This window comes from Ochlerotatus camptorhynchus, unplaced genomic scaffold, assembly GCF_037179485.1.
Source record: "Ochlerotatus camptorhynchus isolate MF236.1 unplaced genomic scaffold, CSIRO-AGI_Acam_v1.1 ptg000257l, whole genome shotgun sequence".
NCBI classification, from domain to species: Eukaryota; Metazoa; Arthropoda; class Insecta; order Diptera; family Culicidae; genus Ochlerotatus; species Ochlerotatus camptorhynchus.
Window position 1 is genome coordinate 861,687 of NW_027040747.1, and position 72,089 is coordinate 933,775.

At 39.5% G+C, this 72,089-nt stretch overlaps 2 protein-coding genes across 2 annotated transcripts; one reads left to right on the plus strand and one right to left on the minus strand.

Moving 5' to 3' along the window:
• Positions 1-26,170: 26,170 nt before the first annotated feature.
• On the plus strand, positions 26,171-32,856 carry LOC135705026 (endocuticle structural glycoprotein SgAbd-5-like). Its single transcript, XM_065226577.1, has 3 exons — positions 26,171-26,197; positions 32,419-32,528; positions 32,591-32,856. Exons 1-3 carry the CDS (start codon positions 26,186-26,188, stop codon positions 32,772-32,774), a joined length of 306 nt encoding a protein of 101 aa, XP_065082649.1. The 5' UTR covers positions 26,171-26,185; the 3' UTR covers positions 32,775-32,856.
• A 7,384-nt stretch (positions 32,857-40,240) lies between these two features.
• On the minus strand, positions 40,241-40,772 carry LOC135705027 (uncharacterized). The gene is made up of 2 exons (XM_065226578.1): positions 40,588-40,772; positions 40,241-40,502 (listed from the first exon to the last, which is right to left on the minus strand). The coding sequence occupies exons 1-2, from the start codon at positions 40,758-40,760 to the stop codon at positions 40,271-40,273; spliced, it is 405 nt and encodes a 134-aa protein (XP_065082650.1). The 5' UTR covers positions 40,761-40,772; the 3' UTR covers positions 40,241-40,270.
• Positions 40,773-72,089: the final 31,317 nt, after the last annotated feature.

Consider the following 72,089-nt stretch of genomic DNA (forward strand, 5'->3'; position numbering starts at 1 on the left):
AACAGCAGAGGAATTTGTACCTGGTCGGGAATGTGGATCTTTTCCTACCTGTCGCTCAGAACGAGATTGTAGGATCGCTAAGCGAGGCTTACATTCTATAAAATTGGATTTGGGATTTTCACTACAATTTAATTTCTTATGATCTTCCTTCAAAAGACAGTCGTCCTTTGCGTGTCCCACAAGTCATGCATTTAGCTGGCATGTAGCAACTTTTTGTTACGTGCCCCCATCCCTAGCACTAACGGTACTGGGTGAGGTTTTGGAAATTTCCTCCAGTCTTCTTGAAGTGTTCCCACTTCACTCGGACATGTAGTATAAGGCTAACTTTTTCTAAGGCCTTAAGGTTGTTTAGTTCACTAGACTTGAAGTGAACTAAATAAAATTCATTGGAAATCCCGTTGCGCGAATCGCCAGGACGGGATTTCATTTTCATTTTGATTATTTCGAGTGGCACAACTCCAACTAATTTTGTTAGGCATCTTTGATTTGTTCCAGGGATGTACCACTGGGCAGACCTTTCAAGACAACCTGGAACACACGTACAGTGTTGGTGTTGTAAGTAAAACATTGTGCTGCTTCTTAGGAAGATACTTGAGAAGACGTTTGAATCCGTCCAAGGTTTCAGCCAATGCACGGCATTCAACCCGGCGGCTAATTTGAAGTGAGAACTTGAATTTAACGAAGTTCAAAAGTTCCGTGCGAAGAGCATGGAAATCGAAAGTGGTTATCACAATAGAGGGGACCTTTTCCTTTTTGGTATTAAGCCGGGAAAGTTTGCTGGAATTTCGCCGGTATAATGGATCATTCTCATAATCCGTGAGCATATCATTGCTCATATAAATTTCATCAGAGAGTGCCATTTTATTTTGCGCTTAGGCTCCATGATGGCAGTAAAACGTTTCCCCAAATCGACTTCCAAGCAGATTACTATAAGAATCTGTAGGGTCGAAGAGGAATTTTCCAAATCGATAACCAAGCAGAACTACCAAACAAGGATCGAATAGGAATATGAGTCGAAAAAGGTAGAAAATTTTCAGCACTGAAAAAAGCTGTTTAAATTTGTTGTAGTTTTAGGTAGCAGTAACACTTCCTTCAGCAAAAAGCAAATAAATCCACCCGATGTTTAATGCATTTTTAAGTAATTTGACGTCAACATTTCTCATCGAAAACTGGAGTTTCATGTGAATATTTTTTGGTGATTTTTCGGTTTAAAAAAATCTGAAACTTCGACGATTTTGCACCCGAATGTTGCACATGATCTTTTTCAAAGTTAATAAACATTTTGAATATGGTCGGTTTTGAAAATTCGAGAGTCACTTTTTCCCATACATTCATTGGCACCCTAATCTATATGTATGAACCGGTTCTGAGTCATTGCCCTTAGTGATCCGTTTTGCTCATCTCCACTCGTCACCGAAACAAAAACATAGTTGATCCCCATGACCATATAAACAACATTAATTTATCGAGCCTTCGGACAGGATATTAGAAGCAGGTGCTACAAGTTATTAGTGGTGCAGAAAGTATTAACATATCGTTATGTGCAAGTTTGTGCACGTGTTGTGTTGTGTTGTGATTCATGTTTGAGGGGCTTTCCGAGTAAGGACTTGCGGTATACCATTATTATTATTATTATTTAACTTTATTAGGGAGGCTTTCAGCCTTGGGCTGGTTCGCCTCCACGCGGTATACCATGCCGGACACGGTGGGTTCCGGGATCGGTCATCGAAATAGCTTAGAATGAATAATAGCTATGGATATGCTCAAAGAACACCAAGTTTACGACAGGATCTTTGCTTCAGTTGGGATGTAATGGCATTGAAGATGAAGATCCATTCACAGAATCGTATTAGGGGAAAGTGGGGCAGTTTGGCCACCATAATAAAATCATCACTAATGATACCAAATTCAGTCAAATAATCTAATGATTTTTAACCAAATGCATAGTTTCAAGTCCTATTTACATCATGAATACAAGTTGAATATTAAAAGTAAACTTTTGAAAAAAAAAATCCTCGTTTTGTAACCGAAATAAATCCACTGGGGGTGAAAGGCGCACCCTATCGGGGTGGTCTGAGCACCCTATCTTATCTAATTTAATCTAATCTAATCTAACACCAACACATCCAGTTCTTAAAAGCATCCTGGAAAGTGATATGTATACCTACCGCATTTAAATTGTCTATTTGATATATGTTTCAGATCGATGATGCGCCACACATATCAGAAAACATCGGGCCTGTTTAAATAGAAGATTTACGATGCTTCAGAATCCAATAAATGGATGAAACGTGGACATCTCGTACGGTACGTTCCGATTTTGGAAATTATATGATTGGTTGGTCGTTGGAAGCATCACAGCTAGAAAGGTTAAGTGATGCACAATTTCCTTCTGACGGTTGGGGCATGAGCACTAACTCTTGTCCTTTTATGACTTATGGCTATAGCGCCATTACTCGCCATTACGCGATACAGACAAGCGCGGAACAGACAAAACTCGGTTTTCCGAAGGAAGAAGCGTCAGCAGGAAGACCGAGATCGCGAGGCGATGGACAATCTGTACCGCGTAAACGACACACGTAAGTTCTACGAGAAGCTAAATAGTTCGCGCAAAGGCTACGTGCCGCAAGCCGATATGTGCAAGAACTTGGACGGTAACCTTCTCACGAACGAGTGTGAGGTGATTGAGAGGTGGAAGCAGTACTATGACGAGCACCTCAACGGTGATGCAGCAGAAAACGAAGGTGGCACGGCAACAGACCTTGGAGCACGCGCAGCAGACGGCAGGCTACCGGCCCTGATCTTCAAGAAGTTGAGGAGGAGATCGGTCGGTTGAAGAATAACAAAGCAACTGGTGTAGATCAACTACCAAGTGAGCTATTAAAATACGGTGGTGAAGCACTGGCTAGAGCGCTGCACTGGGTAATTGAGAAGATTTGGGAGGAGGAGATATTACCGGAGGAGTGGATGGAAGGTGTCGTATGCCCAATATACAAAAAGGGCGACAAGTTGGATTGCTGCAAACTACCGCGCGATCACACTGCTGAGCGCCGCCTACAAGGTACTCTCCCAAATTCTATGCCGCCGCTTGTCACCATTTGCAAGAGAGTTCGTGGGGCAATACCAGGCGGGATTCATGGGTGCCCGCGCTACCACGGACCAAATTTTCACGATTCGGCAGGTTCTGCAAAAAATGCCGATAGTACAACGTGCCCACACATCATTTGTTCATCGATTTCAAATCCGCATACGACACAATCGATCGAGATCAGCTATGGCAGATTATGCACGAGTACGGATTTCCGGATAAACTGACGCGATTGGTCAAGGCGACGATGGATCGAGTGATGGGCGTTGTTTGAGTATCGGGGACACTCTCGAGTCCCTTTGCATCTCGAAGGGGGTTACGGCAAGGCGATGGACTTTCGTGTCTGCTGTTCAACATCGCGTTAGAAGGTGTGATCAGAAGAATTGGGATAGACACGAGTGGCACGATCTTCAGGAAGTCCATCCAGCTTCTTGGCTTCGCCGATGACATTGACATTATGGCACGGAACTTTGAGACGATGGCGGAAACGTACATCAGATTGAAGGCTGAAACTAGGCGGATTCGACTTGCCATTAACGCATCAAAGACAAAATACATGAAAGGAAGAGGTTCTAGGGAAGACAATGTTAGCCTCCCATCCCGAGTTCAGATTGACGGTGACGAAATCGAGGTGGTCGATGAGTTCGTGTATTTGGGCTCACTGGTGACCGCCGAAAATGATACCAGCAGAGGAATTCAAAGACGCATTATGGCAGGGAATCGTGCCTACTTTGGACTCCGGAGGACGCTCCGGTCGAATAAAATTCACCGCCGCACGAAGTTGACTGTCTACAAGACGCTGATTAGACCGGTGGTCCTCTACGGCCACGAGACCTGGACTATGCTCGTGGAGGACCAACGCGCCCTTGGTGTTTTCGAACGGAAGGTGTTGCGTACCATCTACGGTGGAGTGCAGATGGATGACGGAACGTGGAGGAGGCGAATGAACCACGAATTGCACCAGCTGCTGGGAGAACCATCCATCGTCCACATTGCAAAAATTGGGCGACTTCGGTGGGCTGGGCACGTCGTAAGAATGCCGCACGACGACCCAGTGAAAATGGTTCTAGAAAGTGACCCAACAGGAACAAGAAGAAGAGGCGCGCAGCGGGCAAGGTGGATCGACCAAGTAGAAGGTGACCTGCGGACCTTTCGCAGACTACGAGGCTGGCGAACTGTGGCCATGGATCGAGTAGAGGGGAGACGACTTCTTCGGACAACAGAGGACAACAAGGCCTTAGCTTGATTGGTAAGGTAAAGTAAGCCATTACTCGCTTTCTGAAGAGAGAAGAAGGAAACGAAAAGGGGAAGGACAAAGGGAAAAGGATTATGTGAAATCTATGAACATAAACAATATTTTTGATTTGAAATATACAATATAGAAATGCATAACGGCGCGGTGGTCACTACCCGAGTCTTGTCACTATTATCAAGTCATAAAAAGTAGCAAAGACTAAAATGTGATCCTTTGATTACTGGAAAATCTTGATTCCCTTGTTTGAAGTTGTTACGACTAGGGTTCGGTGGTAGATCTTATACCTGTAACGCACCAAGTTTAGCCAATTGAACCTGAAGGCTGTATGACATGTGTTGATGTAGAAGTCCAAATTGTAGACGAAGCTTGACGAAGATCAACATGAACTAGTCCGGTTTATGGTAGTTGCGCGGAATGTCTTCCTTCGATTTGAGATAATGAAATGTTCGGATGTATGTAGTCGATTTTTGATGTGCATTGGCAAGCCTTTTCGTGGCCATTCAATAGGTTCAACGCTGCGACTCAACGAATGATGGAACTAATGATGGAACTCTACTTGGCTTCGTAACAGCTTCTCAGCGGCAAATAATAAGGACCTAGAACGAGGTACTAGAAATTGTCTCCTGGTCCCTAGGGGAAGGGCAGCTCCAAGTATCAGCATCAATACCGATGGTGGAAATATTAAATATTTTAATAAGTATGACATTTGCTAATCTTATACTTAGCCTGAAAGTTGTTTTGTTGTTGTTGTTGACTATTTTTAGTTTTAAGTCTACATTTGACATAATTTTTATCAAAAATTGAGAAAAGTCATTTCTTGATGATCTTGCTGGCCACCACCACTAAATCCGCTCCTTGTTTCCATAAATTCGGTGTTCTTTAATAGCTGATCTCAGTGCACATAATCGGCTGCACTTCCGTTCCCAGGAAATAGTAATTAATTTCTATGAATTCTTCATCGTCTGCGATCCAATTTGCTGTCCTTCGATGGAACGGGAATCGACTGACTTCGCCGCCCCTGTAAACGGAGTCTCAGAGTGATGGTTCCGTGGTTGTATTACGCTCGATTCGCCATGAGCAACTTGGAGAGATTTGCTGCTGGGGGATCGTCCAGTGCCGTTTTTATCATCAAAAGCCGAAGACGAAAACGAAAATCTAGACAAAAATTATGACAAACAGAATGCTGCAGTAAACATAAACAACAACGATGAAACGTCATTGAGTGTATGCGTTAATGTTACACAGTTAATTTTTTTTAGCTGTCCACTTGACAGTTAATACCATTAATATTTATATTAAAAACTATAATAACTACCAAATGAGCAATTTATATACCAAATATTACTCCAGATCAAGTTGTACTTCCCCTAGCCTGGGCCTGGTTATGGCCAGATCAGCAACCGATTAAAGATAAAAAGTAGAAGGTTCTGTGCCTAGGGGCACGAACGGAAGCTTGACGTAGGACCGCTAGTGGACGGAATAAATTTGAAGAGCACTTAGTTCTTTTAATTGATCAATTATCTATTATCTCAACTCTTTCCGTTTTTAAATTGTAGGTGTACCAAATTTGTAATATTTTTTTCAAAGAGAAAGTTAATTAAGAGAATCAATCAGAATCACTTGCACCCCTGCTTCCAAGTTTGGTTACAAGTTTACAACTCTGGAGAGAATTTTGTGTGGTCGTTGGGGGCTTGTGGTTCTGAATATGGACAAACAAGCACAGATAATTCTCTTTACTGATGTAAGCTTGATGGCCCTGAAAAGGGCCGTTTTATTGAAGAGGACATCCATGGCCACTTACGCTTGGCGTGTTTAGTGTAGGTGACAGCATCACGGACCTCATTTTCCAGCAACACCTTCAGCACACCTCGTAGATCAGACCGGAGATACGTTTGACACCACCACGGCGAGCCAGATGACCGATGGTGGTTATCTCGAAGAACTTTGCGATGACGCTTGGCGCCTCCTTTACCAGACCTTTTCCTCCTTTGCCACGACCAGTCAATTGTTGCTTGTTAGGTGTGAAGGAGTGGAATAGCCACCACCTTCCTACTGCGGCTATTGCTGTTCACCACGCCTTCCGAAGCGAAAATGAGCTAATGCCATACAGCAGGGCTCTTTTATATCTTTTCGGGTTAAAGCAGAATGATGTGCAACCAAGTGGTATAAAAGCTACAAAGACTCCTCCCATTATGAGTAGTTTGCTATCAAGAAGTGACACTGGCTCCATAGAGGTAACTCTAAGACCACTGGGTCCCGAAGAAAATCATTATTATTTTTGGCTCACTCAGTACCAGAACAACGGTCCCAAGCAGTCCCAAGCTATTTCACTCACCCCTGCATGTTCTGCATGAATCCACACACCCCTGATGTTATCTGTCAAACTTTCATAGTGAATCAAAACAAACATAGTGTAGTAATAGAATTTCAACTAGAATAGGGTACGTTAATCGTTTGCTTGGGACCAATAGGCTACTAAAGTGGTGAGCCAATTTAAAATCGTTAGTTTCGTATTGATTGTTGCTGGCTCTTTTCCTTTTGCGTACACGACGAATGAGAACGACCCAAATTTGAGTTTAGTTCACTCATAATCACCAAAAGTGCAGGAACTCAGCGATGAGTAAATTTGTCTCATGGTTTCCTGTGGAAAACCTAAAAAAATCCGCCAGAAAATGAGGAAATTGACGAAAATTTTATTCAGTCTCGAAGTAGTACCAATAGACTGAGTGAATCCAATCTCAAATTCTGGAATTTTTCCCTGGAAAATCCTGGAAAAACCTTGGAATACATGAGGCAAATTTACTCATCGCTGAGTTCCTGCACTTTATTTCTTATTTCTGAGATAACTAAACTCAAATTTGGGTCGATCTCATTCTCCGTGATATCACCTTGAAAGATATCGGCGCCGGTGGTTAGTCACCCCAGCAGGCCTGGATCCAATTTCAGTTGGCGCCACCGGCATGTTCTAAGGCATAACATCTCTGATCACGCCTTCCTTCGGGAAGTAAAGCCGTTGGTCGCCGGTTGAGTTGATGGGTCGATTGGTAGGGTCTAGGTGTAGGAGCTGCCTCCCTGGCGTCGGTAGCATTAATTGGAGCTCAGTACGGAAAACAAATCTCGCGTCACTTTTCAATAGGTCCTATCTACATTGATCGATTCTCTTCATACACACTCTCTTTCGTAAATAACTCGGCTTCACAAATGTTTCCTGCCATCTTCGTCGAATCAGATGCTAGATTGTTGCTTCTTCCATCGAAAATATCCAACCGTGGCGATTCAAAGTTGATCAAGGTTGATCAAAATAATTAGTAACTGCTTCCAGTTTGATTACATGAGCATTTTGTGTGATCGTTGGTTCTGAATATGGACAAACACATCTCGTAAATCAGACCGGAGATACGTCAGACACTGTCACGGCGAGCCAGACGACGGATGGTAGTTATCTCGAAGAATTTGCGTTTGGTTCTGAATATGGCGATGAGTGTGCAAATATTACGCAATTCCATCCTCCCTATTCGCACGCGCCCGAGGATCGGACGCAAATGCCACTTCGACTTGTTTCGTCTACTTACTACTCTCTGACGACTGTGCTGGGGAAGCAGCATATGCATGTAGGTAATTGGTGGATTTGTTAGTTAATTCGACGCTTTTGGACAATTCTGGACAATTACCAGTTTTTCAATAGTTTCTTGTTGAAAATCAACATTCGGAAGCATTGTTATCGTTGCGTAGTCATATTTCTGATCGATTGGTGATAAAACTATTGAAATTGGACCAGGGGCAGCTGAGTTATTAACGTTCAAAATCTTTCTTAATTTGTTACATGTTCCATTTTCGGTTTTCACAAAGTGTACCCCCATGTAGAAATCAAAGACGTCAAAAAAAAAAACTTCACGGAAAAAACAAACGTCAGGTTCGAACACACGCACAGCCTACTCTCCTATCGGGGTGGTCTGAGCACCCTAGTAAACAAACGATAAGAATACATTCGTTTGACAGCAGGCAACATCACGGACCTTATTTATATACGGCCCGCCTGACGTATACATGGTGGAAAGGGACGGAAAATCGTGTTATAAGCAGAAAGACAAGGGCAGATGATAGCATCAAAAAATGGCCGCCAGCCAGGCCCCGGGAATATTCTATTTTAAGGTCTTAAGAAGGGTCAACATTTAACAGTTTTAACATTTTTTTCTGTAGAATTAATTAAATTTTAGGCGATATATTTTCAGTCTCGTAAATAACAGATTTGTCGTACTGAAGCTGCGTTGAATCATGATTTCATATTGTTGTTTATTAATTTATTTGATAAGGCTCAAACGAATTAACTTTACAGAGCCGAGGATTCTTTGTCACTTTACAATACATCTTAAGACTATAGTCAAAAGGTACAACACAATAAACACTTTATCTTCCGCTATCCAAAAAGCCTCCTCCATCAGAACTGGAGCCGCCTCCAGTGGTTTCATTGAATGGCAGTTACGCCAACGCGCTTCCATTGCAGCAATGGACGCAAAACGTGGTCAGCACTCACACACTCATCACTAAACGGTTGCTTTCCAAAGTCGACGACGCATCGACCGAAAGAACTGCTGATGAAAAACAATGAGGAGGACCACACAATGGTTGCTGCCGAGAAAACAGACGATCGCGTGGCACACATCGGGAGTGGCCTATTTTTGTCGACAGTCGAGTGAACACTGATGATTTCATATTTATAAAAGGAATAAGGCAATGTTGAAGAATTTAAGTAGACAATGTTTGAAATATCAGTGGAGCTCGTATTACCCCGAATGGACTTAAGTAATATTTGGTTAAGTATCAATTTAATGTGTATTGAAAATTAGAAAAACATCATATCATATCAGAAACCAATGACCATTTATAAAGCTGTTGAAGGAATATTAACGATAATTTATAAGAAACTACTGATAGCTCTTCTTTTATGATTCGGAAATCTTATATCATTTCGGACATTTTGAGCAAGCCTAACATGTTTTTGAATTTTCGCACTAGAGAAAAGTAAAATTTGAGACTAAAATGAAATGGATAGTTCAAGTAGACTTCACGCATTTAGCGTGCAACAGATTTGCTTTAAAATATGTTCAATTAGCCTATTTTTAAACAGGTGGTGAAATTGCCCCACTTTCCCCTACTTGTACTCTGTCCTGGCAGTTTGACAATATTTGCACGTCCAAGAAAGTAGCTCTGCCTAGTATTGTCCCGGTGTTGCAACCGCAGCTGATTTACGACCTTAGGATCGTGTCACACACTTAACTTTCTCATTCAATTACTGAAACCAAAACAACACCAACTACCTACTTACCATCACAGTAATTCATTCGCATGTGACTTATTTGCGCACCACCGATTGAATAAATTCATTGCATCATTCGGCGTTGAAGATGTCGTCGCCAATATTTCTGTGAATATGATTCATTAACACCGCCATTTCCAGCAAGAATTGCGAGATTAACTTTTTTGTCTTTTTCTTAGAGCGAAATTCAAATGCTTGTTAGCATCTTGTTTTTCAGAAGATATGCTGTAGGATGCATCGCCGACCGTGGGGCTAATAAAGATGCAAATTATGTGCAATACGCATGTCGGTGATCCATCAGTGCTGAGCAGTGCTGCCAGACGATGGGGAGTTAATCGCATTCGCAATCGCACTGAATCATGAACGGCAAGCTTATCGCGCTTCGATCTAATCGCACAACCCACAATGTCTTAGAAACAGCCATGAATGGGAAAGAACGACGACAAGGAGTCACATACGATGTTATTTAGCGGAGAGAGGAAAATGTCAAAAGTCAACTGATGGAACCTACTTTCTGTGTATCGATACCGCGAGAAGATGCGCGTAAAGCACCCCAGGAAAGCAAGGCGCGTTTGGGGCCATAAAGTGCGATCTATGAGCTGAGCGTTAAGAAGTGTTAAACCTGTTTGGCGAGAAATACGAATGATATTTTCTGCCGGGCTGGTGCTTCTGCGGGATGATAATTAGCTATGGTCAGATTTCTTTTAGCATTCACCGAAATTTAGCACATTCAAAGCTTGGTTCGGATTCTTGTCTCATTTAGAACTAAACATGCTTAAAATGAGTTTTTTTTTTCATTTGAAAAAGTGCAGCTGCTAATTCTGTTAATCGTCCTAAGAAGTGAATGCTATTTGCTACGTAAATGTACAATTCTAGTGTGCTTTCTTCAACAGAATGTTATAGAATGTGATTCTTAAGCTTAGTGGAATAGGAACTCTATGAGAGTAAGAGATGAGTGAGAATTCCCACACTGATGAAATCAAAAATTGGTAGACAAATTGGGAGAACGCACTGAATCTTGAATCGTCAAATTAATTAATTAAGAAGCATTTAATTACAAAACATACAGAACTACAAATGTTGATGTTTCGAAGACAAAGTTTGTTTGTATTTCGATCATATTGATGAAATGCATTAAGGTCAAATGGAATGAATGACTAAAAGATATCACTAAGTATTTGGTAAGAATAGTTCGCACCTCGCAAGTAGTTTACTTATCCTATACCTGCTAGGTGAAAACCAAATGTATACAGCAAATACCGATGATAAATGCATACTTCATTGTACCCAATTCGAGCTATCACTGGCTGCATGGATTCAGTGTTGAGTGTTAGATTAGTTGCGAAAATCATACTGACCATTTGTTTGCAATCCACCAGCATAAAAAGCAAGCGAAGCACTGAAGATGGCACCTTTCAAATGGCGCAATGAGCATCGTCCGGTTCGCGGGTAACACTCAGCAAAAGCACTAAGTATTTACCCACCCAGGGTTGAGCATCTTGTATACAAGATCACCCGGTGCGTGGTTGTTGACAAAAATGGTCATTCCGATGGGCAATTATAAACGAATTAAGAAGGAAATCTTCACAGAAGCTCGTTCGACCTCGACGATGGATTTACGAGGATATCCCATGATGATTTGTAGGTACTTTACCAGCAAGAAACTGCTGCCCCTTGCCCTCCACCCCTCTCTTGGACGATGATCCGATCGTCGAGATCATCAAACTAGGAAGATGCGATGAAGCCGGCTGGCAAGGTCACTTGTCAAAATGTTGTTAAATTGGTAGTTTTCAACAGTTTGATTCGACGATTGTCGTAAAAGCAGAGGCCAGTCTGAAGAAACGGTGACAACAGAGCTCGCCGTTGGTTTGCGGAAGCTACCGTGCCTGCTTGCTGTTTATTGCATTTTTATGAAGTAACATCTCCAGCGCGGGGTATGACCGATTCTGTATGAGGCTGCGTCATTTGAATAATATTGTTTCGGAACTGGAAATTCTGCGCAGTACAAGTGATTGCAGCTAATATGTACAATGTTTCTTATGAGGGGAAATTAATTAGTCGAATCAATCATACGCCAGATGACAAATGGTTCGTGAGTTTTGCAAATGAAGCAAGAATGCAAATTGATTGAAATGGAAATGCAGTTTGTTTTATCAGGTTCATAGAGTCATTGGAAACTTTCCGATATTAACCTTTGAAAATGTCCAGAGATGGTTAAAAGTATTCAAATGACAAAATTTAAATTACATGGGTATCGATTGGGGATATTTATAAATGAACTCTAAAGAGCATTCCTATGATTTTTAAGAGAATAACAAGGGAATTTTCAGCCAGATTTAATTGGATTTCAAAAGATATTTCAAATAGCATTCTGAAGACAACGAAAGTTCTAGAAGAATTCCAACACAGGAAATGATGTAAACATTCATGTCTGTCAAATTGTATGTATTTTCACGAAAACTAGTCACTTGAAAGCAGTATTGCTTACAACGACTGATAGTAGCTTACTTTATTTGAAATATATTATGATATGCCTCATAAGTTTACACGATCTTTAATGTAAACTTGTATGCTATATGCGCTCTCTTTATGTGCAATCTATGATAAAAAGTCGAAAGACAAAGGGTATAAAGGACAAAAGGTTGAATGATAAAATGTCTAAAGGACATAATGTCGAAAGACAGATGGTTGAAAGGGACAAAAGATCTGAAGGACAATAGTTTGAAATTCAAAAACTTTTTTTTCAGGAATGAATTTAATTAAAGAAGAATAAATTGTATTGATAATGTATACATTTAAGCATTCCTCGCGTACAAAAAAAAAGAAAAACCTCTGGAAAACATGATCTAATACATCTAATAAAAACATCAGATTTTGATTGCTCATCCATTTTTCAAATCCTGAAATTGAAAAGTTTTCCAAAGTTCTAAGTGTACATTTTTAAAACTCAAAGTCTCAAATGTAAATCTCAATCACAGTATCTCATATAATTCTCATTATTAAAATTGTAGCGCGCAAAATGCGGCTATCGGTTTTCCGTCTCCTGAAACGTTCCTTGGCTCGATTAACGGACGGCTTAAGGTCTGAGGTCAAGCTTTCAACGGTTTAAAAATGCCACGTTTAACCTTAACCGTAACTCTCTCAGAGAGTCACAAAAGTTGTTGCGAGAGAGTGCTGGCAGTGTTTCCAATATAAAGGGTGATACGGTCAAAATTTGGTCAAGGAAAAACGCGTGTAAATCGGTGAAATCGTTTATTTAAAAAATCAAATTAAATTTCTTTTTCAAGTTCAATTAGTATAAAATTCAGGAAAAATATTCAGTTAGGCTTCCGCTTTTCCAAATCCGACTTGCCGGGCCTTACGCTTGACCCCTGCTATCAGATTTTGTACAGCCACCTTGTCCACCTTCTTCGCCGCAGAAAGCCAGTTTGCCTTGAACTGCTGCTCGCCCTTAGCAGTTTTTTTGGTCTTCTTTAGGTTCCGCTTGACAATAGCCCAGTATTTCTCAATTGGGCGGAGCTCTGGCGTGTTGGGAGGGTTCTTGTCCTTGGGAACCACCTGCACGTTGTTGGCGGCGTACCACTCCATGGCCTTTTTACCGTAATGGCAAGATGCCAAATCCGGCCAAAACAGTACGGAACAACCGTGTTTCTTCAGGAAAGGCAGCAGACGTTTATTCAAACACTCTTTCACGTAAATTTCTTGGTTGACAGTCCCGGAAGCTATGAAAATGCTGCTTTTCAAGCCACAGGTACAGATGGCTTGCCAAACCAGATATTTCTTTGCGAACTTTGACAGTTTCATGTGCTTGAAAACATCTGCTACCTTTCCCCTTCCTTTTGCCGTATAAAACTCCTGTCCCGGAAGCTGCTTGTAGTCGGCTTTGACGTAGGTTTCGTCGTCCATTACCACGCAGTCAAACTTCGTCAGCATCGTCGTGTACAGCCTCCGGGATCGCGCTTTGGCCGTCGTATTTTGTTTATCATCGCGATTTGGAGTCACTACCTTCTTGTAAGTCGATAGTCCGGCTCGTTTTTTGGCTCGATGCACGGTTGTAGACGATACACCCAGCTTATTTGCGGCATCTCGGAGAGAGAGGTTAGGGTTTCGCTTGAAACTACCGGCAACTCTCTTTGTCGTCTCAGCGGCTTCCGGTTTTCGATTTCCCCCCGATCCAGACTTCCTGGCTGTCGACAAACGTTCCCCAAACACTTTAATTACATTTGTAACGGTTGATTTGGCAACTTTTAGCGATTTTGCCAACTTTGCGTGCGAGTAGCTCGGATTTTCGCGATGCGCGAGCAAAATTTTGATACGCTGCTCTTCTTGCTTGGACGGCATTTTGACAACTGAAGAGTGAATTCCAAAATCAAAATAGGAGCAACATTCTACACACACACACCTTCAAAATGAGGGGTGTTCAGGTTTTTTAAATGCAAAATTGAAAGAAATACGTCAAGTTGATATTGACCAAATTTTGACCGTATCACCCTTTAATGGTGAAAAAGCTAACCATTATAATAATTCCATTTAAAGAGACATTGGGAAAGCCAAGATCCCAGTGACTACATCAGGCATGTTTCGAGTGCCTTCGAGGACATGGTCTGAATCTTATTTAAGTCAAAACTAATCATACGAACTATAAAACCATATGAGACATAAAAACTATCGCTTTAAATGCATGTTGATCAGGGGTTGAAACTGTTGACGTTTTTTTTACTACACTTGCTTCGTTGTCGTGCGTGACAGTCTTTTTGTTTTCGTACTCTCATGTTCTACCGTCGTCTCTTATACACAACACAAACGGTAGAACAACATTCGAAAAATAAGAAAATTATCAAATAACTATCATATGACATGTGTGATTTCGTTCCAATTCCTCAATTTGGTGTAAATTAGACCATTTCTGATCGAAAATGTTATTACTAGGACATCGTTGCTTGCTATTTTCAGAATTCACACAAGCATAACATCAGCAGCTCTTTTTATGAGAAAAATAAAAATACATACACTCGTGACGGTCTTCGGCGACAGTGTGGTATGACAGAGCCTGTCATAAGACATTTTAGATTGGCACTGTAATTTGATAGCTTGTTTTGCAAGTGGCGGAAGCAAAGGCAGTCGAATATCACCGAAAATGTGTCGAGTACGGTGACCGCTTACAAGATTGATGTCGATGCTCCGAATATGCTGAATTTCGTACAGCATAATCTCAAATACTTTTGAATCAACTCATTAGAATTAAGGTTCAATTTGGCTTATAAATATTTCAATCTGAAACATCAAATCTGGCTGATTTTTAAAATAAATTTAATTAGCCTAATTAATTTCAGAAATACCCTCAAACGTCCCTACAGTATATTCTCTTTTTAAACAACTCATGATAATTGAGTTGCTTAATTTGATTTATACATATTTCACTCTGAAATGGCAAAGCTGGGTTTATTAAAATAGATTAAATAAGCATAAATATGTTCAAAAATGATGTGGCATATGAATCATATTTCAGTTAATTAGCGAAACATTGCACCACTTCCTACAATATTCGTTTCGAGTGTACATTATGTTCACAGCTATCGACCGTCGTTGGGGTAGTCCTCAGAACTGGCCAAGTGCCCCTCAAAGTGCATATTCTTTTAAATGTTTTTATCACACATAGCTTGGATCATTCGGGTACATTTGATTTTAAACGGGATTGGAATTAACAATAAGGCTGGGCTAGTTAGGCAGTGCCGCTTTTTCCTACACGCTAACTTGAAAGTACTCATTAATGAGTAAAAAAAAGACCCAAGTGGCTTAACTCATTAATGATTAAACAATTTTACCCATTAATGAGTATCTGTTACCCATTAATGATTAACAATTACTCATTAATGGGTAACAGATACTCATTAATGGGTAACAGATACTCATTAATGGGTAAAATATTTACTCATTTAATGAGTTAAGCCACTTTTCTTCAAAATGGGTCTTTTTCAACCATTAATGGGTACTTTCAAGTTAGCGTGTACGGAGTAGAAGATCGTGGGTTTATTCTCAAGCTCCTCCTAAACAGAACAATTACTATGGTCGCATCGCCTGCTTAAGCGAATCCTGACCCATCTTCTACCCAACTATCCAACTCCGTAGCATCTATGGGGGCGTCGGTGAGTCGCTGGCCTTTCGTTAAGTAGATGTTACATCAACAATATATACAAACGCAATGCAACGCAACGCAAAACATTGCATCACTTCCTACAGTGCATTTTAGCAATTCTTAGTGAGCTTGTAGCAAGTATCAAAATTTCAATCAATTCAGGAACCAGTGCCAGCTCCGGACGGATTTGATTTGAAGATTTGATCAACTGCATGCATGCTGCACAGTTGTAAACTCCAACTGCGCATTTGTTAAAAACTTTTCACTCAGTTGTTGAATTTTAGAGTAGGCAAATCTTAACATTTGAATCAACACCAATGAATTTTTACTCTTAAAGTCCGTGATGTGCAGCGAGCATTTCTCACTTCATTTTTATAACGCAAAAACCAATACAGTTTATTATTAGAATTAAAATCTATTTTTTACCGTCTCTATAACAAGCTTAAACTCTATTATATCTACTGATTAAAAAAGAGCTATGTTTCGACAACAGTGTGCAAAGTAATTAAAAAATGAGCAGTTTGTGACCAAAACTGTGTTATTGACCCTTTTAGAAAACTAGTTCGCTTACGGACATGGAATTTTCACGCAAGGATTGACAATTGGCTATGGGATTTTTCGGTAGAGCGGCCGAATGAGAAAAAAAGTCGCCATGTTTCACGCATCCAGTAATGTTTGCTTATCGGATTTCTCCCATAGGAGTAAAGAGTTACAAAAGCTTTGTAGTCGCGAATTGACGTACCGTTTCGACCCGTTTTGCCTTCGGGTCTTTTCAGTGGAGTGAAAAGGTAAAGAAACCATCTGCTATGTATCTTGAAACTGACATTTGATTGTGGGATTTTCCTACAGGAGTAAAAAATTGCAGAATCATCGTCTACGCAAATGGTTTCACCAATACCAGTAGAAATTCATCATATAAATTCCGTAGGCCATAATTAAAAACAAGTCCCTAAAGTTCGGCCCATAGTTTTAAAGTGCAAATTGCGTTGAATCTTATGAATTAACATCACAAGTGAAAACTGTGATATTGATTTATTATAGGGTAAGTCCTTTCAATTCATGAAATTATCAGGTTTTTTGATGACCACGGCAATGTAGATTTTCGTTAGTGCAATAATATGGCAAGATCATGGCGCCTAAAAATCGAAAAATATGAAAATTTCAATGGAGAAATAATAGTCCTTCACTCTTTCGTGCATAGAACTGGTTCAGCAAACTCTATTTAGCTCAGATTTGCAGCACGCGTAGCTTAAACTATATGAAACAACTTTGCTCATGACAGCATTATCCAGATATTAATTAATTATGTGTATTTTGCTCGTATAAATACAAGCAGATTATGCAGCGTATCAACTAGATTAACACTAAAAATAAAAGTTCATATTTTCATCCACGCTTGTGTATTTTAGTGCAATAACCACTCTCTGAATAAAACAGCAAAAAAAGGTTATCTTCCATTTAATTCCACTTAATTTTGGTATCCATGACAGATACGTATTTCGACTACAATGTGCAGTCTTCATCAGTGTCATTCCCACTAAAGAACTTATCAAAATCTAACCCCCTTAAGTACTCATCTCCTAGGTAAAAAAAAGTCAAGATCACAGGTTTAAAAATGAAACTACAATGTGTTGAATCGGAACGTACTTAACTAATAAAAAATAATAATAAAGATTTGGTTGAAATTTTCACATACAAAATGCCCAAATACATTCAAAAGCGAATATCGCAATAAAACTAACTGGATTCTTGATGCAATGTTTGGCAAAGTTGTTACTTATTGATTGAACTACAAGTTTTGAAAATCTGAAACAAATCGATAGTAAGGAAACTTTTTTATGATCGATAGAGTGTAGGGGTATCATTTTTCTAGTATTTTATCCAAGCTCGCCATACAAAATTCAAACTAAAAGCGCCAGCTCATCTTAGAACCTGATACTAGATGAGACTCATCCTATTGGCTCAACCTAGACTCCCGGAAAACTAGCTCAATAGCATGAGACCCCTGAACTGTGTCACAGTGCCGGCATGCTACTGGGTAATTCGGAGGGACTACGCGGAACAAATTGTGCAGAAACAGTGGGATTTCTCTAGTGATGGTGAAAATAATTGAATGCTAAAGTGTGGGTGGAAAAAGTCTAGAAATTTATTAAAATGGTTTTATGGTGTGGATGGTTTTATTGGGCTATTGTGGGGTGTGTTATATGGGTTTCTGCTTCTTTGGTACGTACCAGTGGTGTTCGCTGGACGATGGCGAGCGCTCGCGGGTGGTGGTTGTGTTGAGGCCGATGTTGTTTGACCGCGATGGCGGTCCGTGGCTTGATCACTCCGTCGACAATGGCGGATCAGTGGCTTCAACTGGGCTGGAAGATGGCGCCTTCCGAGTCCGAGGATGCTCTCCTTTCTGGCAATTACAAGCCGGAGAGTGGAAGGTCCTTGAGTTTTAGACCAAGACAGTCGAGACTGACTTGGTAGAAACGTGCCGATCGTGAGGATATTCATGGAACAAATAAAAAGGTCCTGAACGGAACAGAAGGAGGTTGTTCACTGAACTTTGAGGCACTTTTTTCGGTCCACTCACGTCTTGTACGCACGAACGCCGGTATACTTCTCGGCAATTGTTGACCATCCTAGCTATCAAAAGCCCTCCTTTTCCCATCCAGTTTTCAATTCGTTCCTTATTTCTTCCATTTTACTTCGTTGTAGCTCATCCATATCATCTCCTTCGCTTATTCAGTTTTTCTACCACAGTTGATCACAACACCCTTTCGATCCTGTCTCGCCCATATCAGTTTATAAAAATATCAATTTCAATCTTATCCTACTAACACAAATTTATACATTTTTCAATTTACAGCAATTTTACGAACAATCCTATTAATCCTACTAACCCAACACTGACACTAAAAAAACACTACAGTTTCCTAAAACATCATTCACAAATAAACCTAGGACATTGTATATAAACGTTTACAAACCAAATGAGCTCAGTGCTTGTGGTTGTGGGTAGTCGCGGGTAGTCAATGACTACTTAGCTCAAAACCGAAAAAAATAGTTTTCAAAATAGGTAAAATCAGCAATCCAATAACACAAAAGATTTATAGAGAGCAATCTTACCGAAAAAGTTAAATATTTAAAGTACACTGCACTTAGCTAGGTAACCTTCGAACACTTGCTCCCCTGATTCACAAGTTCGGGGAAAAAGTGGAAAAATGAAGCCTGGTGAACGACTAAAGGGTGATACGGTCGAAATTTGGTCAATATCAACTTGACGTATTTCTTTCAATTTTGCATTTAAAAAACCTGAACACCCCTCATTTTGAAGGTGTGTGTGTGTAGAATGTTGCTCCTATTTTGATTTTGGAATTCACTCTTCAGTTGTCAAAATGCCGTCCAAGCAAAAAGAGCAGCGTATCAAAATTTTGCTCGCGCATCGCGAAAATCCGAGCTACTCGCACGCAAAGTTGGCAAAATCGCTAAAAGTTGCCATTTCAACCGTGACAAATGTAATTAAAGTGTTTGGGGAACGTTTGTCGACAGCCAGGAAGTCTGGATCGGGGGGAAATCGAAAACCGGAAGCCGCTGAGACGACAAAGAGAGTTGCCGCTAGTTTCAAGCGAAACCCTAACCCCTCTCTCCGAGATGCCGCAAATAAGCTGGGTGTATCGTCTACAACCGTGCATCGAGCCAAAAAACGAGCCGGACTATCGACTTACAAGAAGGTAGTGACTCCAAATCACGATGATAAACAAAATACGACGGCCAAAGCGCGATCCCGGAGGCTGTACACGACGATGCTGACGAAGTTTGACTGCGTGGTAATGGACGACGAAACCTACGTCAAAGCCGACTACAAGCAGCTTCCGGGACAGGAGTTTTATACGGCAAAAGGAAGGGGAAAGGTAGCAGATGTTTTCAAGCACATGAAACTGTCAAAGTTCGCAAAGAAATTGGCCGGATTTGGCATCTTGCCATTACGGTAAAAAGGCCATGGAGTGGTACGCCGCCAACAACGTGCAGGTGGTTCCCAAGGACAAGAACCCTACCAACACGCCAGAGCTCCGCCCAATTGAGAAATACTGGGCTATTGTCAAGCGGAACCTAAAGAAGACCAAAAAAAAAACTGCTAAGGGCGAGCAGCAGTTCAAGGCAAACTGGCTTTCTGCGGCGAAGAAGGTGGACAAGGTGGCTGTACAAAATCTGATGGCAGGGGTCAAGCGTAAGGCCCGGCAATTCGGATTTGGAAAAGTGGAAGCCTAACTGAATATTTTTCCTGAATTTTATACTAATTGAACTTGAAAAAGAAATTTAATTTGATTTTTTAAATAAACGATTTCACCGATTTACACGCGTTTTCCCTTGACCAAATTTTGACCGTATCACCCTTTATTAGAATACAGCTTTGTTTTCTTAAATTTATTTATTTATTTCGTCAACTTTGTATAATTTTGTCTTTAATAAAAACTAAGCAGTGTCAGCTTTCCTATTTTTTTTTTTATGAGTTATAATGCCTTATGGAGTAAAAATATTGTTTTAGTTTATGCCGAGACATTGTAAAGTCAATGGTTTCGCAGTATTGATTGTAAGAGGCCAACATGCGGTTTAATGGCCCATATTTTGCATAATTTGTGCGATGATGTTTTATGGCAAATAAATTTCGATTTCGGAGTTGCCGAGTGGGTGCATGGAAATTTAATTTTGATAAAAGTTCTGTGGAGTCAATGCGTTGCGAAACGATATCGTTAAAAAATGAAACCATTAAATATTCACGACGCTCTTTTAATGTTTGTATGTTGATAAGCATGCAGCGTGCTTCATATTATGGAAGAGGAAATGATGTCCAACCTTATTTACGAAGAGCGTATAATAGAAATTGTTTTTGTACGGATTCTAATCTTTCTTCGTAAGGCGAACCAGCCTAAGGCTGAAAGCCTCCTAAATAAAGCTAATAATAATAATCTTTCTTCGTGCGTGATTGAAAAAGGAGAACATACAATGCTGCAATATTCCAGTATTGACCTCACATAGGCGATATATAGTGTTTTTATTGTGTATGGGTCCTGAAAGTTATAGCAAAAGCGCTTGATAAAGCCGAGCATGTTATTTGCTCTGTGAATAATTGTATTGTAATGGTCTATGAAAGTTAGTTTAGAGTCTAAGATAATTCCTAAATCCCTAACTCTTTCACAGTTTTCTACATCTTGATTTCCTAGTGCAATTGAAATATTTGAAGTTGTTCTTTTCCTGCTAAATGATATTAAGTTACATTTTTTTACATTCAATTCTAGTAGACTTTTTTGCACCATATGTAGAATATGTGTATTTCATTCCGGAATATATTGATGTATTCTTCATTTCTTATTTCCAAAAATAGCTTCATGTCGTCGGCATAAATAAGCAATTTAAGTTTTTTGACGTTTACGTATAGAATAAAAAGAAGAGGTCCCGAATGAGAGCCTTGGGGGACGCTTGAAGTGACTTGAATTGGACTCGATTTCTTTCAGATGAATTTAATTATTTGTTGGCGGTTAGTTAAATATGATTCAAGCCATTTTAAGAGCCCTGACTCAATTCCAGTTTTTTGCAATTTAAAAAGTAGCATTGGTATGTCTTTGCAGTCAAATGCCTTGCTAAAGTCTGTATAGAGAGCTTCTACGTGGTTTCCATTATCCATTGCATTCAATGAATAGTCTATAAATTCAAGTAAATTTGTCGAGGTCGAGCGACCCTTGAAAAAGCCGTGTTGCATGTCAGTAATTCTATTTTTGATTTGGAGAAATAATTTTTCGTTGACAATTGCCTCGAAAAGCTTAGGAATGCAAGAGATAATGGCTATACCACGATAATTACGTACGTCAGATTTTCGGCCAGATTTAAAGATAGGCACTAGGAATGAGCTTTTCCAAGTTTTTGGGAAGGTTCCAGATTCCAGGGACATATTAAAAATCCAGAACAATGGAGCAGTGAGTTCCATTGCTAGACATTTAATAAATACTGGAGGAATTCCGTCAGGTCCAGGACTTTTTGAGGCGTCTAAACTTTTTAAAGCCTGCAAAATATCCTGCACTTGAAGTTGATTGAGGCCAATGTCCCTTGAAAATTATGGAGAAAATGTAAAATAATCGCAGTCGCGATCTTCTTCAGAAAATGTCGTATAGATTTCTTGAAAAAAAATTGCAAATAGATTACAGTTTTTTTCCGAGCTATCACCGACATTTTCGTCGAGATGCATTATTGAAGGAAAATTGTCAGATTTTAATTTGGTTTTTACGTAATTAAAGAAGTTCTTTGGACAGGACTTTATTGCATGTTCTGTTTTTGCATTAAAGTCTTCAAATGCAGTACTGATAGCTTAATTCAGTTGATCGCATATATCCAAATAAATTAATAAATTATTACTATTATTGTGTTTTTTTTTATAAATTTTATGTGCTTTTTGCTTCCGATTTTTCAAGTTTTTTATTTGTCTGTTATACCAGACTGGATTTTGTGTATTTCTGTTGCGTCTTTTTTTCTTCAAAGGAATTTCTTCCGAAATTATTTCTGTTAAAATTTTGTAGAACACGTCTATACCAATTTCGACATTTCCTACATTCCTTAAAATTAATTGCCAAATGACACTGTTTAATTTAAATTTTATTTTGTCGTAGTCTGCTAATTTGTATTCAAAGACTTCTTCGTATTCGCAGTCGTTGGGTCTTTGGTTTTCATGCACAAATAAAGAAAATTCAATTGCTGTGTGAAACGCTTCATTTTTCCACAGTGGATTTAATGATTCGGTCACACAGAAATCTTCATTCGTTAGTAAAAAGTTGGTTTTTGATGTGGTTAATTTGGTTCAGTCCTAAATTAGCAGTTTTGTCAAAAATGAACTGCAGTGTTTCATTATCCCCAACGACTGGGAGTAAGATACATTCATTTTCAGAGTCCAGAATGAAGTCAGCATGGCGTTGATTAAAGTCTCCATAGATGTGAACTTTAACCTCAGGAGGAAGCTCAGATAGAATTTGTTCAGGACTTTGGAAGAAGGCTTCATAAGTGCTTTTATGAGCATGGTCTGGTGGAAAATACACTGAGGCAAACACGTGCGTTTCACCGGCAATGTGTGATTTCACCCAAATATGCTCAAATTCTATAAATTATGGTGTAATGATGAGTTCTGAGTTAAAATTGGTCGAAAAAGCTATAAGGACTCCACCGCCTGACTTCTTCTGAGTTGCATGAAAATTTCTGTCGTCTCTGAATACATTAAAGGCATTTCCAAAGATTTCTTCACTTTCACGCTTTCGTCCCAGCTTGTTTCAGTTGCCAGAATGACCGAGAAGGATGAGCATAATAAATTTTGATAGCTTTCCTTCATTTTAGCTGGGCTTTTAAGGCGATTGAAATTTTGACAGTAAATCAAAATTTCAGTCTCATTCTGTTTATGTGAAGAAGTTGTTGGAAGTACGTCGGTCGATAAAATATTTTCATTATTATTATTATTTACACTTACATTTCCATTTTTTTTTCTGAATGTGTCCGAAGAGTGTTGTCGTTTGATGAAAAGGTTTCTTCCGAAGTGTGCGTCAATGTCGATGAAAATTTTGGGTGCTGTAGAATTTATATGCGCCTTCCCGTGTGTGCTGCAGTCTTTGTGTGCGTTCACTAGATAAGAACGCACGGTGTGATTCCAGGTCTGCCAGGGCGTCAATGCGTGGGATTCCAAGTTCTTCGTGGACGTCCAGGAAAATTGGACGTTAGTCGTCAACAAAACCATAGGTAGGAAAGCCGCTGTTCTCTCATCAGCGTATCTGTATCGAGATTCCACAAAATTGGTGGCATAACTCCTCCTTGAGGGCATCTATGGACACTCAATTTCAAAATATCTGCTTGGTGTGGAGAATAGATAGCGGTTCTTGATCATCTGGTAAATCCAATTGGTAATAGGGATTTTGATTTAAATTCCTTTCTACTCAGCATAACCTGCAGTTAACTTCTCTTTTTCGAACGGATATGAACACAATTATTCCAAATGTATTTACCTTTCTAAACGTAGACTGAGGATGTTCAAGGAACATTAGAGCGATTTTCGTTGTGTGGCCACCTTCGCCACCTGTAGAGTACGGTGCTGCTCATCGCGCAGCAGCGATAAAGTGCAAATATTTTGCAACATGCCATATCAACTGGATAATACACTTTTTGAAAAGTCATTTTTTAAAGATCGTTATTTTAGACAGATTTATATTTTAAGAGCGCAGGTCAATATTGGGTGCGACTACTTAGCTCAAACTTTAGCTGAATTTAGCACTGAATGAGCTGAAACTTCTGGATAATGGTTTTCTCACCTACAGGAACAAATCTAAGGATTGACCCGTGGAAAATTACAACTTTTATTTTTGTGGGCCAGTCTAGTGTGGAACACTTGGTTAAAAGTAAAAGATTAGTAACGTTTTGTACAAATATCAAATCGATTTGCAGTGTGTGTATATTGCTTCCAAAGAATGCCTTTACTAATGTATGATGATAATCGTAGATAGAGAAGTTAGCTACTACCATATTCCCGCTCTCAATGCTACAATAGACACAATCTATTTAACATTACAAATTTTTTGGGAGTTCTTGTACTGTAACTAAAAAAAATCTGATTATCCGCTTATTATTATTGCAGATTTGGAAAGCACTTAAATTTCCTATAAGAATTGATCAAGAGTTTCTGATTTGGGTAGCTCAACACGTTTAGGTGAGTAGTTGTTGAGTAATGTAGTTGAGAAGTGCAAAACGTTGAAACGTCACGCAACGTATTTAGTCGCTCTCTTAATCATTTTTAGTAACTCTAATCATAAACTCTTGATCAATTTTGTTATAGAGTTGCTTGTATTATTTTTCAGTTAAACTGTTAAAAAATCAAGCAAAACCGTGGATACATCCTGGTAGAATGTGCCAATATAATTATCATTTTGAACTCGCCGCCGTCACTGACTGGTGGCAGAAGCCTCGCCCGCCTTGGCGCGGTCAACAGCACTTGATGAACGCAGCTCATTCTGAGCCGGCAATTTGTACCCACGCCGAATATTATTGTTATTGATGATGGGGCCTGTTGTTTGATAGGCCGCAGTGTAGATCGATTAATTTTCTGCTCATTTATTTTTTATCAATTTTCGTCTGATTATTGAGATATTCAAAATTAACACTGTCCTCGTTCCACTCCTCCTCCGACCCCTGGAATGGTGACTGCGCGGTCAATGCAAATTAACCCCAACGAAACACGTTTGACGGTGACCAGGACGATGATGATGTTGCACCCCCGGCAGGTTCTTATTTATTGCAACAGAGTGTAACATGACTCTTCGCCTCTACCATTCTTCTGGGTTGTGTGCTTGTATCGGTTGATGATTCTAATATTTAGGCAAGCTATTTCTGGACAGTTCTTATGGGTAATCTTTTGATTAGTTCCTACATGTCATCTTCAGGGAGGGGTCAGTTCATTCGACTGTGGGAATGAGCTTCATAATTTTGGTTAAATTTCTGGACAATCTGGGAACGAAGGAAACCAAAGGGAATTTGTAAAACAGCTTCGTTTGTTTCAGTTAATCCTTATTTAGCACCATTACCATGAGGTGAGACTAATCCTTTCAAATATTTCAATGTCAGATAAAGTAAATTTTGAACATTGTTTTTCACTCACTATTCCAGAGAGAGAGAGAGAGAGGGAGAATTTTATGCTAATGATCTGCTTTGATCCCGTCAACGACTTTTCGTGTTCTCAAGAAATGGCCTTTAATCCGCATGACCCACCCCTATGTCCACTGCGACAGCTCGGATGCAGTTCTCGCTAAAATGCATTCAGTAGTATTTATCATCATTGGCGATAAAAAAAAGTTCTCTCACTCTTTCAAATACATGTCTAACTATACACATTTAAATCACCAGTTTTTACTGCCGTCGTTGTTCAACACCGACGACGGCCGGCCCGTTTCGGGGTACCCTTTGGATAGACGGGGGTACAAATCTTCGCAGCGCACATCTTCATGACGACGTCGCGACACTCGGACACATTTGTTTTGGGAAGGGTTTAGCATCTAAAGTGTTAAAGTTGCTACATAAGTACATATATAAAAGCTGGCGCAAACTCGCAAATCGGTTTATTATTCTACTGCGGTCATAAGTTCAGAGGTGTCCTCTTGCGTGCTTACAGACGACGACGGCGACGACATTAGAAACGCGCGCGCGTGCATTCGGCAAACTTCGCTGGTCAGATAAACGCGGTGGCTGCTATTAATAAGGAGTCAATCATTCTGCTAGGCTTCAAGTGCTACTAGGAGCGTGTTCATAGATTGCGGATCGCGAACGGATTCTCTGAGTGGATTGCAGTTTGAAGCTGCTTTTGGATAGAACATTTGTGCAATCATGAAGCTTTTGGTGAGTTGAAGCTGATACAAACGTTACTAACCTGAATGGGAGTTGAATGGTTTCGATGGTTTTTTCAATGAATTATTAAGTTTAATTTGTGTTATGTTGATGTTGGAAAGTGAATGTTCTTTGGCTTCATGCATTCATGAAGATTTCTAAGATCGTGATCTGTTACGGTGCTAGAGATTAAACACTGTTGGAATATTATCTCATATAGTGCTGGCAAGTTGTGTTTCAACTCTATCGACATTGCTAGTTTACTCTGTAATTGATTTGCGCAGTTTGCTTATCGGACAACAACAGAAGATTTATAGATGAACGTGTTCGACTGAATTGGAAAATTTGTGCTTTCAGTTTGTGGCTCGGCAGTCTTGTTTATTTATTATCAAATTAATAACAATTTACTCTCTCCAAACGTTTCGGCCCTGTATAGAGGCCTTCTTCAAGGATAAATCATGGAACCGCTAAACGTTAAATGTACACACTTAATATTGTTTACCGAATCTCGGCAATTTTTGCTTCCGGCAAACATATTTTGGTGAGAGCTCAGCTAAAGTGACGTTTGGTTGCTGAGTCTTGGAAAATGTTTTGCTGAATCTCAGCAAACAAACCTTATGTTTGCTAAGATCTCAGTAAAATTTAATGCCGTGCACTCGGCTGTGCAAATCTCGGCAAAACATTTCTGAGCTGGCCGAAAAATAAGTGCGCAGTTGATCCTGAAATCTTGAATAATATAGATTATTTTACAGAGGTTTTGAAGCACCTACAAATGTTTTAAATAATTTCTGAGCAACATGATATTATGCAGATGATCCGGACAGCAATTACACCAAAAACTACATATGCCAGCAACACTGACTGGGTGTATCCTATGGCTTACCTTCCCTACTAACATAATTCCTAAATTCCCGAGACATTTATGAGGGGTCGTAGAGTTCTCTGCATCTCTCTAAAGTAAATGTTGAACTAACATAACTTTCCTATCCCTACCAGTTGTAAGGACGTGGCCAGGACAATCCTTAACTGTTGGAGTGGGTTATGTCTTTATCTGGGAGATAATAATTACTTCCTACTTACTATCTGTCCAGTAATAGATATCCGTCTTGCTCTTAATAGTTTTGAATTCGTACCACCTACGATATTGTGCAACTTGTTCGATATTATGAGAGAATATATGACAAATGAGATTAGGATTGCTGGCCAGATGAAGATCTTCAGAATAGTACCTGATGAACCTGAAGTCTTGAACAAACGACCAAAGGACTCCACGGAGAGCGTTGATCCTCCGGAGATCTTTTAAAAATTAATGGTCAACATGGCATTATGCGTGAATATCTAAGAATGCTAAGATCCTCAGGTAGCAAATTGATGCTTGAAAAGTGTTCTTTCAATGATGTTAATTAAGTCTTTGTTTGAATAATTTTAGATAGAGCTGGAATTAGGGCGTAACAACTTTTGTAAACAATGACTCCTCTAGGATTTCTAGGAAGCCTTCCCCTATCTGATGGTGATGTTGATTTACGTGGGCGAGCCTTGACTTTCTTAAAATCATCGAGGGAGCTCATTGTTTACAAAAGCTGTTACACCCTAATTCCAGCTCTATCTACAATTGTTGTACATAGACACCTTACGCCTTTGTTCAGCTGTTAAACATCTAAATCTGGTGAGTATAATCAGCCCAAAGCTTAATAGCAATATATATTATGAGTTTATCAAGGCATTAACCAACAGTCTTTTTCAACCTTTGTTCAGCCTTCTAGTTTTATTGAAAATAATAATGGAGTACCACTTCATATCTTATGCTTTTTATGAGACTGCTTTGGAATGTTACTGACTAATTGGATTTACATATTTATATTGTTATTAAATGTCTAAAAATTACCTTTCATTTTGGAATTCGAACCGGCAGTAGCTGATTCATAGGCGTCAAATATACCCACTCGACCACATAAGCATATTTGTGGCAAAAGGTATGATCATTAACTTGAAGCACGTCAAAATTAAGTTGAATAATAGCAACTGGAAGAGTGTTAAACAGCAATGCAGGAACAATAAATTGTGACAGTAAAACATTCCTCTCAAGTGCAGTAAACACAAATTAGACACAAGTGCGCGATGTATTTCAATGCTATTTTAGTTTTTTGCGGTATGAAAAATAAGTGCAATATAAAGTGGTGAACAGACAAAATACAGCAATACAAATGTTAATACTTCCGACGTCGTCGCAGTCCACTTCTAGGTGGATCTATTATTAAAAAGCTCCTTTTGCTTGTCTCTACTGCTGGTGCTGCTTGGGATTAGAAAGGTAGGCAGTGAATGTCGGAAATGCAAGAAGTGACACTGACGGCATTTAACAATATAGTGTAGCGCATTGCTGGATTGTGGAGTAGTATTAAGCTTAAATAAGTCTTGTTCAGGCTTTAGATCAGCTAACTTACTGAGGTTGAATTATGTGGATACAATTCGCTTTATGCACTACTAATCAGCTATATAGTCAGCCTGGTGTTAATCAGCTTCGTACACCTTAAATCAACCAATAATCAACTTCTGTTCTTACAATTCAGCTTGAATTGTTACTTGGTTGATGATCATCTATTGGAGAAAAATACCTAATTGGTCTGCAATAATTTTATATTGTTTGGTATTATGAAAACATACCTGAAAAATGTTATTTGGATTCCTGAACAGATAAAGATTTTCATAAAAATGCCTGATGAACCAGAAGTCTTCAACGAATATCTAGAGGGCTTAATGGAAACTTATTCAAAACATTAAACAGTAAATTCTTCCTAATCCGTTATTGAAGAGCCTCAAGTTAGGGAGGACATCGAGTTAGGGAGGGAAATTTGTATAGGGAGAGTGGTACAAGTAGCCAGGATTTCCATCGAGTTAGGGAGAATATCGAGTTAAGGATACCCAGCCAACAATTTTGTTCACATTACTGAATTGTTACTCTGCTATGTGCATCTTTATTCGGTAAAAACAAATCGTATGAAGTGCATAGAATTCAACTATACGTACAAATTTGGAAGCCATATATGTTCATGTGGAAAAATACTCCTACATTGTATGATTTCGTATTATTCAAAACGGTACTCCATGTATAACTTTATCTTGCATCTAATATGATTTTGTATATGCCAATATCTTATTTAAAATGCTATTTGTACGACTTTCAAATTACATCTCTAAAATTATGGCAGACCAAAAAGCACAGAGCATGCAAAAAATACCTTTTAAATGAACCTTCAATTTTCTGTAGTTGGTGGTACCTGTTGATATTGGTTTGAATAAAAGTTGGAAATTGAAATATAATGAGTTATCTTTTATAATGCTGATCATATTTAAAGCTTACGTCAATATTATCTGCAATACCTAGTTTCGAACCAAAGATCTTTAGTTCTGTAGTCCTGCAGCGATCTTCGCTGGCATATGAGCACGTATATTCGAAGCAATAAATTTCAAATTATGATGCCTCACTTGTATACGCGATTAAATCTAATTCGATCTGGTGTATTATATGATATCATTCCTCCTCTAGCTGAAACTGCTTAGAGCATTATACAATCTTGTTCTGCATGATATATGATTTATTATCTTACATAATTTTAACTGTAGATTAATGTGATTCGTAATGAACTATTTTAATTTGTTAACATGCTTCCCAGAGAAACAGCAATGAGTATAAATTTAGGTTTGGTAGGTTGGTGTGAAGTAATCGTAATATCTGGAAGGTAGGTACACATATATAGTTGTGAGACATTATGTATTCCAAACCCATACAAAGAGCTATGTGGTTCAATGAGCGCATACGACGATGAATTTCACTTGGAATCCTCAATATTTACAATGAGCTTTGCGGAAATTTCTTGCTTTTCTTTCACACTTCATATAACTTTTTAGTCATCGATCCGGTTCACCATGCATTGAGTAATTTCCGCATTAGTCCTAGTTCCAATAAATGTGATACAACGGCAACAATTGCGTCCTCCACCATGTTAATCGGTAATTTTACTAACGGTATTACACCGCGTTGATGATCTGGATATTTACCGTCACGGAATAGCTCATGAGTTCTCAGCTCAGCATCTGCTTTTGGAAACACAATTTCTCTCGTATCTGGAGAATATTTCCCCTTGGTAGTGCGTTTAATCCATGTTTCTCTTTTAAGTTTTCAACGTTTTTTATAAATGCCAGAATTTTCAATGAAACCCTGTGGTTATTTATGAGGACTCCAGAATCCAAAAGTAGCAGTAGCTCTTGTATCATCGGTGACAAAAAATCATCAGCATCCACGGGTTAACTCGCTCCATAGTAAATTCCGATAGTCATTGACTGAATGCGAGGAAGCTCATGAATATTGGCAACAATTGGCTGTTACTTTTTGTTTTTTATGGTCCAATATTTTGTTTAGACAATATGGCTGAAACTGATCGTACTGACATACATAAGATCATCAACATTTTAAAAAATTTCAATTTAATTCTTGACATCATACAACACAGAACACCCAATAGACTAGGAGGAAATTTTATTTTTAAGCAAAATTCTCCTGGCTGAAATGGGAATCAAAGCACAACATCGTGGTACTCACACTCACACACAGTTTACCTAAACTACGGGTAACTCCACTATTCGCATGACCATTACAAATACTATTATGCCAAAGAAAATTTTTATTATATAACTAAAATGAAAGTCTGATAGCGTCAATTTTTGAAGACTCAGTAGCTTGAAATGATTCTAAATTCCAGAATTAATATTTTTCCTAGGTCTCAGATCATGAATCTTTTTTTAGTCTGAATTTACTTGGAACTCTTCACAGCATATCTTCACCTTTTTTTTTTGTTTTTGAGTTCCATTTGAATCATTCTAGAATTTCTATCATACTTCTTTCCAATATTCCCCTAAAATAATTTGGATAATATCCAAACTTTTCCAGTAACATTCTGAAGGTTCTAAGCACTACCTTTTGTAATATCTTACAAATCACTCTCCAATTCCACAATTCCCTCAAACTGATAATGATTCTCAAAAATTGGCACAATTTTGTGTCCATTTTTCTCTATGAAATTTTTAACATATTCTTTATAATTTCCTTGGTACATTCAGAATAACCGTCACACTCTTCTCAGACTTATCCGATAATTCCCTAAGAACTGCTTTGTAGGTAAGGTCAGATTTCTTTTCGCATAATTCCGTTTAAATGTCTTAAAATTTTATTAAAATGAATCTCCATAGAAACATTGAACAGAGTTCCATTGAAATTATTCTTACGATTCATATCAGCATACTCCTTAAGTTTCATCATAAGAATTTTCTTTGATTTCTCTTCCGGATTGTATTTCCTTTATTCACAAAATCTCCTAGCAATTGTCATCAGAGTTGACAAGAAAATTGTCACCGTCTTCAACCAGAGGTTGCACAGACTGAATATTTAACACTAGACAACGGACAACACACCACACCCAGTAGACCAGTAGGGAAATTTTTCGGTTGCCAAAATTTGCACTGGCTGGCTGGAGCGGGAATCGAACCCTCACTTCGTGGCACTCACAATACGCCTGAACGACGGGTGATGCCGCACGACCACGATGCCCACAAAGATGGATGAAACGCTGCTGAGAATAATGTCCAACGTTGATTGCCTTTAATAATTAATGTAGCAAGTTTGGCTTTCTATTTTTTGATTAGAGGGTAAATGAATTGCAGTGATATTTTTAAAATAACATATTTAAAAAAATCTGGGAAAATTTGGGACATATTTAAAAAATCTGGGAATATGCGTGGTCTGTCTGTGTATCTGCCAAAAGATAAAAAAAGGAAAATCCAGATAGATCTGGAATACTGACAATGCTGCTCTCTCGTTCAAGTAAGCATGTGTGTGTGAGAGTGTGCGTTTATTTACATCATACTACACGCTGACTTGATTTCACGCAAGTTTAAAGCAGATCGAGTAGATCAAATTAGCTTCCAAGTGTTTATATTGCTTTGAAACTCTTGCTGTTGTCATTTTAATGGAAATGCTTATATTGTATTACTATTATTATTAAAATTATTGAATCAAATCAACCATTTCTGCCACACGAGCGTGGATTACACTATTAAATAATCTAGGTAATTTTTAGGATTGTATATGAAAAATCCAAATTGGGCCAACGTTCACCCACATGAAGATGTAGATAAAGAAAAAATAGTAATTTCTTAAAAATTTGTTTGTTTTTTTTCAGTTCGTATGTACCTTTGTATTCCTCGTCGCCAATCTCACAACGGCTCAGGACGAAGTTCAGATTGTGCAGTTTACGAATGACAACAACCCTGACGGAAGCTACAACTTTGCGTAAGTATCTACTTGTGCGATGAGTTCGATAACAGTTATAAATGTTGTCTTTTTGGTTTTAGATACGAACAATCCGATGGCCAGAAGCGTGAGGAAACGGGAGTGCTGAAACCGGTGGAAGGCGCTGAAGCGCCTGCAATTTCCGTCACGGGATCGTATGAATTCACCGATCCCACCGGGCAGCGCTATCGGGTGGACTACACTGCTGACGAACGCGGATATCGGCCAACGGTGACTAAGCTGTAAAGATTTCCTACTGATGGATGTGTAGGTAATGCAATAGTACAACCATGGAAGGATTTGAGATTATAATAAATGATTTCGAAAGAACGATGATCGATTCGTTGATGTGTTGTATTGTATTGTTCAGGATTTGGAGATATTAGTTTAGTTATGAGCTCACGATAAAAGGTCAGCTTATAAGGGTCGGTTTCCATGGACATAATGGACAGTATTTTAACCGAACAATAATTTTCCAAAAGTCATAAAAACAATTTAATTAAGACATGGAATTTACTAGATTTTTTGCCAGAAAACAAAAAAAATCACTGTTTTATGTTAACAATCGTATATAATTAGTCTCGGTTTTATGTTACAAATTTTTTAAGATGAGACTCAAATGAATTGTTTGCCTTAAGAGAAAAACTTATGATAAAGATCAAATTTGCCATGTTGTTCATAGGATTTTAATTCTGCTGATCAATTAAATTCTTCACTGACTGTATCACTGTTACACAGTAGGGAGAAAGTGGACCCCAGGTAACAATTTGATGCTTAACAAGTGTTGTTTAATCAATTTGAATAATTGTTGTACATAGACCACGATAACCTTTGTTCAGCTTTTAAACATCTTAATCTGGTGATTTTAATCAGCTGAAAGCTTAACAGTTATATAAATTATAAGCTTAAAAAGCAGGCAAAATAAGTCATTAAATAACAATCTTTTCCAACCCTTGTTCAGCCTTTTAGTTTTATTTAGAAAAAAAAATGGAAGTCTGCTTCATATATTATATATTTTTATGGAAAAGCAACGAGATGCTGATTAATCGGATTAACATATTTATATAGCTATTATTAGTTTCAAAATAATCTTTTCATTTCGGGATTCGAACCGGCAGTCGTTGACTCACAGGCATAAACCATACCTACTGGACCACTTAAGCATATGTGTGGCAAAAGGTATGATCATTAACTTTAAACACGTCAAATTTAATTTGAATAACAGCAACCGGACGAGTATTATACAGCAATGCAGTATTGTAAACAACAATTGATGACCGTAAAACATTCCTCTCATTTCCAAGTGTAGTTAACACAATGTGGACACAAATGCGCGATTTATTTCGATGGTCATGTGAAAGCTATCTAAGTGCCATAATACTTTTGGAATGCTGTGTTAAAATTCAGTTCGAAATAGCAGTCAAAACACAGAAATACAAATGTGAATAATTCCGATGTCGTCACAGCCCACTTCTACCTGGAACTATTCCTTAAAAGCTCCTCTACCTACTGCTGCCGATGCTTGGGATTAGAAAGGTAGGCAGTGAATTTAGAAGAACTAAAATGCCGGAAATGCAACGAGTGACACACTTAATTGCATTCTCGATGTTCGGTACTTTTATTAGCGGACTATACTCTGCGAAACTATTAAATTGCTACACATTTGGCTATTTTACCATGTTTATACCGAAAACAGTAACGTGAGTAACTGAAGATCAGTATTTTCTAAAATCATTTACTGTGTTTTGCTATTTTCATTACTGATATGTTCTGTAAACATAAATTCTCTCCTGTGGTCAATTATTTCAGTAAAAACTCTTACTGACCTCTCGGTTATCATGCTACTTTTACTGAATGCTCATCACTTCATCACCGAACATTTGTTTAAATTTACTGAGCAAACTGTTATTTTTGATTTCAAGTAGAACATCTGCCAAAAACTTCAATAGCGAGCCATTTTGAATAGCTAATTTTGTCGTACGCAGTGAACATTGAACTGTTTTTGTTTTCCTAAAAGTTTTCACTGATCTTTGTCTAAAAAAAGGGAATATGGACGGAATTTTCTAGCGGATCGAAGCGATCTAGGAGCGAAGTAAATTCTTAGTAAGTAAATTTACTTTAATTATGATTTCTCCGTAGAATACTGCGATGGTAGACGACTGCATAATCTGTTTTTCCTGCTGGCGATCGGTTCCCGGATACTTGGAAGACTTAGGACACCACTTATCTTGGCACATACAAAACGGGGACTTTCAAAAGGATGCCATTTTTTATGATTGCACCTTCCAAAGGTGTCATATGCGATATACAAACCAAAAATCGCACAAGCGGCACATTAAGGAGAAGCATCCGTTGCTGTCGGAAACTTCTTCCCCAAAATTTAAGGAACTGCGGGAACCTCCTCTTCTTGAGGAGATCTATCAACATGAAAGTAGCACCGGGGTGAAGCACAACCGTCCGAGGAAATGCTTTCTCTCGATGAAATTAAAAAAATAGCTTCGTTGAGCATTTGTCGCTTAGCTGGTGACGTTGGGCTTCCGCAAACCAAGTTTTTGGAAACTATCAAAATTGGCAAAAATGTTGTTTGGCAAGTAGCAGAATACTTGGAAAAGAAGGCTGTTATTTTCCTGGCATCAAAGGGCGTTGATATAAACAACGATGAGGCGCAACAGTTCTTCAATTCGGTCAGGAACATGGATCTGTTTGCGGATGTTAAACGTATGCATAAAGTTCTGCAGCTGAATGATTATTTTCGCGGAATATCAATAACATTTATATAATTTTTTGCAGCACATTTTTCTTTAAGCCATAGAGAGACGAACCAGCCTATGTAACCTTTCTATAAAAGAAACTCACGTCTATCCTTATGTCTATATAGGAATCCCCCAAATAATGTGGAGGGTGGTGAAGTCCACCTAGAGCGATTTCTTGGTTGTTTTCCTGCCAATTGAACTAATTATGTTTAGATGAATAGTTTTTAGTTGGCATTCATCATAATTATAAATTCAATAAAATTGGGTGGAAGACAGCCGAAAAAAAAAATAATAATAAAAAAATACTGGGTTACTCAGCTATCGACCCATACAATTTATATATTTTTGATAAACAATTTTCAAAAATGTGCTGAGTAGTCTTCACGCTAATACAGTCTATTCGGTGAGATTTGACAGCTCTCAAGAGTGTCATGATCTATATTTTTGCCGAAAGTTTTACAAAAAATTACTGAGTTGTTGTCACGCAAAGCAATCTTTTCGGTTATATTTGACAGCTCGCAAAAGTGTCTTGACTACCGATTGTTCAGCATCTGTTGAAATTACCGAAATGATCGCCGAGCGCTCAGCTGTTCTAATCTCGTCAAAAACTTTACTGAGTTCGGTAAAAATAAGTTAGTGTGTACATTTAACCGATTAGGCTATCAACATATTTTTAGTGCATTGCTGATTTGTGGAGTAGTGGATCGAAGTAGGCCGCGCTGCGAAAATGACGTGTTTTTTTGCTGCGTCGTTTTCGTTCTAGTAAAAATGATATAAATTTACACTTTAATTTTTAAAAAGTGTTAATTTGAAAGTACAGAAGTGATGTTGAAAAGTGCATTGAGTGAAGATTTTCAAATTCCTATCTGTTGCATGTGGTGCCGACTGTTCTTACCTACGCTCAGCTAAGTTTATTTACCTTTTCGTTCCTCTGTCCTCGATTGGAAATATCCATCTAATTCTAGACGATTATTTCATAACTTACTAAATACGTTTCAATAGCGGCGCCGGTGGTGTAGTGGTAAGCGTGATTACCTCTCACCCCAGCAGGCCTGGGTTCAATCCCAGTCGGCGCCGCCGGGATGTTCTGAGGCATAGCATCTCTGATCACGCCTTCCTTCGGAAGGGAAGTAAAGCCGTTGGTCCCCGGTTCATGAGTTGATGGGTCGATAGGTAGGGTCCAGGTGTGGGAGCTGCCTCCCTGGCGTCGGTAGCATTGGTGCTCAGCACGGAAAACAAGATCGACGGAAAACAAACCAAAGGAAAAAATAAAAATAAATACGTTTCAATCAAGTATTGTACTACTACTTGATTGAAAGTTTCAGTACATTATCAATGGTGTATATTTGCATCGATAATGTATTGGAACGGGGCTTATCATGTGTGGAAATAGCTTCGGAATGCTTGAGTTCTTGAAATGGGCTATTGTTGCTGTGTTAGAGCTGTCACCTTCTAACTCCCTGGTTCAAGGTTCTTTGTATTCATAAGAAATGATTGCAGGCAGATTTTATCCATAATACCACTGCCAAGACAGTGGGAGTTAGGCCAAGGGCGAATCTTCATTCTATTCTACGATTCCTACAAATATACCTACTATTAATAACCTTTTACACAGAATGAATTCTGCACATGTTTAGGATCAACAAACATTTTCAGGCGCAAAGGAGCAACAGGATCGAACTGATAACGTTTCTTAATTCCAAAATTTGAAGACTGTTTTGAATAATATGTTTAGGTAAAAGGCAGCATAAACGGACAGATAAACTACTTACAGCTTCTATTTATTAAATGCTTGATATAACGATTGCCAGCAACGCCGGTTGAGCGTATCCTATGACTTACCCTCCCTACTAACAAAAATCCATCCTTCTCGTGACACTTATGAGGGGTCGTAGAGTTCTCTGCACCTCTCTTAAGTAAGTGTTGGACTAACATTGCCCCCTTGCCCCATCAGATGCAAGGACGTGGCCAGGACAACTCTGGTCTGTTGGAGGGAGACACATCATTTATCTAAGAGGTAGTAATTAATGACAAATTACTATCTAACAGCAACGGATGAAAGTGGATCTCCTTTTTAACAACAGTTTGGAGCTCGTACCACCTACGACATTGTGCAAGCTGGTTTATGCTATGCTATGCTATGCTATGCTATTCTATGCTATTGCTGATTTGAGGAGTAGTGTTTAGCTAAAATAAGGCTTGTTCAATCTTTAGATTAGCTAACTTATCGAGGTTTATTAGAAATTAGCTTCATGCACTACTAATCAACTATATATTCAGCCTGCTGTTAATCAGATGTGTACACCTTAAATCAACCAATAATCAGCTTCTGCTCGTACTGTTCAGCTTGACATTCAGCTTGTTCAGCTACTTGGGACATAATTGAAAAGAAAAATAGTTTGGATCTTTGGATATTTTTACCATGATCTCCATTAAATTCTATAGGGAAATCCATGTTTTAATCAAAATGGGTAGAAAAACGAATTTTTATTGGAATTTCAAAATTAAAAAAAAATGCTTCTAGGTTTTCATCTTATTTCCGATCAATAAAATTGAATCGAAACGGTTTTTCATGAATTAAAAAAAAAACATAATATTAAATTTCTACTAAACACATAAATAGGAAATTTTGCCAGTTTTTTAATGATCCCAGTCCTATGATTTGGAAGCTTGCGAAAGTAAGCGGAAAATTATGTTTTGTGATATCAAGTCTGATAAACAGCACAAACCGGTTCGACGCCAAAACAAGCGTGGCATAAAAGTAGGCTATGACTAGAGCAAGTATTTTTTGGCGAATTTGTCCACTTTCTTCTTCCTTATGTCTTCCGGAACATCAAACCGTGATTTGGCAACGTAGAACTCCAGCCCCGGTATCTGCTTTTCGTCTGCCTTGATGTAGGTTTCGTCATCCATAACCACACACATCGGTTTCGTTAACCACTCTCGATACAGCTTCCTTGCGCGGGATTTGGCCGCCGTGTTTTGTTGATCACGCCGGTTCGGTGCCTTCCGGACCTTGAATACACGAAACCCAGCTCGTTTCATGGTTTGCTGAACGAACCAGGCGGAACACTTTGCCTTCAGAGCCGCGTCGCGAATCGAAAGGTTCGGATTACGCTTGAAATAATCCAACACCTTCCGGGCCTTCACAGGGTCAGCTGTCTTCAATTTTCTTCCACTTCCAGCCCGCCGCTCGGTCGTCTGGGACTCCTTAAACGATTTTACCACCCGAAACACAGTTGTATGGGTGATCCATCTCATGGTCGCAGTCGGATTTTCCATGACGGCGCGCAAAATTCTCCGGCGATTTTCTTCTTGTTTCGATGACACCTCAATAACCACTTGCACATGTGAACAATTCACTCCAAACTAGTTATACCCAGATTTTCATAAATTTTTACCCACGGACAAAAAAGTTACACATGGATAAAAATGGTGCATTTTTTCGAGTACAAGCCTTATTCACTCGAAATAGATTTTGACCTCTTCCTATTTTTCCAAATTTAGTCACCGGTGTACACCGGGGTAAGTGAGAATACGGGGTAAGTGCGGAAGGTTGATCTAACTTTTTTTTTTTTTGACTGAAGATGAAAGATACAGTGCAACCGCTGACAGTTTATACAGTAAAATGATTATCGTGTTTCATTCCCGACTCCAGAAAACACTGTTCACTAACCTGTCATTTTGCACTACCGAATAAAGTTTTACGTACTCATCTTCATGAAGCATTTTGTAAACATTTATTTGAAATTGGCCTGTTTTGCTGGCATTAGGTGATCATTTATATTGCATGGCCTGGAGCAAGTGAGACCTATAAAACATGTATGTGATCCCATCTCGCGTTCTCGACGGAGCAGGTTTCGTGTGTTTTTAATGTTGGCAGGGGAAATTTCGGAGGGAGCTTCTGCACATTTGTTCCGTGTTGATTGCCATCTTTCGTTATGCGGCGAACAAAGTGGACGAGGTGGCTGTACAGTATCTGATGGCAGGAGTTAAACAAAAGGTCTGGCAATCTGGATTTGGTTAACCGGAAGCTTAGCTGAATATATTTTTCTATATTTTATACTAATTGAAATTAAAAAAAAAATCAATTTACACGCATTCTTAATTGACACAATTTTGATCGTAACACCCTTTAAATGCAATCTGCATAGTGTTGTTCGGATGCATCCCATTCCCCCTTACAATCATTTTGGGTTACCAAAAACAGTGATCGTTGTGTGTGATTGGCGTCATCGGCCCAACTCGAGGTGCGAATCAGCCTTAAGGTTAATGATTCCACGATTTGGTCATCGAGATGCTGCGACTAGCCCGTAAGATGAAACCAGCTGCATAAATGAGATTCATGTTTAGTATTGCTTTATTATTTCGACTGAGCTGCAGAGTTCGAACGGTTCATTTGAGTTAGTTCACCTATTTTAAGATGTATTTCAAGCTGGTAAGTTAATCATAAGCTATTAGAGTGGAAAGTATTAACAATTTGTTTTTCAAATGCTAAGCTTCTTATTGCAACACTGATGCTTGCGATAACCGATGCGGCTCTAATTGAAACCAGTGCGGTAGCAACAATCATTCGTCAGGAATATGTGCGAACCGAAGATGGTTACAGATTTGAGTAAGTCAATTATAACTCCAATAAAACAATCAATTCCAACACCTTAAAATCATTCCAAACAGGTACGAAACAAGCGATGGTCAGATTCGCCAGGAGAAAGGTAAACTTGTGACCGACGCGGAAGGGAATCAATACATACAGGTGGAAGGATACTTCAGCTACGTTGGATCAGATGGAAAAATCTTCCATGCCAGTTACAAAGCTGATAAGGATGGATACACTTTTACACCCATTGATCACCCGCCAGCAATTGGAATTTCCAACAACGTTCTTATCTCATTGGTCGGATAATTGAATACTGGTTTTATTGGATGCAAATTGCAATAAAAAAAATCACAAGCACCATTCACATTCTGCCTTTGGCTGTAGAGAACTCATCCCACCAGCGACGACAGCAACTTTTTCTTTCGTTCTGACTCGGCCAGTTTGCGTGTTTTTGTCTTCGCTCGGTATCCATTCTTCCCACTGACGTACATCACCATTACCTCGGTCCCGTCATCCGTCTCGTAGCCGTACATTCCCACCACCACCAGTTCCTCGTCTGGGGTGCCGGGATTCATCAGCATTCCTGTTTCCTCTCGAAACTGACCATCTGCCGTTGCATATCTGTTGTGGGAGAGTAAAAGGTCACCACCGGAGTTACGCAGCTGTCAGTAATAATTCCATCACCACGTTCCCAATTAATCCTTACTTGAAGCGATAGCTCTCCACCATGTGCTCGGTTTCATATTCTACCAGCATGGACTGCAGGTCAGGATCGCTTAGATCTTGTCCGGTGGCAAGGCGCATCCATGCAAAACCTAGCACTAGCAGCGCAGCCGTACTCCACCTAGTCACTACCAACGACGACGAGCGAAACTTCATTTTTCGTACTGAAAGGTTAGGATGAACCGGCCGGGGCTTTTATCAACGCAAAACCAAATTCGTTGCATGGCACTTGAAGGAGACGTACGTTGTTCCTACACATGGTTGGTAGTGGTCGATTCTAAGCGATTTAAAACGATGCCTCCATACTTTGTAAGTAGTCATCTAAGTTTATTTGTTCGATTCAAGAAGCCTGCCACACAGCAAAGATAGCTGTATTTATGCAAATCATGACCGTTTTGCTCAAGAAGTTGAGCCCACATAGATCCAAATGGCTGCAAGGAGTTTCAATCCATAATAAATCATTTGAACAATGATTTGACATGTCCAAAACCGCAGTACATTATTCTATCGGTGATTGTTTTCGGCACAGTACGCCCACGTCCACAAACATCTCCAAAAATCGAATGATGAATCGGAGAGCTGATGAAGATGGATCAGTAGGACACATGATAGGCGCAAGGTGCATCAGCCAGCGCAGCCAGCGTCTTCATTTCAATTTCAAGGATAAAGATGGCAATCACGCCGAACTGGTTTGCGCTGACGGTGGAGGATCTTCATCAAAGTTGGTAGTGTTTATTTAATTCAGACATGCGCGCGCCGTTCGATTGGATTGGTTCCATAGTTGACCCTGAGAGGTTTGAGTATGGGCGCATCAGCGGATGGGGCGAGATTTTGGTTTTGAATGAAAGCTGAACGAGTGCGCTGTTGGTGACTGAGAAAATGTCATAAGGTGAAGACAACGATGTCAGGTCATATGGATGTTTTTTTCGGTGATCAAATCATCGTTATTTTTGCTATGCGACTTGGAACTGTGGATATGAGAGAGTATGTAGTGTAGACTGGCGGATGTTTATCCAATGCACAGTGGGGAATAATCCAATATCCCATAAAAGCTATTCTAAAAACTATGATTTGAAGGAGCCTTTCATACAGTGGCATTTTCTTCAACTCCACCAAATTCATTTTGTAGCTTAATATCGACACTAACATTTGAAAAAGGTCTAAAATAGTGGTAATTTATAAGGCCATTGCAAATAGTTTTCAAAGTTTTTGTACTCCTGTTGGATCAGACTCAAGGTGGGCATATAGAAAGAACTCTCCAAATTGTTTTATGGCAGTAACCAATTAATTATACCATAACCTGTAACTTGAAAATCAATATTTTTCAAAAGGGAATCACTAGTCCAAGTCCTTGTTGTTTCATCGTGCTACTCACCTCAGATATGCGAAATTTGAAAACATGTCTTCATTTTGAAGGGAATTCTGTGAATATATTTTTCTTCCGAAACTTCATTCAAGTGACATATGTTGCTAAGCTCTCTTAATTTTAATAATATTTCAGAACACCTATGAAATTCTTCCAACATACGGGAAGACCTTCAACATTTTGTAAGAATATTCTTGAACATCTGGGTAGGTCACTGAAATTAAACGGATTTTTTTTAAACTTCCAGGAAGTTCAGAAGGAGTAAGATCCCTGAAAAACTGATACGAAGTTCCCTGAAGTCCTAAGAAGTTATCCGAACTATTCAAAAAAAATCCTGCGTTTCTATGAAGTTTTCTAAGCTTCTAATCTTCAAATAAGTTAGATGAGTTTTAAAGAAATTCTCTGCACTTTTTTGGTTTTTTATGAAGTTTCTCGTACTGCTACTGAGTTCACTGCACTACTACAAAAATCATTGTACAATTTGTGTTGCTTTACTTTCTTGAAGCTCCACGAAGTTGTTTGAATTTGAATTTCCCAGAAGTAGTACTAATACTAATTATTCCATAGCAGAACGAAATAGTGGTTCGCATAATTTCGTAAACATTTGAAGTTGTGTTCCTTATTGCAAAATATTAGACCCGTATTTTTTTTTATTTTTTCATTAGGGTGACCATTTCCATGTAAGGGTGTTCCAAAAAATCATTTTTTTAAATGACAAAAAGATCGAAACATCAAATGAAAGGCAATTAAAAATCCTTCTTAGAAAAATATAATGATTTTGAAAAAATGGGATTTTGTATTGAAAAACTTTGATTGTATATGATTTTTCTAGTTATTATGTTTGTTGACAGAGGACGCAATATGTTTTTTTTTATATGTTTCCTTGAAAAAGTAGGCTTTTTATAAAACATATAAAAACAATCAGCGATGTTTTCGGTTTTGAGTTATATATATTTGAAGTTATAAAGTTTTGGGTTCTCGCTCAATAATCCTATGCTACTAGAATATCATGCGTAGTGACCATGTTATAGTCGCTATAAATCAATGGAGACGCTGATAGTCTAGTCGCATTAGAATATTGAACAAAAACCCCAATCTTGTTGTTTTTATTTGTTGTGTAAGAATAAATTTAAAAAAACATATTGCACCCTCTGTCTGCAAACCATGAAAAACTTAAACAAATGTACAGTTAATATTTTCCAAACCGCGATTAAAATTTTTCAATATTATTATATTTTTCAAATTAGTATTTTAATTGCCTTCAATTTGATACTAGCTGAGTGTGCCCGGCTTTGCTCACGATTCAATATTAGCTTGAGTTTATGCGACGATTAAAAAAAGCATACTATATTGTACGTAGCCCCCCTATTATCCTCCACATGCCAAATTTGGTTCCATTTGCTTGATTAGTTCTCGAGTTACGCAGAAATTTCTGTTTCATTTGTATGGCAGTCCCCCTTTACAGAGGGGGAAGGGGTCTCGAACCATTATAAGAACCTTTCCCGGCCAAAAAACCCCTGCAGAAAAACAGACAGACAGACAGACAGACAGACAGACAGACAGACAGACAGACAGACAGACAGACAGACAGACAGACAGACAGACAGACAGACAGACAGACAGACAGACAGACAGACAGACAGACAGACAGACAGACAGACAGACAGACAGACAGACAGACAGACAGACAGACAGACAGACAGACAGACAGACAGACAGACAGACAGACAGACAGACAGACAGACAGACAGACAGACAGACAGACAGACAGACAGACAGACAGACAGACAGACAGACAGACAGACAGACAGACAGACAGACAGACAGACAGACTAACGAAACTAACGATTTTAAATTGGCTCACTACTTGACAAGCCTATTGGTCCCAAGCAAATCGATTAACGTACCCCATTCCAGTCGAAATTCTAATACTACACTATGTTTGTTTTGATACGCTATGAAAGATTGACAGGTAAAATGAGGGGTTCGTGGATTTTCTTATGTTTCGAGGGGTGCATCCCTCCAGGAGGCAACAATCGAATTCACCAGAAGGAACACTTTCGGAACTCGCCAATAAAACTCGTTTAACCACTTTAACTTTAATAATACATGGTGTTCGATAACTCATTTCTCAGTTCGTCAAAAGCCTTCTGCTGATCCTCGCCAAAGATGCCAACGTCACTTCTGATAAATTGACGCAACGCCTCAGTTCGTGTCGACAAATGCGGGATAAATTGACCGACAAAGTTGATTAGCCCGAGAAAACTACGAACTTCTTCCTTAGTTTCAGGTTTTCGGAAATTTTGGATAGCGGAGATCTTCTCGTCTGACGGGCTGATTCCTGCTGCGCTTACTTTAAATCCCAAGATCTCAAGCTCGGCTACTCCAATCAAACATTTAGCTTCATTTAACATTGCATTATTCTCTTTCAGAACGCTCAACACCTCCTGAAGCCGTCCGTCATGCTCTTCCTTAGTTCGTCCCGATACGACTACATCATCGATATAAACTATGACACCTTCAATGCCAGCTAACATCTCTGACATCACTCGCTGGAAAATCTCCGGCGTACAATTGATGCCGAACATCAATCGTTTAAATCTCATTAATCCTCTGCTTGTCATAAAGGTAGTGATTCCGATGATGATGGGTGCAACTCAATATGGTGGAATGCAGATGTGATGTCAAGTTTCGAAAAGACAGTTGATCCTCGGAGTTTATTTAGGAAAGTATCGATCATCGGAAGCGGATAGTGTTCACGCTGTATCGCTTCATTGGGATACTTCATGTTGATACACAACCTGATATCATCCTTTCCTTTCGGGACCACAACCAAGGGCGATATCCATTCCGGAGGTCCCAAAACTGGTTCTATCACATCACTGCGCAACATTTTCAATATCTTTTCATCTACCTTCTCTTCCATTGCGACAGGGATTCTCAAGTACGCAATTTTTCTCGGGGGGATACGACTGTCGATTGATAATTTTACTTCAACATTCGGGAACTTCGGAAAGGCTTCATTTTTAATCTCAATGTTTTGAACTTCAAGGCCTAATTTCAAGACTTTAAGGTCCTCCGCCGTTCTTCTACTTAGGAGTGATTTTTTAGACTTCTCGATGACAAAAAATTCAGCATACTTTTTGGTTTGGATTCATTTACCGAAATCCACGCCTCAAATATTGCAACAACGCGTAATGGCTCTTGGCTTGCATATGCCAGAAATTTGCGGTCACATTGAAACCTTTTCTTAAAAAGGATCGCATTGGCATTAACAAGTTCGTTCCATACTTGCTCAGTGACGGTATTGATAGCTGCCCCTGAATCTATCAAGAATTCGACTGGATGTTGATCGATTTTGCATGTAATATTTCCTTCATTTTTCGGGCTTATCTAAGGAAATGAGAAAGAAGTTTCAAACCTGCTTTAATTTCATTTTAGTTTAATTTGTTTTCACCTCATCGTCCTGAGAGACGGTTCAATTCCACAAAATAAGTTTATTAATTCAGTCATGTGAGTAGATAGCAAATAGGATAGGTAATACAAATTAAAAGGTGTACATTTTCATTACAAGAGACCAAACAAACAAAGGAAAACAGATGAAATCATTCTACCTTCATTGATCCTTCCGACATCGGGTGACGACGTGATGGCTCCTCATCGCCACAATATCCTTCTCGCAAGGCATTCGTTTCGATATCGGCACGTTTCCAGGTACTACGGGATTTGAACTGCGTTTTCCATCCTCTTGTGCACTTTCTGGCGAAATGTCCCTTAACTCCACAATTGTTGCATCGTGAACTTCGGGCAACACAACCTTGTGAATCCCTGTCATGTTTCCAAGAACCGCAACGATCACATTCCACTCGAGAGCGATTACCTGTATTCCAAGGCTTCTCACGTTTAAACGTCGGCGATCCAAACGATCCTTGTTTGGATTGAGGTTTTCGATCCCACATCTGCTTTACTGCGGAAACACTGGGAGCCTCGGGATCAAGCTTGAACCGATGTATTTTCTCTTTTTGCTTCATCAAGATTTCTCTATTGATGGCGTAGTTCGTCAGCTCATCTAGGCCCATAACGTCCTCGAGACCTTTGTCCTTGACTCTATCATCCCGAGCACCCATCGTTACTTGCTGTAAAATCTCTTTCTCCTCACGATCCCGGAAGTCACATCGGGTGGCCTGCATGCGAAGCTTGAGGATGAATTGATTGAACGACTCATCGGGGGATTGCTTCAGCGAACGAAAGACTTCGAGCTCGACTCTCTCATTACGCTTACCAACGAAAAAGTTGTTCAAACGTTTGACGGCGTTATCGTATTCGGGAGTTTCTTGTGGAGCAAACGGAACTTTTGCTGGCTCCGGATGAATCTCACCGGACACTGGCCGCAGGTTATAATAAATACGCTGAAGGCCTCGACCACCTCGAGCAAGCATGAGGACCAGTCGTTCATGTTGACTGTTTACTTGTTTTAGTTCCAGAAAGAGCTCAAACGCTCTCAGCCACTCTTCCCATTCTCGTCGAAGATCCGAAGCGTCAACGGCATCGTTGAATGGTTCCAATGAACAATGCTTGTCAAAGTCCATCTGAAATAACCATAAACGTTGTCCCATTAATGGATCATGTTTTACAAGGTACTGTTTCCGTGAAGTGCAAATGAGATGATCGATTTGGAATAAATTTTCACACTGAAATAACGACCTAAAATTTCTTACTTCTTGATAATATCCACAATTCGTCTCCCTACTGATTTGCGTAGGATGTTGTGAACAATCGATTAACTTTGTTTTGCTCTGTCTTCCCCATCCGCACGATATCACACAGTCTGCTCTTCATTGGCGTTGACGGCGACTCTATAGCTCTTTACTCCTATGAGAAAATCCATAAGCAAACGTCAGACTGTGTGTGAAACATGGCGGACTTTGTACTATCCTTTCACTCCACCGAAAATTCCCATAAGAAACTATCTAAATTTGCTGGAAGAGCAAATTTTTCGACGGTGCCGTCAACGCCAATCACGTACACTTCATCCTGCACCTAATCAGGCATCTTTTTTCCCACATCAGAGTGTGCTTCGGTCGTCCACTAGGCTCGCATCATCAGGGCAATACTAGGCAACGCATACTTCAGCCGCGCTCGCATCTTTTTGTGTTTGTGTGCGCTTCGGTCTTCAGCCGGGCTCGCATCTTTTTTTTTTTGTTGGTGTGCGCTTCGGTCTTCAGCCGGGCTCGCATCTTTTGTGTTCGTGTGCGCTACGGTTTACCACCGGACTCGCATAATCTTGTATTTGTGTGTGTATGCGCCTTATGCACTAGTGATTCTGCCATTTTACCTTTACCACACTCACTTCATACCTTCACGGCTTTTCAAATTGCACTTTGAAACGAGAAAAACAATTCTACCATCACTCAATTTAAGAAAATTGACACAACTTAACCCCAGTACTCATACACTCCGTTTTCATACGACAACAAAATAGCTGCTGCTCTTCCCTACGTCCGAAACTGCGTCGTGTCAACTTAACCATGTCAAATACATAAAAAAAATCTCCATCCATTTTATTCATTAAATCCTACTTACGCTGCGCCAAATTGTAGAGTCCCTCTAGGAGGCAACAATCGAATTCACCAGAAGGAATACTTTCGGAACTCGCCAATAAAACTCGTTTAACCACTTTAACTTTAACAGACCGTTTTATTCACTACCAGTCGCAACAATCGTTCATCGGCTTCTGCCTCAATAAATCTCCCTTACACCGAGGCGCTCGTTTGTCGTCGTCCGTTCTCTCTCACTCTCTTTGATTCTCCCGCTCGATATACATAGGTCTCTTTCGGGGGTGGAGAATGGTTGCCATATTTACGTTTATCAACTCTACACCTGTCAGACTCAATTAGTTTTTGCGGATAAATCTGCACACAAAAAAAATATTTGGTAGGGCATTTGCAGCAGCGGCCAGAAGGTTTTCGTCACTGAGAAAATGATGAATTCTGAGGTGTACAAAACCGAATGTCTTCAGAAGCGAATTATGCCCTTCATCCAGCCACATGACGGTCCGGTGACATTTTGACCAGATCTTGCGTTTTGTCACTACATCCGGGAAGTACAACAATCGTACAATGTCAACGGAGTCCAGTTTGTTCCGAAAACCCTCAATCCGCCCAATTGTCCCCAGTTCAGGCCCATTGAAAACTACTGGGCATTTATGAAGAGGAAACTGAAGGTAAAAGGTACTGTCTTCAAAACGACAGTTCAGATGAAAAATTGATGGGATAAAATCGCCAAAACAGTTGATGAGACCGTTGTGCGCCGCTTGATAGGTCGTATTAAGAAACACGTTCGAGAATTCCTTCGAAACCGCTGCAAATAATTCATTCCGTATTTTTTTTTTCTTAAAATATAAGGAATAGTATGCACTTGCGTGAAACCCGTTTTCAAATCCGTTAATTCAAATCTGAAATAGACCCAAATGATGTTGTACCATTACTAAGTGGTGAGCAAGTTGAGTTTTCGATAGTAAAATTTTGTTGGGACACCTTAATGAAGAATTAAACATGATCCTGCCGCAATTTATCTGGTCATGGATGTTTCAGGAATTACTTGCATTGGCTCTGGCACGCATGATCACCCCTCTGTTCGGCGTGTTGAAATGTGGATGAAACACCGGAACACGATTTGTTGAAATGTCCTAAATTTAAGGCAGCGTCAACTGAGTTGCCTTTTGTTATTGTTGTACAAGAAATGCGTAGAGTCGAGAATACATTGAATGCCATTAGCAGGACTGTTATACAAATCTGATAGAGCCGTAGGGAAAGTGGGGGGGGGGGGGGGGCGATCAATACCCTAGCATTGCCGATTAGCTGAGTTAAAAAGAGGTGCATGAGCAGATGAACTAGTTACTTATAAAGTTACTTATGAAGAAACGGACGCTGATGAAGAAATGGACGATGTGAGAAACTACGAAGGAGATATGAAGAGAGAAGAAGAATGAATGAATGAAAAGAAAGTAAATTAAGGATGATGCAGTGGTAGAGAAAACGAGAAGATGATAAATAGAGAACCGAAGCGGAAGAAAATCAAAGGGAATGTAGAAATTGAGCACAGGTGCCTCGAATGAAAGAAAAGATGAAAGAAAGTGAAAGAAGATTACGCAAAAACGAGGAAGAAGAAAATTGGGAATTAAAGAATTGGCGAAGAAATCGAAGGAGATGTGGATAATGAAAATTAAGCCATTCAAAGTGTTTTTATGTTACTTCATACGCGAAGTTAGCGATTTTCAGAGTTGGTTGGAAATGCTAACATGAAGCTTTAGTGTGATGATTTATTAGCTAGAGAAAGATCTTTAGAAGAGGGTAGGTGGATAGTTCCGTTAGAGCACGGCAGTATGAAAATTGAATAGAAGTTGAAAATGAGCGAAGGGCCATTAATGCGACAGTTTTTTGAAGATAGACGCACATCTTTTGCCTAACCCGTACGATGTACGCGGAGACTTGAAGTATGTCTCCAAGTCTACAGGCAAAAAATGTGCGTCCCGCAACAACCACCCTACTGCCTTCTCTCTGAGATGACCAAGTTGGTCGTGACGAGAGGAGCAACACAATAGTTGGGTAAAGAAGAATTGAATTATAACACACCATCGACTGGAAATGCTCTCGCAACGTGGGGCTTTAGGTAGTGATGAAAACGTCGCTAGAACTATTCCACAGCCGCAGTCAGTTTATGAGCAAAAGAGGGACGCACATTTTTTGCCTGTAGACTTGGAGACATACTTCAAGTCTCCGCGTACATCGTACGGGTTAGGCAAAAGATGTGCGTCTATCTTCAAAAAACTGTCGCATAATGGCCCTTCGCTTATTTTCAACTTCTATTCAATTTTCATACTGCCGTGCTCTAACGGAACTATCCACCTACCCTCTTCTAAAGATCATTCTCTAGCTTATAAATCATCACACTAAAGCTTCATGTTAGCATTTCCAACCAACCCTGAAAATTAAGCGTTCAAGAAGAAAAACGAAGCGGCATGAAGCAGAGCAGATCAATAGCAACAAGATTTGTAAGAACTAAGAGAATTCAGAAAAAGTGGTAAAATGTTGAAGTCAATGAGAAAGAACATCATTAACAATACAGATAAGTGATATTTGAATTATTTACCCAACATGGATGCACCTTAAGGTGTTAAGTTTATTTTCCTTTTATTTAAAAAAAAAAACACAAATTACAATCACAACACACTGTGCTCAGTGAAAACTGTTGTGTTTGTAATCTGTGTGGATCTCCTGTTAGTAATACCCAACAAACAATTTGTGCTGAATAAAATCTGAATAAGCAATTTCTTAGCTAGCTTTCTGAATAAGGTAACCGTCTATGAAAAAACAAAACCATTACATAGTTTCTGCACAAGCTGGTCGTCAGCAATGCCTTTTAATTACGTTTCAACGTTGCCCACCCAGTGTTTTCAACAATTTGGAGTCCCTGAACATTTTGGAAATATCATACCGCGAGTCCCGCGTTCTGGAAAAAGGATTCTGGTCCATCGCAGCAAATGATATCTTACCAATAACTGTAGGATGATACCCATTTTCATCCGCGTAGTAGGTAACCGTATACTTGACACCATCGGGTCCCACAAAGCTGTAGAAACCGTTGATTACCAGAACTTCCCTTCCGTCATCTAACTTCTTTGTATAGGCATTTTGTCTCACTTGTCGGCCGTCACTCAGCTCATAACTAAAAATAGACGAATATTGAGAAATTTTCAAAGCCAACATATTCCATGCCGACATCTTCACCTCCAGTTAAAATCATTCGTTTCATAGTCGTTGGACTCGCGAACCACCTTCAGCTGGCCATCTTCGGCTTTGTTTACCGGAGCTGCTAAAACAACCGAAACGAGCAAGGTCAAGGTCACTGCAGTTAAAATCACACGAACCATCTTCACTAGATTGGCTTGACTGCTTCACGGACTTGTTGCCGACTGGTATGCTGCTCCTGATTGACTAAAAATAAAATCTGAAAGTCTCCTTAATAAAGGAAAAAAAAAAAATAAATAAATGAATAAATCTTAAGCGGACCGCTTGTGCGTTAGACAAAAATGACAAAACTTGTTCCTGTTGCAGAAACCATGGAGGGGTTGATCTAAGAAGAGCAACGAATTACCTTCGTAGATGGTAACAGCACAGACAAACAGACATAACACTCGCATTTTGTTCATCGAACAAGCATTTAACGGTCAATTTAAAAGTATCGTAGTTGGTAGCACCGCCACCTGTGGCGCGCATAGTCATTTCCCTTGAGTTTGACGTTTTCACACTACCGCCATCTGTTCAGCGTACTACCCACCACAGTGTACTCAACAGATGGCGGTAATGTTTTAGCGACGATGTTTTACAGTGAGAAATATTCAATTGTTATGTCTGTTTGTCTGTGGTAACAGGTTCTCACTTTTGGAAGATAGCAAATGTACACCCAAAATATTGGTTGAACTTTTTCCTTACACTTTAGATTGTAAACCACGCAGACACGTAGGGTAAACGCTCCTATAGTTGCGGTACGTTAGAAGCGTTAGGTTCCTATAGTTGTGTATTGAGTCTCCATACACAACTATAGGAACCTAACGCTTCTAACGTACCGCAACTATAGGAGCGTTTCCCCTAGTCGCTTCAAAATACTTTGCATGAAACGAGGAAAAATCAAAAAAATCAAAAGCAGTAAGAAATAATGCGTTTGGTTGATTATGGTGTGCGTAGAATAGGGCAATTTTTGTTTGTTTACATATATTAATATTCTTTGCCAGAGATGCATTTGTTGACGCGATGACAAACTATGGATAAACATTTTAAATTTTGCGTATGAGCATGTGCAAGCATGAGAAAATTTATTCCCTCGCGGGTGCACCACAGAAATAAAATAGCCATTCTCGGCTGCACATCGATTGCTGAACGAGTGTAATTCTTCCAACCAAGTTTCTCTGCACGTAGACTCGGAACTGAACGCAGTAGAACCAACAATCAATACGAAACTAACGATTTTAAATTGGCTCACCACTTTAGTAGCCTATTGGTCCCAAGCAAACGATTAACGTACCCTATTCTAGTTGAAATTCTATTACTACACTATGTCTGTTTTGATTCGCTATGAAAGTTTGACAGATAACATCAGGGGTGTGTGGATTCATGCAGAACATGCAGGGGTGAGTGAAATAGCTTGGGACTGCTTGGGACCGTTGTTCTGGTACTGAGTGAGCCAAAAATAATAATGATTTTCTTCGGGACCCAGTGGTCTTAGAGTTACCTCTATGGTGTTACTGATCTTGTCGCCGTTCATCTTTCAGTTGCCACCAACACAGAACTTACGACTGATTTTTTTTTCAATTTGATTGGCGCTACGGTTTGCACGTTTGTCGGAGACGGATAAAACCGTCAAGTTCAGCAAACCATAAGTATATTTTCCTTTAACCCATCATTCTGATTATTCTAAAAAGCAAAATATGCCTACCTCTTCGTCTGAATAACGATCCACTACGCCGACCAGAAATTCTTTCATTCGATGCAATGTTTTTTTCTTTTGTTAATAATTTTTTTTTTTATTAATTACTTTATTTGTACAGGCTCAATCGAATAAACTTTACAGAGCCGAATTTTGTTAATAATATTAAACATCATAAAATATTCATCTTCCGAATGAAGAGGATTCAAACAATCAAAATAGTTCTTCCATTCCAACCTCTTTTTTTGCAAAATTGAAAACTGTAATCAGCTGTAATCGCTGTGTGACGACGAAAACGAGAGATGGATTGGTGTTCTGCGATAAACATATAGCTACACCGCGAATTTTTCGAGCGCTACACCATCGTGAGTGGTGCAGAAACACATCAAAAACGAAAACGACATATTGCGCATTTTTCACCTTCTTAGACAACTGTGCAGAAAATTTCTGCACAGTGAATATTTTCGCACACCCAGCGTACACCGAGGGGAGCGACACATCTAGATTTTCTCCTTTTTACTAAAAATCACGCTAATTATTTATTTATCTACTCACCGTGCACTATCTGTTTCCATCTGTGACATCTACCCGAATAAAAATTTACCATACAAAAACAATAGAACCTACTGTTACAATACAATAAAACCTATTGTAGCAACAGTAAATGTTATTGTCAAAAGCAATAAAAATACAATAGAACTTATTGTAATGTACAATATAATATATTGTTTATGAGACATTTACAATTGAAAAGGGGGGTTGTTAGTTACCGTAACCATAAAAAAAACATTTTTTCTCTAACAAATTTGATCTCATTACAATAAATTTTATTGTTTTTTTATTGTGCAAAATTTTGATTCCATAAAATTTGTTGTAAACCTATTGTGGTGACTATTTGATTATTTGGCCAATGCAATAGAATTACAATAAGATTAATTGTCAACAATAGAATCGATTGTATTTAATTTATATTTTATTGTAATTTTATGGTTATTTTTATCCGGGTAATTTCATCGACTCTCGCATCTTTCATCTTTCTTAACATCGCCCGGATCTTCTCGTGAAAGAATCAATCGCCGAACGAACAAAAACAGTAAACGTCAGCAAACCAATGTTGTTTGTTTACATTTGTTGATGGCAAATTGAACAAGTTCAAACTCAGAATTCTGAAAGTTTCATAAATCAAAATCCGTTCGGTGGGTGAACTGGTGACATCGAACGATGGTTCAATCGGAAAGATTTTAGATAGTAAGTTTTCAAGCTACGATGGATTGCTTTTATTGAAATCATTTTTTATATTTTCAAGACGTTCGGTTCACAGATGGTGATTACACTTCAGCTTTTGCCGAAATGACTAGGTAATTCTTTGTTAAAGCCGTGACTATTATCGGGATCTATCGTGCTTCAAACACTTACAGGACGATATCTAAATATTGTCTTCCCGGAAAAAAATCGCTTGGAAAGCTTAGAGGGTCCAACATTTCGAATCGAACGGAATTTTACCATTTTAACACATTACAGGTTTGTTTCGAATATTTGTTCCGAAGATCAAAAACGTATCCGTATAGTTTTTCTTTCAGATCAAGAAAACTAGATCCGGACAATTTATCTGTTTTTGATTTATACCCAATAGCCGTTTTAGTGTCGACCAAGTATTAGGCAGCTCGGATACCAGATTTTACCATGGCAGAAATTAACCTGTTCCACACGACTTGGAAAGTGCAGCTGAACTGAAAATTACCGAATTGCATTCAAATCCGAACCGAATTGCAAAGAAGTCATCCTGGAATTCTAGATAATACTATTCCTCCTAAGCATCTGCTACTTTACCAACCGGCCAGTGTTCAGATTGGCCTTATTGATCGTAATACTTTCTAATTTATATACGGTGCGTGCGTGAAACCACATTTGCTCACTATTGGTAGATAGCATTTTCCGTGAATATCACCATTTTAACCCACCCACAAAGTATTGTTTGACTATCCGCTGCGCAAATTGGACTGTTTCAAGTAGTTATGGAATATGAATTCATTGTGGAAGAGTGCTCTGTGACCTTCGGCAGCGTGCCACTTCATCCCTAATGGGTACCGGAAGAAGATTTTCTTCATTCTGTTCAAAGTGGTACCGCAGGAGGCAGTTGTCGAATGCATAACCTGTACCCTTTTGCTAAGGAGGAAACAGTAAGTTCAAGTTACACTATATAATTATAATTTCTACAGGTAGATTATAATTTGTATTTTTTACTGATGGATAGCGTGATTCTTGATCTTTTTTTCAGTCAACTGCGAGTTTGTGACCACGCATAAGAGATGACAACAAACGCATCGATAAATGTTAATCCTGCCGATTTATTAACAAAAAAGAAAATCGATTAAAAGGATCGATCATCGAAATCCAAAATCCTTGAAAAAATCTAAAAAAATGTTTTGAAATGCTGAAAAACATGAGCACTATTGACAAAACTGGCGCACTTACCCTGCGTGTAAAAAAATACTTGCAACCTAAAAAATTGAATAACGTCTGATTTCATATTGAATTTTACAATTAGGTTCATTCGAGAATCGAGGCGATAGAAATTATGTTTATCTTACGTATAATTTAGTTCATAATGAATTTTTTTATACCTATCAATTTTTTTTATATTCATCTTTAATCAACTTAAAAATAAGCGTCATCCTTTGACCAAAATACACCATGATTTTATTTCATAAAATATCCGTTTCCGAAAGTTGTCATCTAAATAACTGGTTTTAATTTGTACGTCTTCTGTTCTTCTATTACTTCGCCATCGAAACACCGTCTTCATTGCAGTTCTCCAACAAATCCCACAAATACTGATCATAAATCTGTAGAAAAAGTTTAAGGCTTCATCGGATGAACTTTCCGATTTCTTCCAATCTGCCGGAATTTTGGAGTTGTTCTACTAGCTTTGGTTATAAAGCTTCCAAAATTCCTAATCATCGAGCTTGTCGTAATGCTTATAACTTATAACGGAATAACCTTCGATATCGGTTAGTACCGCCTGCTGGTTGGAGTTCTGAACGTCAGTCATGTAACTACTGTTAATACAAATTTTTGTTCGGGACTGGAATGTCTAACATGCGTCGGCATATGTTTCTTCTTGGGTGGATTTCGTCTGCGAAGCATTGGAAGTTTCCCAATCGGTCTTAAACTATTCTTTCATGTCTGTACCCTGAGTCCTGAGATGGTGCTACAGTGGTTCGTTTCTAAAATTAAATTCACTATAAATCAAAACGACAAAAACGGTGCCGAAAATAGATTCACCTGACAGTTTTTGATACTCGTCGGTCGTTAATATTTAATTGCAAATCCTGCTTGAATCCAAAAATGACGCATCTTCGGAGATGGTAGGATAGGAATGTCGTAGTTGTTGTCTTCAATTCGGGCCAGGATGTTGTTATTTTCGTCGACTTCGAGGATATACGGATGATTGAAGGTACCGGTTGAAAAAAGACGAAGAGTTTGACGGTTAATAAGAATGAACTTACCGGGCAGTATTTGGTTCATCCTTTGATAAGCTAGGGGAAGTTACGGAAAGACCCTGATCTCAATCGTAGTCGTCAATGAAGTCCGCTCCCTTGATGTTTTAGGTCAGTGTATTCTCCTTGATTGGAAGTCTTTCGTAGTTCTTGATTTACATATAAAAGCAATGTTTACATGGAAAAAGAACATTTCCATCATCTTTACCGTGGTGATCGTACGGACAAAGTTGATGTTTATAATCTTGGTTCCGGTATGAGAATGCGCTGAATCAGTTTCCAGATGATGGGATGTAGTGCTGATGGCTTCTCAATTGGCTCGCCATAGTCGCTGCAACATCAACATAAAGAATTTGCTGCAATGAAAAACAGGAAAATTTACAACTTTCGCGTCAATAAAAAAAAACTACTTACCTAAACAGCCCCACCTACTACGTGAACCCCCGCGTTTGGAAGCAAATGAAAAAATAAATACTCGTACGTTTACTTTTTACTAGGAATCCTATCCGTAGTGTTTGCAGCTATTTCCATCGACTTCAATCTACTGTAGCATCGAAAAAGTAGATGCCAGTGAATGCTCGAGTGAATGGTAGGAAATTAAATCAATCAAAATTACACTGAGCTAAAAAATCAGATGCACATCGTGCGTAATCTAAATGGAATTTTAGATGTGTCGCCCCCTCGGCGTACACCTATCTCTTACTCACACAAACGTAGCCTAGCTATGTCAAAGAGAAAGATCGGGCAATGCTAATTTTATAGTTTCTTTCATTCCCCTACTGTTACCATTTAACAACAAGTGTGACGTCAAACTCACTGTTCCATTCGAATGCGAGCGAAGGAAAAAACAACAAGCTGCACATTGCCAGACCTCCTCTCCTTGTCTTGGATAGCCTAGTTGGCTTGTGATTTGACAGATCGTGAGAAATTTTATTTTGTTTTGTTTTGATTTTGATGGTTTGCTGCTGCTGTTTTGAATTGTGAATTTTCGATTGAGGAAATTAATTAATGTGGAATCTACTCTGGTTGGTAAATGATCGCATTTGGTTTCCGTACTCGAATTAATTTTATTTGTGTTTTTTCAACAGAAATCGATTCTGAAATGGGATCCGAACCAGGAAATAATCACCACCGGGGAAGTGACGAAGCCGGTTGCATAACACTGTCTGACATAAGGATTAAGTAGTATTAGTGAGTGCGCAAGCATAACTGTCACTGAAATCTTCTCGCAGAAGTCTAAAAATTCGTACAATCAACAATATGCTTAAATATATGTCGATTTTCAAAACTTGCAAATCATCTTCAGATAAAATTTGGAAAACCGCGATGAAAACATAATAGACGAGCAATTTGACAGCATCCGTTTTGAAGCAGAGCACACTTCTCCTAAAATGAAAGTGGAAATTAAGTAAATTTTACCGACTTTATCAGCTGTTCAAAAACCTGGTGGAACTTTACCGACATCAGTACGAATTTATGCAACCAGGTTATAACGTTAAACCAACAATCAATACGCAACTAACGATTCTAAATTGGCTCACTACTTGACTAGCCTATTGATCCCAAGCAAACGATTAACGTACCCCATTCTAGTCGAAATTCTAGTACTACGCAATGTTTGTTTTGATTCGCTATGAAAGTTTGACAGATAAAATGAGGGGTTATTGGTTTTTCCTATGTTTCGAGGGGTGAATCGGTTAGCTTGGGACCAAAGAGAGTACCAGAGCTGAGTCAAAAAGTTGAGCACGTTATTTCGGGACCTTCTAGTCTTAGAGTTACCTCTATGGTTATACCACAAATGAAGTGACAGACGGAGCGGCTCGAAAACTTTGGTGACTAACCTGCTATTGCAATTTTTCAGTGTACCACATGGCAACACTACTACTACTGGGTTGAACCACATGGCAACACTACTACTGGATTGAACTAGCATTTTCACCAAATGAACTAGAATGTTTTGGTTCTATCTCTTTCACTCTACTCAAAACTGAAATGCATAAAAAAATGACAAAATGATACGCACTCTTTGCACACTGTCAAAGAATCATTGTACACAAAATCAACTTTGTTCAAATCAAAACAAAAAAACTAACCCATCTGGTGGATGATGGCACAAGCTTCCAAGAAAATTCTATTACAATGAACCACATTATTTAATTGGATTTCTTCGCCAGTTAGTCGTCTGTCACTTCGTTTGTGGTTATACCATAGAGGTAACTCTAAGACTAGAAGGTCCCGAAATAACGTGCTCAACTTTTTGGCTCAGCTCTGGTACTCTCTTCGGTCCCAAGCTAATCGATTCACCCCTCGAAACAGAGGTTAAAACCAATAACCCCTCATTTTATCTGTCAAACTTTTATAGCGAATCAAAACAAACATTGTGTAGTAGTAGAATCTCGACTAGAATGGGGTAAGTTAATCGTTTGCTTGGGACCAATAGGCTAGTCAAGTAGTGAGCCAATTTAAAATCGTTAGTTTCGTATTGATTGTTGGTTATACCCCGTTCACATTACAACGTATATCACGTGATATACGCTGTCTTGCAATACATCTAGTTTTCACTGGAAATCCTTTGTATGAGTGTTCATTACAAGACAGCCTATATTACGTGGTATTTACTCTATGGTATTATGCTCTACAATCGGATCTGAAACCTTCAATTGCTATGCGCTCAGCTATGGAAGATTCTTCTCGTGAATATTGCTCCGTAAAATGATTTCACTTTCGATCGATTATAGCCAACGGAAGCCCTTTCTGTTCACACACAAACGCGCACCATCCAACGGCATCTTCTAATCACCTCCAGCCATCACCGAACAAATCATCGAATTGATAATCCTAGGGATATTTATTTCATATTTCACTGGGATCGATTTTCCATACCCGCTCGAAAACTCGGCTCGGAATGGGCAGCACGCTCGAAGCAATCGATCCCCATTGCAAATTAACCGCAGATTTATGGGAGGTTCTCCGTTGTACCGTTACTGACACGAGCAACCGGTATTTAGTCATCAGACGAGAAACAATTATGATTTAAATTTAAAATTTCCAACAAAAGGCCCGCCGTCAGTTTTGCCGGGGCTGCGAACTGATGTTGAAAATTGTGAAGGTCATCTCCTCCAGCTTCTTGTTATCAAGTTTCCATGCCGGATTGCAAGATCGAAACCCTTAATGATCGTGTAAGCGCCGAAATGATAAACAGTGCGGATAATTTAACGTTCATTGCAGTTTAGTGATCGTTGCGCTGGGATGCGTGGAAAAGGGGCTGCTCCTTTAGCATTAATATTGTTTACAGGTTTTTTTTTGCGCAATGAATAATCATACCTTGCATGTTCTGATCGGGATAGTTTACATTATGATGCATGTGCATCAGAAAGATAAATACTGTAATTAAATGAAACTCAAATAATAGTTGGTCGGGAGATCGCGGTCGGAACGAAGAGAAGATTCGACCAGAATATTTTCCCATTGGTCACATTCACACTCAAGGACAGTGAAGAAGATTTGTGGTTGACCTTGAAAGCATCTTCATTTCGATAATCCACATTTGATATTAATATATGCAGCAGCAGAATTTATTAACTTCCCCGCAGGTCCGGAGCAGAACGAACGGTTTAACAAACGAACCGGTCAACTTTGGAGGAACTTGTTTGACCAAATCCGAAAGTGCTTGAGTCGCCAATAAGCTGGCAAAGACGAGCGTTAGAGTGGAGAGATGCGCTTGCAATTTATCGCTCTTTGATAGTTCGCGACATAATAACAGGCTATAGGGTGGAGCGCTACTTCGTCGAAATCGCCAATTTTTGTCAATAACATCAATGATTTCACCGTGCACAAATCAATAATGCGTTTGTTCATAAGCTACTATTCAAAGCCTATTGGAGTGCATTGCATGAATATTTACACTCGTTGTTAAAAAAAGAAGAAGCATTTCTAGCGAATCAATTTTTATGCCTTCATCCATAGGACGATGGAAATCCATCGACATTTCAATGCGCTTGGACGGAATTGAACCATAGAGGTAACTCTAAGACTAGTAGGTCCCGAAGAAACGAACTCAACTTTTTGACTCAGCTCTGGTACTATCCTCGGTCCCAAGCTAATGGATGCACCCCTCGAAACACAGGAAAATTCACGAACCCCTCATTTGATCTGTCAAACTTTCATAGCGAATTAAAACAAACATAGCGTAATACACTGGAGTCGCTTTTTACGCGGGTGATATGTCCCGCGTAAAAAAAAACCGCGTAAAAAAAAACCGCGTAAATTCCGGAATCCGCGTAAAAAAAAACCGCGTAAATTCCGAAATCCGCGTAAAAAAAAACCGAGTAAAAAAAGACCGTGTAAGAAAAAACCGCGTTAAAAGCGATATACCGCGTAAATTCTGAAATCCGCGTAAAAAAAAACCAAAATCCGCGTAAAAAAAAACCGCGTAAATTCCGGAATCCGCGTAAAAAAAAACCGCGTAAATTCCGAAATCCGCGTAAAAAAAAACCGCGTAAAAAAAAACCGTGTAAAAAAAAACCGCGTAAAAAGCGACTCCAGTGTACTAGAATTTCGACTAGAATGGGGTACGTTAATCGATTTTCTTGGGACCAATAGGCTAGTCAAGTAGTGAGCCAATTTAAAATCGTTAGTTTCCACCGGTTGGTTAAAGCGTCTGTTGTGCTTAGAAGGACGGAATAATGACCAAAAACCCTACTATGATGTCTGATTCGTTGACCAAATGCATGCTGGCACACATGGCAAACATGTAGAATGACGCAATCGCTTTATCGTTCGGGTGTTATCATTATCTTCTGAGAAACAGCGCAGACTTTTTTTTCCAAATTTGCATCCAGATTTCATTCGCGGGATGTGCCATTTCAGAGTTTATCGAATGGAGTGGTTGAAAAAAAAAATAGGAAGAAATTAGATTCTCTAATGTTGGCCTATGGATCTAAGATTGAGGACTTCGCTAAAAATCTGGTATTTATTAATTTTATCTAGATGAACGTGTCATTAGGACGGTGCTTATGCATATTTTTGTCGCTTTTGAAAATGTATTCTATTGCTGAATTTATGTATGGGACTAAATTAGGGGCATTTAGGTCGCATGAAACTCACGAAATTTTTCGTTAGTTTTCTAGCGAAAAAAGCCACGTATTTTCGGCTTTGCAAAGTCAATCCACCATGTCATCCAGCTGTCATAGTTCCTTCTTTCGCGCAACCATCGATTCCATTTGCCTGAAAACTCCTCCAAGACCTCGTCTGTGAGTACATGTGCACGAATAGACCAATAACCGTGTCCAAACGGTTTTCCCAAATCAGGCCAGCAACACCTTTTTTTGAAAGCTTTGTGATCCGAGAAGGACGTAACCATATATTCTGACGAACGGAGATGCGGAACAATTTTTTTTTAATTTTTTTTTTTTATATCTTTATTAAGGAGATTTTCAGCCGTTGGCTGGCTCGTCTCCGACTCAGATGCGGAACAAGGGCCAATGAGACGTACACTCTATCAAGTCGAGAAGCGGAATTAGGACCAGAGTTGCGACCTATCACAATCACGATCGCCAAACAGCTGATGGTAGTAACGCTTTATACATTCCTATCAAATGTGCTCGTCGAAGCTCTCTCCATGACCATCCATCAAGTTGGCGAAAGAAATAAAAAGCAACTGGTGAATGTTTTTTTTTTTTTTAACTATTTATTTGTTCCAAATTCAAAATAAATTACATTTCATTTTTAACCTAGGTGCTCCAGTTACTGCAGTAACGTACCAGCCTTAATTGTTATGATATATATCTAAGTGTTTTTACATTGTTCATGTCTTGGCAATTAAGTATTTTAAACAGGTTTTTTAACCTGCATGTCAGTATAACAATTGATATCTTAAAACTAAAAATCAAAACTAAATCTTATCTAAGTATAAAGGGAATTAATCGTTGCAATTGAGGATTGCAACGATTTTTGCCTGAAATTATTAATTATTTTGTTGGACATTTGTGCTAAAGTCTCAACATTCGAAATTCTATGTACCTCGGTAGTACTGTACCAGGGAGGCAACTTCAAAATCATTTTCAGAACTTTGTTCTGAATCCTTTGAAGTGCTTTTTTCCTGGTAGTGCAACAACAAGACCATATTGGCACAGCGTAAAGCATGGCCGGTCTAAAAACTTGTTTAAATATTAGAAGTTTATTCGTCAGGCAAAGTTTGGATTTCCTGTTTATAAGAGGATACAAACATTTAATATATTTGTTACATTTGGCTTGAATACCCTCAATGTGATCTTTAAAAGTTAATTTTTTGTCAAGTATTAATCCAAGATATTTCACTTGGTTTGACCAGGAAATTGGAACTCCGTTCATAGTGACTATGTGACTACTACTAGGTTTCAAAAACGAAGCTCTAGGCTTGTGTGGAAATATTATAAGTTGAGTTTTGGAAGCGTTGGGAGAAATCTTCCATTTTTGTAAATAGGAAGAGAAAATATCTAAACTTTTCTGCAGTCTGCTGCAAATAACACGAAGACTTCTTCCTTTGGCGGAAATGCCTGTGTCATCAGCGAACAAAGATTTGTGGCAACCCTGAGGCAAATCAGGGAGGTCCGAAGTGAAAATGTTATACAATATAGGCCCAAGAATGCTACCCTGAGGAACTCCTGCCCTAACAGGTAGTCGATTAGATTTGGAATTTTGATAATTTACCTGCAGAGTTCTGCCAGTTAAATAATTTTGAACTAATTTCATAATGTAAAGTGGAAAATTAAACTTTTTCAATTTAGCAATCAAACCTTCATGCCAAACACTGTCGAATGCTTTTTCTATGTCTAGAAGAGCAACTCCAGTTGAGTGGCCTTCCGATTTGTTTGAACGAATTAAATTGGTAACTCTTAAGAGTTGATGAGTAGTTGAATGCCCATGGCGAAATCCAAACTGCTCATCTGCAAAAATTGAGTTCGTATTGATGTGAAGCATCATTCTATTCAAAATTATCTTTTCAAAAAGTTTACTTATTGAAGAAAGCAAACTTATTGGGCGGTAGCTAGAAGCTTCAGCTGGATTTTTATCCGGCTTCAAAATTGGAACAACTTTTGCATTTTTCCATTGCCAAATGGAAACATCTGTTAAATAATTTTACCAAGAAAGGCAAGGTACTCTCTGGGAGTTTTTTGATGAGGATATAGAAAATTCCATCATCACCTGGAGCTTTCATATTTTGAAACTTTTTAGTTATAGACCTTACTTCGTCCAAATCAGTCCCCCAGGAATCATCAAAAATATTTTCCCGAGAGAAAATATTCAGAAAATCCCGAGCAACCTGATTCTCAATAGGACTAGTAAGACCCAAACTGAAATTATGGGAACTCTCGAATTGCTTAGCAAGATTCTGAGCTTTTTCCAAATTTGTGATCAAAATTTTACCACCTTCTTTAAGCGCTGGAATAGGCTTTTGAGGTTTTTTCAAAATGTTTGTGAGTTTCCAAAAGGGTTTGGAACTCGGGTCTAATTTAGAAATATTATTTTCAAAAGTTTTGTTCCTCAGGGCAGAGAATCGCTTTTTAATTTGTTTTTGCAAATCCCGCCAGATAACCTTCATGGCAGGATCGCGTGTTCTTTGATATTGTCTCCTACGGACATTTTTAAGAAGGATCAAGAGCTGAAGATCATCGTCTATTATAATTGAATCGAATTTAACCTCGCATTTTGGTACTGAGGCTGCTCTTGCTGCAACTATAGAAGTAGTCAGAGATTCAAGAGCATAATTAATTTCATCTTTGGTTTGCAAAAGAATGTTTGGATCGAAGTTATATTCCATAAATGTTCGATACTGCTCCCAATCAGCTCTATGGTAATTGAAAGTAGAGCTGTTGGGATTACAAATTATTTCTTGGGATATTTCAAAAGTTACTGGAAGGTGATCAGAACCGAAGTCAGCATGGGTAACCAGTTGGCTACAAAGTTGACATGAATCAGTTAAGACCAAATCAATAGTAGAGGGATTTCTTGCAGAAGAAAAGCATGTTGGGCTGTACAGAACAATCCTCAAACAGAATATTACCATTGGAATTGCTTTGAGCATTATTCCATGAGCGGTGTTTTGCATTAAAATCACCAATAATGAAGAATTTAGACCTATGACGGGTAAGTTTCTGGAGGTCACTCTTGAGAAAATTCTTTTTCTGGCCAACGCATTGGAATGGCAAATAGGCAGCTATAAACGTAAGTTGTCCAAATTTTGTTTCAACAGAAACTCCCAAAGTTTCAAAAACTTTGGTTTCAAATGAAGAAAGAATTTTATGCTTGATTCGTCTATGAATAATGATGGCAACGCCACCACAGGGTCCATCAAGACGATCATTTCTATAAATCAAGTAATTTGCGTCCTTCTTAACCTTGTGGTCAGGTTTAAGAAACGTTTCAGTTATAATGGCAATATGCACGTTATGAACTCTCAAACAGTTAAATAGCTCGTCTTCATTATCTTTAAGAGATCGAGCATTCCAATTTAAAATGTTTAATGCTTTAAAATCCATTACTGAATTTTAAAGTCATGACAATATTATTTGCAAATTTTACTCCAGTTTGAATAGCATCAAACATGGAGTTAGATTTAAGCATATTAGAAATCATGTCAATTAATGATTTCTGTAAAAATTCCATTTTAGGGGCAGTAATGCTTCCTAAGTCAAAATTGTCAAAATTTCCGTTAGTATTACTTTGGTTAGTATTTTGATTTCTACCCGCTGCAATAGCAGCATAGGTAGCTCCATTAACTCGCTAAACATTGTTAGCAGCGAGGGGAGTAGGTACAGATGAAAAATTTGAAGCAGGGGTGATATTTGTACCTACCGGTACGAATGTAGAATTTGTTCCTCGCTGACCGTTGTTAACAGCAGAGGAATTTGTACCTGGTCGGAAACGTGGAGCGTTTCCTACCTGACGGTTAGAACGAGATTGTAGGATCGCTTTGCGAGTCTTACATTCCCAAAAATTGGATATGTGGTTTTCACCACAATTTGAACATTTAAATTTCTTAGGATCTTCCTTCACAGGACAGTCGTCCTTTGCGTGAGAGGAATCACCACAATTCATGCATTTAGCTGGCATGTAGCAATTTTTAGTTCCGTGACCCCATCCCTGGCACTTACGGCACTGAGTGAGGTTTTGGAAATTTTCTCCAGTCTTCCTGAAGTGTTCCCACTTCACTCGGACATGGAGCATAAGGCTAGCTTTTTCTAAGGCCTTAAGGTTGTTTAGTTCACTAGACTTGAAATGAACTAAATAAAAATCATTAGAAATCCCGTTGCGCGAATCGCCAGGACGGGATTTCATTTTCATTTTGATTACTTGGAGTGGCACAACTCCAAGTAATTTTGCCAGTTCATCTTTGATCTGATCCAGGAATTCACCACTGAGCAGTCCTTTCATGACAACTTGAACACACGTTCAGTTTTGGCGTCGTAAGTAAAAAATTTGTGCTTCTTCTCAGTAAGATACTTGAGAAGACATTTAAATCCGTCCAAGGTTTCAGCCAATACACGGCATTCACCCCGACGTCCAATTTGTAGTGAAAACTTTACTTTCACGAAATTCAAAAGTTCCATGCGAAGAGCATGGAAATCGGTAGTGGTTATCACAATAGGGGGAATCTTTTCCTTCTTGGCATTAAGCCGGGAAAGTTTACTAGAATTTTTCTTGGATGATGGATCATTCTCATCATCCGTGAGCAAATCAAATTGATTACTCAAATTAATTTCTTCAGAAGGGGGGGTCAAGAGTTTGCCCCTTTCTTTTGCGTTTAGGCGCCATGGCGGCAGTAAATTTTTATCCAAATCGACTTCCAAACAGATTACTATAAGATCTGAGGAATTTTCCAAATCGATATCCAAGAAGGATTACCTCGGGTAGGGTCCAAACAAGGATCGAAGAGGAATAAGAGTTGAACAAGGTAGAAATTTTTTACAGGTTGAGCACTGAAAAGTGCTGTTTAAATTTGTTGTAGCTTTAGGTAGTAGTAACACTTCCTTCAGCAAAAAGCAAATAGATCCGCACGGCAAGAGAGCACGATGCGGACTGGAACTGGTGAATGTCGTCTTCTGTTGTGTTCCGTCACCGATCTGGTCATTCCCGACAATCACGACACTCATCTGTGCACGTTTTGAAGCAGTTGCTGTTTTGCTTACTTATGTGAGTGTGTTGGTGAGTGAGCCCAACAGCTTCCGTTTAGTGTTGCCTGCTTTGTTTGGAACTCACACAGTCGCGCCTGCCGAGACGAACTTGGAATGCATAGGCATTGTTTTCATTTTCTTCTGTCGTTTCGCTTTTTCTCATGATAGTACTGCAGAAGCCTTCACTGTTTTCGTTGTGCTTTTCATCATCAGCAGCGAGTGTAGCGTTTTGCTTGTGAGCAGCGACCATTACTGGTGATTGTTGTTTGCCATGGCTCTAACTCTCACTGTGTGACAAAACGATCTGTCAGCGATAGTCGGTTGGTGCGAAGACGAGTGTCACGTGAGTGTCATGATATTTTGCATCACTGATTAGGACGAATAAAACTAAACTCATTTTGATTAGCATGCAGAACATCCTAGGAATCAATGAGAGACATGCCATTAACAAAACTTTTGAGAGACAAGCTACTGCTGTTTGCGCCAGTTGCATCTTTATTGTTCACGACGCAGTTAAAGTCGCCACCTATGATCAGGTGATCGGTTGAGTTCTGTAGATAAAAGGGAAGAGAGTTTTGGAACAAAGATTCACGTGTAGAGTAGTTTTGTACACAAGAAGGGGCATATATATTACATATTGTTACAGAACTGCCTATTTTTACTGTTAAAATTCGACTATCGAGGCTGCGGTGCACGTTTGAGTAAGGAATGTGTGCTTTCAATGCAATGGCAGTCCCTCTTCTGACAATGTCCACATTAGTAATGACATTGAAGCCTGGGATGCACAAATGAGAGTTTTCTACTTCTTGGAGGAGAACAATGTCTAGGCCAGTCAGGCGAATAAACGAATACAACGATTGGATTTTGTTTGTATTGGATATAGCGTTGGTGTTAAGGGGAAGCTTACCGGCCCGAAAATAAAAAAAATATTTTCGGTACATTTTTATTTCTTTAAAAATATTGGGAAAAAATATCAAAAATCAAAGAAAATCAGTTTGTCCTTAGATGTTTGTCAAAAATTAAATGTAAAATTGTTTTTCTATCTCATCATGAAAAAAAATTGGACTCTCAGCAAAACCGAAAAGTCGATGTTTTGTGGTTTTTTGAGTCCAACTTTATGCCATAATGACTTATAAAAAATGTTTTTGAACGTGAATTTTCTTTAAAAAATAAAAAAAATATGTGATTTTCTTAAAATTTTGATAACTTTTTCCAATATTTTTAGAAAAATCAAAACGTAATTATTTTTTTCGGAGCGATGAGCTTCCCCTTAATACTACCTATATTGTAGCTTGTTGGTGGAGGGCACATTTAGGTTACGGGGAGAATCAGATCTTCGAATTAGTGGTTGGGTTTGTCTGTGAAATAGGAGAATTGATCCGTTGTTTTTTCGGACGGCCTCTTCCTCGCTTCACTGTTCGCTGGCAGAGTCGTTACTTTCGCTTTCGGAAATCTCCATGGAAAGGGATAAGAGGGAAGGTTAAGCAGCCTGTGGATGATTCAATGGGGTTTGGGATTGCGACGGAATCGCTGGAGTTTTGAAGGTACTTACATCACCAGACATCACCGTCAACGGTACTCGGCTCTAGAGAAGGAAGTCAAGCGCTCCTGCAGACGGGACAAGCGGACGTGGGAAAACTCCTTGGCTGACGAAGGGGAGAAAGCCGCAAACACTAGCGATATACGCCTCCTCTACGATATCTCACGACGCCTGAGTGGAGCAAGGATGAACCCGAAGATGCCAGCTGAAACGCTGGTTTGAGCACTTCGAACAACTTCTTCAAGTTTCGACGACCAACCAGCCATCAACATCTCGGCATGATCCGCCTAGGGTGCGGCGCATCACTCGCGTCAATTCCAAGGCCCCATCACTGCAGGAGATTGAAGCAGCTATCCGAAGCATAAAATCCAACAAGGCTCCAGGGGTCGATCGCATATCAGCGGAGATGCTCAAAGCTGACCCCATGCTATCCGCACAAATGTTGCATCAACTATTCTGTAATATCTGGGACACCGCGATTTTTCCGGCCGACTGGATGCAGAGCATCTTAGTGAAGGTCCCAAAGAAGGGGGATCTGACTGTGTGCGACAATTGGTGAGGCATCATGTTACTGTGTATTGTTCTCAAAGTTCTGTGCAAAGTTATCCTGAATCGGATACAGGAGAAGATCGACGCGACTCTCCGACGGCAGCAGGCAGGATTCCGTGCCGGAAGATCTTGTGTGGACCATATTGTCACGCTCCGCATCATCCTGGAGCAGGTCAATGAATTCCAAGAGTCCCTTTATTTGGTATTCATTGACTACGAAAAAGCTTTCGACCGTCTCAATCACGAGAATCTGTGGGGCGCCCTGAGACGCAAGGGAGTCCCGGATAAAATCGTCAACCTCATCGAAGCGCAGTATGAGGCTTTCACGTGCAGAGTTCTGCATAACGGAGCCTTGTCCAACCCTATCCGGGTAGTCGCTGGTGTGAGACAAGGATGTATACTATCACCGCTACTGTTTCTCATCGTAATCGACGAGATCATGTTGGGTGCAATTGACCGTGTACCGAACCGTGAGCTGCTTTGGCAGCCTATCACCATGGAGCATCTCAACTACTTCGATTTGGCTGATGATGTTGCTCTACTAGCACAACGGCGATCTGATATGCAGAGTAAGCTCAATGACCTAGCCGAACGCTCCTCTGCGGCGGGTCTCACCATCAACGTCAACAAGACAAAATCGTTGGATATCAACACGGGCAACCCTTCCAACTTTACCTGTAGCGGGGCAAGCAGTGGAGAAGGTCGAAAGTTTCCAATATCTTGGCAGCCAAATAGCGTTGGACGGCGGGACCAAGAGCGACATAGGTGCACGAATCAAGAAGGCTAGGGCTGCCTTTGCGAGTTTACGAAACGTATGGAGATCCAACCAGATAAGTCAACGCACCAAAATCCGAATTTTCAACTCGAACGTGAAACCAGTGTTGTTATACGCCAGCGAGACGTGGTGTGTATCAGCGGAGAACACTCAAAAGTTGCAGGTGTTCATCAACCGATGCCTGCGGTATATAATTCGTGCCTGGTGGCCTCACAACTGGATCTCGAATGCCGAGCTCCATCGTCGATGTCATCAGAAGCCGATAGCAACAGAAATTCGAGAGCCAAAGTGGAGGTGGGTCGGCCACACACTTCGACGGGCGGAAAAGAAATCTGCAAGCAAGCGCTGGCTTGGAATCCGGCAGGACATCGCAGCAGAGGCAGACCCAGGGGTTCATGGCAGCGGAGCCTCAATAAGGAAATTAAGTAAGTCGATAGGAATCTGACCTGGGCCCAGGTCAGGGCAAAAGCGAGCAGCCGCCCAGGATGGAAGTCTTTCACGTTGGCCCTTTGCACCGCTGGTGGTGCACAGGACCCTTAAGTAAGTAAGTTACATCACCAGAGCTAGCAGTTTTTTCGACGTTTTGTTGAACATTGCTGGTCCCCTCAGCATTTGGCAGCTTTTGGGTGGATCGCTCTCCAGTTATCGTCTCCTATTGTTGGTCCACGGTTGTTTCGTTGGGGTTGGTTTTCCCCATTCCGTTTTGATCCATTTCGTGATCGTGCTCGGTTGTTTATACGGCACTTGAAGTCGTAGTTGTTGGAATGATTGTGATGCTGGTCGAGGGGGCCATGAGAGCATCTGATGAAACGGAGGAGACAATTTGCTGGCTTGGTCGTTCGAGCGTGTTGCCTATTGTATACGTCTCGTTGGTGGAGAAGAACCCCGGGAACGGAGGTGTTGGAACCAGTGGAGCTTCATTGTTCAACACAGCTGCAAAAGTGGCCAGTGATGAGCCAGTGTTTGCTCCTTGTGTGCTTGGACCTGGACCGCTTGATGCTTGCGCTCGTTTCAAGCGGCTTTTGAGGTTAACCTTTTGTCCCAGCAGTTTTTTTTTTATTTTCGACGCATGTACTGCCTGGATGAGACTGATTCTGGCAATGTCGACACGTTTGAGGCTGGTTTCGATAAGTCACCAAAGTTTGTTCTCCTTGGATGGTGATGAATGATCTGATGTGTCACCGCAAGTTCATCTTGACGACCCAAACTCCTGAAGCGGTCCCTTTGCCGACAAAGTTTTCGCTCCAGCTTTGCTCTTTGGTGCTCAATACATCGCCGAACTGCTTTAAGGCAGCAATCATTTCGTCCTTCGTCACGTTTTCAGACAGGTCATGGACTTTAATTTCCACACCCCCATCACCCGTCTGAAGTCGCACCTTGTACTTCTTTTTGTTCACCTCCAGCTCATGTCGTTCGTCATGATGAATCACCGTGTCCTGGGCTGTTTTTAGGTCAATGCACTTGACATGCATGCAGTTTTGTGCGTGGTTGGTCGAGTCGTAACCCGAGAGTTTGATACACAAACAAGTGTAGTTCTTGGGAAGGTGGATAGGAGTACCTTGAAGGTATTTTCACGAGTTCTCACAGATGTCATTGTCGCAGGGAAGTGCATACGATATGCGGACAACGAGATTGTCGTCAGTAATTGACACTAAGATTTTTCTCACACCGAAGTGTGGAAAGAGTGAAACCGAAAACTATTTAACACGGAGCTCGATTACAGAACGTCTGTTCGTGGCGAAAGCTTGAATCTAACTGTACTCATTCAAAGTTTCATATTCAAAGAACTAAATTGTTTGAGTTTCACCCATTTTTTTTTACATTCATGGAGCATTATCAAAGTAACCCCAAATCAAAATACTTAAGTTTGGTCACAAAATTAACAAAATAGTGCAAATGCCTTAATTTCCGTTAAACACATTACTAACAAATCAACTCTTGGATCCTTACTTGTTTAAAAAATATGAAATTTTAAAAACATTCATTGCTGTCAAAAATCTTTAGAATATACCTTAAAAAAACTATATCGATATGATTTTTTTTTACGAATCTGTTAAAATTAAAGCTTTGCACGAATGTGCAACTGTTGCTATGATAATTAAAATTATCACAGATTGTCTGCGAAAAGCGATTCCTTAACACGGATGTCAAAAGTTGAATTCCATCCGGACTCACCAAACGGTGTTTATTCAATCACCCCGTGGTGAGTGGTGGCGTTCTCCAGTACACAAACGACAGGCTGCCTGCAAGCAGCGAGCTGCAGCCCACATGAGCATCCATAAAGGAAGAAGAAGCCGCATCGCTATTGATCGGAATCAGTAGCTCTTCGTAAGTAGCAGTGAGCCATGTCAAGCGCGTCATACTAAAGAGTATAAATAGAGGGAAACCCGCTCGAATTCCTTGCTATTCATACACAAAACACCAGCTCCTGCTGTAGTTAATAAATAAGATATATTATATAAGACCACGTAGTCCTACGTCACCATTGCGTACAACCCCATAGGGCTGTCCCTTGTAGTTTTTTTTTGTGTTGGGCGCCAGTGAAACAATGTATGGCCCGGAACCTCTTAGTCCCAGAAGGGAACCAGCGTAAGCCCCAAGCTGATGGTCTTAAGCCAACGGCAGCTCCTGGGGTGGGCACTCAAGGTCTCTTTTGTTTCCGGGTCCCAGGGTGTTTTTGCGTGGGGAAGCTTTCCGATAGTTGGTTAGGAGTTCCCCACAACAATTGGCGAGATTCAGCAAATTAAATTAAGAGTGTAGATTTTTCCCCCTCCAATTTATGTTTGATCAATGAAACACAAATATCGAGATTACAGCGCTTGCAGAATAAAATAATGCGTTTGATTTTGAGATGAAATAGATTCAAAAATTATTGATGTTTAATTCTATTGAAAAAAAAGTAGAAAAAGGTTTAACTCAACATTAGTCAAGTATTTATTAAGTGTATTTTGAAAATTGGCAACCTAAGAGGAGCAGGCCAAAGTAGATAGGATCAGGCCAATTGAAATTCTCACTCACCTCTAAAGAGGGATACATCGCCTTGATTTTCTTTTTTTTTTCGAAAATAGTAATCTTCAGAATTATTATTATCCCGAAACATACCCATCTTGGAACCA

Bases quoted from the DNA above. Each gene is read 5' to 3' on its own strand.
- LOC135705026 (XM_065226577.1), top strand. The intron at 32,529-32,590 runs GTAAGTATCTAC...TTTTGGTTTTAG, and splicing joins GACGGAAGCTACAACTTTGC to ATACGAACAATCCGATGGCC.
- LOC135705027 (XM_065226578.1), bottom strand. From the start codon at position 40,760: ATGAAGTTTCGCTCGTCGTCGTTGGTAGTGACTAGGTGGAGTACGGCT. The intron at 40,503-40,587 runs GTAAGGATTAAT...CTCCCACAACAG, and splicing joins GTGGAGAGCTATCGCTTCAA to ATATGCAACGGCAGATGGTC.